General features: G+C 54.5%; 1 non-coding gene and 1 pseudogene across 1 annotated transcript; both read right to left on the bottom strand.

Moving 5' to 3' along the window:
* Positions 1–49,031: 49,031 nt before the first annotated feature.
* On the bottom strand, positions 49,032–52,951 carry LOC148481286 (28S ribosomal RNA). The gene has a single exon (XR_015871934.1). It is a non-coding gene; the product is annotated as a 28S ribosomal RNA (ribosomal RNA).
* An 860-nt stretch (positions 52,952–53,811) lies between these two features.
* Positions 53,812–54,928, bottom strand: LOC148481285 (18S ribosomal RNA; annotated as a pseudogene).
* Positions 54,929–71,725: the final 16,797 nt, after the last annotated feature.

Here is a 71,725-nt window from a genome sequence, read left to right as displayed (position 1 = left end):
CACAATCTCCCATGCTCTCCTGGAGCTTAAACAGGGATGCCTCACCGCAGAATCTTCCATGCTCTCCTGGAGCTTAAACAGGGATGCCTCGCTTGCCGAATCTCCCATGCTCTCCTGGAGCCCGGGCAGGGATGCCTTGCTCGCACAATCTCCCATGCTCTCCTGGAACCTGGGCAGGGAAGCCTCACTCGCACAATCTCCCATGCTCTCCTGGAGCCAAGGCAGGGATGCCTCACTTGCACAATATTCCATGCTCTCCTGGAGCCTTGGCCAGGCTGCATTGCTCGCAGAATCTACCATGCTCTCCTGGAGCTTAAACAGGGATGCCTCACTTGCAGAATCTCCCATGTTCTCCTGGAGCCCGGGCAGGGATGCCTCGCTCGCACAATCTCCCATGGTCTCCTGGATCCCGGGCAGGGACGCCTCGCTCGCAGAATCTTCCATGCTCTCCTGGAGCTCAAACAGGGATGCCTCACTCGCAGAATCTTCCATGCTCTCTTGGAGCTTAAACAGGGATGCCTCGCTCGCAGAATCTCCCATGCTCTCCTGGAGCCCGGTCAGGGATGCCTCGATTGCAGAATCTTCCATGCTGTCCTGGAGCTTAAACAGGGATGCCTCGCTCGTAGAATCTTCATTGCTCTCCTGGAGCTTAAACATGGATGCCTCACTCGCAGAATCTTCCATGCTCTCTTGGAGCTTAAACAGGGATGCCTCGCTCGCACAATCTCCCATGGTCTCCTGGATCCCGGGCAGGGACGCCTCGCTCGCAGAATCTCCCATGCTCTCCTGGAGACCGGGCAGGGATGCCTCACTTGCAGAATCTTCCATGCTGTCCTGGAGCTTAAACAGGGATGCCTCGCTTGCAGAATCTCCCATGCTCTCCTGGAGCCCGGGCAGGGATGCCTCGATTGCAGAATCTCCCATGGTCTCCTGGATCCCGGGCAGGGATGCCTCACTCACAGAATCTGCTATGCTCTCCTGGAGCTCAATCAGGGATGCCTCGCTCGCACAATCTCCCATGCTCTCCTGGAGCTTAAACAGGGATGCCTCACTTGCAGAATCTCCCATGCTCTCCTGGAGCCCAGAAAGGGATGCCTCGCTTGCAGAATCTCCCATGCTCTCCTGGAGCCCAGACAGGGATGCCTCGCTCGCTCAATCTCCCATGCTCTCCTGGAACCCGGGCAGGGAAGCCTCACTCGCACAATTTCCATTTGCTCTCCTGGAGCCAAGGCAGGGATGCCTCACTTGCACAATCTTCCATGCTCTACTAGAGCCTTGGCCAGGCTGCATTGCTCGCAGAATCTACCATGCTCTCCTGGAGCTTAAACAGGGATGCCTCACTCGCAGAATCTCCCATGCCCTCCTGGAGCCTTGGCCAGGCTGCATTGCTCGCAGAATCTCCCATGCTCTCCTGGTGCCCGGGCAAGGATGCCTCACTCGCAGAATCTGTCATGCTCTCCTGGAGCTCAAACAGGGATGCCTCGCTCGCACAATCTCCCATGCTCTCCTGGAGCCCAGGCAGGGATGCCTCGCTCCTCTCCTGGAGCTTAAACAGGGATGACTCGCTCGCAGAATCTTCCATTCTCTCCTGGAGCTTAAACATGGATGCCTCGCTCGCAGAATCTTCCATGCTCTCTTGGAGCTTAAACAGGGATGCCTCGCTCGCAGAATCTCCCATGCTCTCCTGGAGCCCGGGCAGGGATGCCTCGCTCGCAGAATCTTCCATGCTCTCCTGGAGCTTAAACAGGGATGCTTCACTCGCAGAATCTTCCATGCTCTCCTGCAGCTTAAACATGGATGCCTCGCTCACAGAACCTCATATGCTCTCCTGGATCCCGGGCAGGAACGCCTCGCTCGCACAATCTCCCATGCTCTCCTGGAGCCCGGGCAGGGATGCCTCACTCACAGAATCTGCTATGCTCTCCTGGAGCTCAGTCAGGGATGCCTCGCTCGCACAATCTCCCATGCTCTCCTGGAGCTTAAACAGGGATGCCTCACCGCAGAATCTTCCATGCTCTCCTGGAGCTTAAACAGGGATGCCTCGCTTGCCGAATCTCCCATGCTCTCCTGGAGCCCGGGCAGGGATGCCTTGCTCGCACAATCTCCCATGCTCTCCTGGAACCTGGGCAGGGAAGCCTCACTCGCACAATCTCCCATGCTCTCCTGGAGCCAAGGCAGGGATGCCTCACTTGCACAATATTCCATGCTCTCCTGGAGCCTTGGCCAGGCTGCATTGCTCGCAGAATCTACCATGCTCTCCTGGAGCTTAAACAGGGATGCCTCGCTCGCACAATCTCCCATGGTCTCCTGGATCCTGGGCAGGGACGCCTCATTTGCACAATCTCCCATGCTCTCCTGGAACCCGGGCAGGGAAGCCTCACTCGCACAATCTCCCATGCTCTCCTGGAGCCAAGGCAGGGATGCCTCACTTGCACTATCTTCCATGCTCTCCTTGAGCCCAGGCAGGGATGCCTCACTCGCAGAATCTCCCATGCTCTCCTGGATCCCGTGCAGGGATGCCTCACTCACAGAATCTTCCATGCTCTCTTGGAGCTTAAACAGGGATGCCTCGCTCGCAGAATCTCCCATGCTCTCCTGGAGCCCAGGCAGGGATGCCTCGCTCGCAGAATCTTCCATGCTCTCTTGGAGCTTAAACAGGGATGCCTCGCTCGCAGAATCTCCCATGCTCTCCTGGAGCCTTGGCAGGGATGCCTTGCTCGCACAATCTCCCATGGTCTCCTGGATCCCGGGCAGGGAAGCCTCACTCGCATTATCTTCCATGCTCTCCTGGAGCTCAAACAGGGATGCCTCGCTCGCTCAATCTCCCATGCTCTCCTGGAACCCGGGCAGGGAAGCCTCACTCGCACAATCTCCATTTGCTCTCCAGGAGCCAAGGCAGGGATGCCTCACTTGCACAATCTTCCATGCTCTACTAGAGCCTTGGCCAGGCTGCATTGCTCGCAGAATCTACCATGCTCTCCTGGAGCTTAAACAGGGATGCCTCACTTGCAGAATCTCCCATGCTCTCCTGGATCCCGGGCAGGGATGCCTCACTCGCATTATCTTCCATGCTCTCCTGGAGCTCAAACAGGGGCGCCTCGCTCGCAGAATCTACATTGCTCTCCAGGAGCTTAAACATGGATGCCTCGCTCGCAGAATCTTCCATGCTCTCTTGGAGCTCAAACAGGGATGCCTCGCTCACAGAACCTCAGATGCTCTCCTGGATCCCGGGCAGGGACGCCTTGCTCGCACAATCTCCCATGCTCTCCTGGAGCTTAAACAGGGATGCCTCACTCGCACAATCTCCCATGCTCTCCAGGAGCCAAGGCAGGGATGCCTCACTTGCACAATCTTCCATGCTCTCCTGGAGCCTTGGCCAGGCTGCATTGCTCGCAGAATCTCCCATGCTCTCCTGGAGCCCGGGCAAGGATGCCTCACTCGCAGAATCTGTCATGCTCTCCTGGAGCTCAAACGGGGACGCCTCACTCGCACAATCTCCCATGCTCTCCTGGAGCCCGGGCAGGGATGCCTCGCTCGCACAATCTCACATGCTCTCCTGGAGCTTAAACAGGGATGCCTCGCTCGCAGAATCTCCCATTCTCTCCTGGATCCCGTGCAGGGATGCTGCCTCGCTCGCAGAATCTGCCATGCTCTCCTGGAGCTTAAACAGGGATGCCTCACTCGCAGAATCTTCCATGCTCTCTTGGAGCATAAACAGGGATGCCTTGCTCACAGAATCTCCCATGCACTCCTGGAGCCCGGGCAGGGATGCCTCGCTCGCAGAATCTTCCATGCTCTCCTGGAGCTTAAACAGGGATGCCTCGCTTGCAGAATCTCCCATGCTCTCCTGGAGCCCGGGCAGGGACGCCTCACTTGCACAATCTTCCATGCTCTCCAGGAGCCTTGGTCAGGCTGCATTGCTCGCAGGATCTACCATGCTCTCCTGGAGCTTAAACAGGGATGCCTCGCTTGCAGAATCTCCCATGCTCTCCTGGAGCCCGGGCAGGGACGCCCCACTTGCACAATCTTCCATGCTCTCCAGGAGCCTTGGTCAGGCTGCATTGCTCGCAGGATCTACCATGCTCTCCTGGAGCTTAAACAGGGATGCCTCGCTTGCAGAATCTCCCATGCTCTCCTGGAGCCCGGGCAGGGACGCCCCACTTGCACAATCTTCCATGCTCTCCAGGAGCCTTGGTCAGGCTGCATTGCTCGCAGGATCTACCATGCTCTCCTGGAGCTTAAACAGGGATGCCTCGCTTGCAGAATCTCCCATGCTCTCCTGGAGCCCGGGCAGGGATGCCTCGCTCACACAATCTCCCATGGTCTCCTGGATCCCGGGCAGGGATGCCTCGCTCGCAGAATCTTCCATGCTCTCCTGGAGCTCAAACAGGGACGCCTCGCTCGCAGAATCTTCATTGCTCTCCTGGAGCTTAAACATGGATGCCTCGCTCGCAGAATCTTCCATGCTCTCTTGGAGCTTAAAGAGGGATGCCTCGCTCGCACAATCTCCCATGCTCTCCTGGAACCCGGGCAGGGAAGCCTCACTCGCACAATCTCCCATGCTCTCCTGGAGCCAAGGCAGGGATGCCTCACTTGCACAATCTTCCATGCTCTACTAGAGCCTTGGCCATGCTGCATTGCTCGCAGAATCTACCATGCTCTCCTATAGCTTAAACAGGGATGCCTCACTTGCAGAATCTCCCATGTTCTCCTGGAGCCAAGGCAGGGATTCCTCGCTCGCACAATCTCCCATGGTCTCCTGGATCCCGGGCAGGGACGCCTCGCTCGCACAATCTCCCATGCTCTCCTGGAGCCAAGGCAGGGATTCCTCGCTCGCACAATCTCCCATGGTCTCCTGGATCCCGGGCAGGGACGCCTCGCTCGCAGAATCTTCCATGCTCTCCTGGAGCTCAAACAGGGATGCCTCGCTCGCAGAATCTTCATTGCTCTCCGGGAGCTTAAACATGGATGCCTCGCTCGCAAAATCTTCCATGCTCTCCTGGAGCTTAAACATGGATGCCTCGCTCGCAGAATCTTCCATGCTCTCTTGGAGCTTAAACAGGGATGCCTCGCTCGCAGAATCTCCCATGCTCTCCTGGAGCCCGGGCAGGGATGCCTTGCTCGCACAATCTCCCATGCTCTCCTGGAGCTTAAACAGGGATGCCTCACTTGCAGAATCTCCCATGCTCTCCTGGAGCCCAGACAGGGATGCCTCGCTCGCACAATCTCCCATGCTCTCCTGTTACCCGGGCAGGGAAGCCTCACTCGCACAATCTCCCATGCTCTCCTGGAGCCAAGGCAGGGATGCCTCACTTGCACAATCTTCCATGCTCTCCTGGAGCCTTGGCCAGGCTGCATTGCTCGCAGAATCTTCCATGCTCTCTTGGAGCTTAAACAGGGATGCCTCGCTCGCAGAATCTCCCATGCTCTCCTGGAGCCCGGGCAGGGATGCCTTGCTCGCAGAATCTTCCATGCTCTCCTGGAGCCCAGGCAGGGATGCCTCACTCGCAGAATCTCCAATGCTCTCCTGGAGCCCAGGCAGGGATGCCTCGCTCGCAGAATCTTCATTGCTCTCCTGGAGCTTAAACATGGATGCCTCGCTCGCAGAATCTTCCATGCTCTCTTGGAGCTTAAACAGGGATGCCTCGCTCGCAGAATCTCCCAAGCTCTCCTGGAACCCGGGCAGGGATGCCTCGCTCGCAGAATCTTCCATGCTCTCTTGGAGCTTAAACAGGGATGCCTCGCTCGCAGAATCTCCCAAGCTCTCCTGGAGCCCGGGCAGGGATGCCTCGCTCGCAGAATCTTCCATGCTCTACTGGAGCTTAAACAGGGATGCCTCGCTTGCAGAATCTCCCATGCCCTCCTGGAGCCTTGGCCAGGCTGCATTGCTTGCAGAATCTCTCATGCTCTCCTGGTGCCCGGGCAAGGATGCCTCACTCGCAGAATCTGTCATGCTCTCCTGGAGCTCAAACAGGGATGCCTCGCTCGCACAATCTCCCATGCTCTCCTGGAGCCCAGGCAGGGATGCCTCGCTCCTCTCCTGGAGCTTAAACAGGGATGACTCGCTCGCAGAATCTCCCATGCTCTCCTGGAGCCCTGGCCAGGCTGTGTTGCTCGCTGAATCTTGCATGCCTGTCCTGGAGCCCTGGCTGGGACACCTAGTCCACACGGATCTCTTCCTGGCTCTCTCTCTCACCTCTTTGCCATTTGTGAATCCGCCCGAGGAATTCCCCCAGACGTCACGGCATTGCTGCTGCGCGCCACTTTTTGCGGGGGCAACGGCGGATTTTACCCGACCTCCTGGAACTGCGTCCCGGCATCGGGCCCATTTTCAAAACCTCATCGGGACTTCCGGAGGTTGCAGTTCCCCTGTCTGGCCGGAATACCTCGCTAGCAGAATCTCACATGCACTCCTGGAGCCCTGGCCAGGCTGTGTTGCTCGCAGAATCTCCCATGCTCTCCTGGAGCCCGGGCAGGGATGCCTCGCTCGCACAATCTCACATGCTCTCCTGGAGCTTAAACATGGATGCCTCGCTCGCAGAATCTTCCATGCTCTCTTGGAGCTTAAACAGGGATGCCTCACTCGCAGAATCTCCCATGTTCTCCTGGAACCCGGGCAGGGATGCCTCGCTCGCATAATCTCCCATGGTCTCCTGGATCCCGGGCAGGGATGCCTCGCTCGCATTATCTTCCATGCTCTCCTGGAGCTCAAACAGGGATGCCTCGCTCGTAGAATCTTCATTGCTCTCCTGGAGCTTAAACATGGATGCCTCACTCGCAGAATCTTCCATGCTCTCTTGGAGCTTAAACAGGGATGCCTCACTTGCAGAATCTCCCATGTTCTCCTGGAGCCCGGGCAGGGATGCCTCGCTCGCAGAATCTTCCATGCTCTCATGGAGCTCAAACAGGGATGCCTCGCTCGCAGAATCTCCCATGCTCTCCTGGAGCCCGGGCAGGGATGCCTCACTTGCAGAATCTTCCATGCTGTCCTGGAGCTTAAACAGGGATGCCTCACTTGCAGAATCTCCCATGCTCTCCTGGAGCCCGGGCAGGGATGCCTCGATTGCAGAATCTCCCATGCTCTCCTGGATCCCGTGCAGGGATGCCTCACTCGCAGAATCTTCCATGCTCTCATGGAGCTTAAACAGGGATGCCTCGCTCGCACAATCTCCCATGCTCTCCTGGATCCCGTGCAGGGATGCCTCACTCACAGAATCTGCTATGCTCTCCTGGAGCTCAATCAGGGATGCCTCGCTCGCACAATCTCCCATGCTCTCCTGGAGCTTAAACAGGGATGCCTCACTTGCAGAATCTCCCATGTTCTCCTGGAGCCCGGGCAGGGATGCCTCGCTCGCACAATCTCCCATGGTCTCCTGGATCCCGGGCAGGGACGCCTCGCTCGCAGAATCTTCCATGCTCTCCTGGAGCTCAAACAGTGATGCCTCACTCACAGAATCTCCCATGCCCTCCTGGAGCCAGGGCAGGGATGCCTCACTCGCAGAATCTGCCATGCTCTCCTGGAGCTCAAACAGGGATGCCTCGCTCGCACAATCTCCCATGCTCTCCTGGAGCTCAAACAGTGATGCCTCGCTCGCCCAATCTCCCATGCTCTCCTGGAGCCTTGGCCAGGCTGCATTGCTTGCAGAATCTACCATGCTCTCCTGGAGCTTAAACAGGGATGCCTCACTTGCAGAATCTCCAATGTTCTCCTGGAGCCCGGGCAGGGATGCTACGCCCGCACAATCTTCCATGCTCTCCTGGAGCACAAACAGGGATGCCTCGCTCGCAGAATCTTCCATGCTCTCTTGGAGATTAAACAGGGATGCCTCGCTCGCAGAATCTCCCATTCTCTCCTGGAGCTTAAACAGGGATGCCTCACTCGCAGAATCTTCCATGCTCTCTTGGAGCATAAACAGGGATGCCTTGCTCACAGAATCTCCCATGCACTCCTGGAGCCCGGGCAGGGATGCCTCGCTCGCAGAATCTTCCATGCTCTCCTGGAGCTTAAACAGGGATGCCTCGCTTGCAGAATCTCCCATGCTCTCCTGGAGCCCGGGCAGGGATGCCTCGCTCACACAATCTCCCATGGTCTCCTGGATCCCGGGCAGGGATGCCTCGCTCGCAGAATCTTCCATGCTCTCCTGGAGCTCAAACAGGGACGCCTCGCTCGCAGAATCTTCATTGCTCTCCTGGAGCTTAAACATGGATGCCTCGCTCGCAGAATCTTCCATGCTCTCTTGGAGCTTAAAGAGGGATGCCTCGCTCGCACAATCTCCCATGCTCTCCTGGAACCCGGGCAGGGAATCCTCACTCGCACAATCTCCCATGCTCTCCTGGAGCCAAGGCAGGGATGCCTCACTTGCACAATCTTCCATGCTCTACTAGAGCCTTGGCCATGCTGCATTGCTCGCAGAATCTACCATGCTCTCCTGGAGCTTAAACAGGGATGCCTCGCTCGCAGAATCTCCCATGCCCTCCTGGAGCCTTGGCCAGGCTGCATTGCTTGCAGAATCTCCCATGCTCTCCTGGTGCCCGGGCAAGGATGCCTCACTCGCAGAATCTGTCATGCTCTCCTGGAGCTCAAACAGGGATGCCTCGCTCGCACAATCTCCCATGCTCTCCTGGAGCCCAGGCAGGGATGCCTCGCTCCTCTCCTGGAGCTTAAACAGGGATGACTCGCTCGCAGAATCTCCCATGCTCTCCTGGAGCCCTGGCCAGGCTGTGTTGCTCGCTGAATCTTGCATGCCTGTCCTGGAGCCCTGGCTGGGACACCTAGTCCACACGGATCTCTTCCTGGCTCTCTCTCTCACCTCTTTGCCATTTGTGAATCTGCCCGAGGAATTCCCCCAGACGTCACGGCATTGCTGCTGCGCGCCACTTTTTGCGGGGGCAACGGCAGATTTTACCTGACCTCCTGGAACTGCGTCCCGGCATTGGGCCCATTTTCAAAACCTCATCGGGACTTCCGGAGGTTGCAGTTCCCCTGTCTGGCCGGAATACCTCGCTAGCAGAATCTCACATGCACTCCTGGAGCCCTGGCCAGGCTGTGTTGCTCGCAGAATATCCCATGCTCTCCTGGAGCCCGGGGGCAGGGATGCCTCGCTCGCACAATCTCACATGCTCTCCTGGAGCTTAAACAGGGATGCCTCGCTCGCAGGATCTCCCATGCTCTCCTGGATCCCGTGCAGGGATGCCTCACTCGCAGAATCTTCCATGCTCTCTTGGAGCTTAAACAGGGATGCCTCGCTCGCAGAATCTCCCATGCTCTCCTGGAGCCCGGGCAGGGATGCCTCGCTCGCAGAATCTTCCATGCTCTCCTGGAGCTTAAACAGGGATGCCTCACTTGCAGAATCTCCCATGCTCTCCTGGAGCCCGGGCAGGGATGCCTCGCTCGCACAATCTACCATGGTCTCCTGGATCCCGGGCAGGGATGCCTCGCTCGCAGAATCTTCCATGCTCTCCTGGAGCTCAAACAGGGACGCCTCGCTCGCTCAATCTCCCATGCTCTCCTGGAACCCGGGCAGGGAAGCCTCACTCGCACAATCTCCATTTGCTCTCCAGGAGCCAAGGCAGGGATGCCTCACTTGCACAATCTTTTATGCTCTACTAGAGCCTTGGCCAGGCTGCATTGCTCGCAGAATCTACCATGCTCTCCTGGAGCTTAAACAGGGATGCCTCACTTGCAGAATCTCCCATGTTCTCCTGGAGCCCGGGCAGGGATGCCTCGCTCGCACAATCTCCCATGGTCTCCTGGATCCCGGGCAGGGACGCCTCGCTCGCAGAATCTTCCATGCTCTCCTGGAGCTCAAACAGGGATGCCTCACTCGCAGAATCTTCCATGCTCTCTTGGAGCTTAAACAGGGATGCCTCGCTCGCAGAATCTCCCATGCTCTCCTGGAGCCCGGTCAGGGATGCCTCGATTGCAGAATCTTCCATGCTGTCCTGGAGCTTAAACAGGGATGCCTCGCTCGTAGAATCTTCATTGCTCTCCTGGAGCTTAAACATGGAGCCTCACTCGCAGAATCTTCCATGCTCTCTTGGAGCTTAAACAGGGATGCCTCGCTCGCACAATCTCCCATGGTCTCCTGGAGCTTAAACAGGGATGCCTCACTTGCAGAATCTCCCATGCTCTCCTGGAGCCCAGACAGGGATGCCTCGCTCGCACAATCTCCCATGCTCTCCTGTTACCCGGGCAGGGAAGCCTCACTCGCACAATCTCCCATGCTCTCCTGGAGCCAAGGCAGGGATGCCTCACTTGCACAATCTTCCATGCTCTACTAGAGCCTTGGCCATGCTGCATTGCTCGCAGAATCTACCATGCTCTCCTATAGCTTAAACAGGGATGCCTCACTTGCAGAATCTCCCATGTTCTCCTGGAGCCAAGGCAGGGATTCCTCGCTCGCACAATCTCCCATGGTCTCCTGGATCCCGGGCAGGGACGCCTCGCTCGCACAATCTCCCATGCTCTCCTGGAGCCAATGCAGGGATTCCTCGCTCGCACAATCTCCCATGGTCTCCTGGATCCCGGGCAGGGACGCCTCGCTCGCAGAATCTTCCATGCTCTCCTGGAGCTCAAACAGGGATGCCTCGCTCGCAGAATCTTCATTGCTCTCCGGGAGCTTAAACATGGATGCCTCGCTCGCAAAATCTTCCATGCTCTCCTGGAGCTTAAACATGGATGCCTCGCTCGCAGAATCTTCCATGCTCTCTTGGAGCTTAAACAGGGATGCCTCGCTCGCAGAATCTCCCATGCTCTCCTGGAGCCCGGGCAGGGATGCCTTGCTCGCACAATCTCCCATGCTCTCCTGGAGCTTAAACAGGGATGCCTCACTTGCAGAATCTCCCATGCTCTCCTGGAGCCCAGACAGGGATGCCTCGCTCGCACAATCTCCCATGCTCTCCTGTTACCCGGGCAGGGAAGCCTCACTCGCACAATCTCCCATGCTCTCCTGGAGCCAAGGCAGGGATGCCTCACTTGCACAATCTTCCATGCTCTCCTGGAGCCTTGGCCAGGCTGCATTGCTCGCAGAATCTTCCATGCTCTCTTGGAGCTTAAACAGGGATGCCTCGCTCGCAGAATCTCCCATGCTCTCCTGGAGCCCGGGCAGGGATGCCTTGCTCGCAGAATCTTCCATGCTCTCCTGGAGCCCAGGCAGGGATGCCTCACTCGCAGAATCTCCAATGCTCTCCTGGAGCCCAGGCAGGGATGCCTCGCTCGCAGAATCTTCATTGCTCTCCTGGAGCTTAAACATGGATGCCTCGCTCGCAGAATCTTCCATGCTCTCTTGGAGCTTAAACAGGGATGCCTCGCTCGCAGAATCTCCCAAGCTCTCCTGGAACCCGGGCAGGGATGCCTCGCTCGCAGAATCTTCCATGCTCTCTTGGAGCTTAAACAGGGATGCCTCGCTCGCAGAATCTCCCAAGCTCTCCTGGAGCCCGGGCAGGGATGCCTCGCTCGCAGAATCTTCCATGCTCTACTGGAGCTTAAACAGGGATGCCTCGCTTGCAGAATCTCCCATGCCCTCCTGGAGCCTTGGCCAGGCTGCATTGCTTGCAGAATCTCTCATGCTCTCCTGGTGCCCGGGCAAGGATGCCTCACTCGCAGAATCTGTCATGCTCTCCTGGAGCTCAAACAGGGATGCCTCGCTCGCACAATCTCCCATGCTCTCCTGGAGCCCAGGCAGGGATGCCTCGCTCCTCTCCTGGAGCTTAAACAGGGATGACTCGCTCGCAGAATCTCCCATGCTCTCCTGGAGCCCTGGCCAGGCTGTGTTGCTCGCTGAATCTTGCATGCCTGTCCTGGAGCCCTGGCTGGGACACCTAGTCCACACGGATCTCTTCCTGGCTCTCTCTCTCACCTCTTTGCCATTTGTGAATCCGCCCGAGGAATTCCCCCAGACGTCACGGCATTGCTGCTGCGCGCCACTTTTTGCGGGGGCAACGGCGGATTTTACCCGACCTCCTGGAACTGCGTCCCGGCATCGGGCCCATTTTCAAAACCTCATCGGGACTTCCGGAGGTTGCAGTTCCCCTGTCTGGCCGGAATACCTCGCTAGCAGAATCTCACATGCACTCCTGGAGCCCTGGCCAGGCTGTGTTGCTCGCAGAATCTCCCATGCTCTCCTGGAGCCCGGGCAGGGATGCCTCGCTCGCACAATCTCACATGCTCTCCTGGAGCTTAAACATGGATGCCTCGCTCGCAGAATCTTCCATGCTCTCTTGGAGCTTAAACAGGGATGCCTCACTCGCAGAATCTCCCATGTTCTCCTGGAACCCGGGCAGGGATGCCTCGCTCGCATAATCTCCCATGGTCTCCTGGATCCCGGGCAGGGATGCCTCGCTCGCATTATCTTCCATGCTCTCCTGGAGCTCAAACAGGGATGCCTCGCTCGTAGAATCTTCATTGCTCTCCTGGAGCTTAAACATGGATGCCTCACTCGCAGAATCTTCCATGCTCTCTTGGAGCTTAAACAGGGATGCCTCACTTGCAGAATCTCCCATGTTCTCCTGGAGCCCGGGCAGGGATGCCTCGCTCGCAGAATCTTCCATGCTCTCATGGAGCTCAAACAGGGATGCCTCGCTCGCAGAATCTCCCATGCTCTCCTGGAGCCCGGGCAGGGATGCCTCACTTGCAGAATCTTCCATGCTGTCCTGGAGCTTAAACAGGGATGCCTCACTTGCAGAATCTCCCATGCTCTCCTGGAGCCCGGGCAGGGATGCCTCGATTGCAGAATCTCCCATGCTCTCCTGGATCCCGTGCAGGGATGCCTCACTCGCAGAATCTTCCATGCTCTCATGGAGCTTAAACAGGGATGCCTCGCTCGCACAATCTCCCATGCTCTCCTGGATCCCGTGCAGGGATGCCTCACTCACAGAATCTGCTATGCTCTCCTGGAGCTCAATCAGGGATGCCTCGCTCGCACAATCTCCCATGCTCTCCTGGAGCTTAAACAGGGATGCCTCACTTGCAGAATCTCCCATGTTCTCCTGGAGCCCGGGCAGGGATGCCTCGCTCGCACAATCTCCCATGGTCTCCTGGATCCCGGGCAGGGACGCCTCGCTCGCAGAATCTTCCATGCTCTCCTGGAGCTCAAACAGTGATGCCTCACTCACAGAATCTCCCATGCCCTCCTGGAGCCAGGGCAGGGATGCCTCACTCGCAGAATCTGCCATGCTCTCCTGGAGCTCAAACAGGGATGCCTCGCTCGCACAATCTCCCATGCTCTCCTGGAGCTCAAACAGTGATGCCTCGCTCGCCCAATCTCCCATGCTCTCCTGGAGCCTTGGCCAGGCTGCATTGCTTGCAGAATCTACCATGCTCTCCTGGAGCTTAAACAGGGATGCCTCACTTGCAGAATCTCCAATGTTCTCCTGGAGCCCGGGCAGGGATGCTACGCCCGCACAATCTTCCATGCTCTCCTGGAGCACAAACAGGGATGCCTCGCTCGCAGAATCTTCCATGCTCTCTTGGAGATTAAACAGGGATGCCTCGCTCGCAGAATCTCCCATTCTCTCCTGGAGCTTAAACAGGGATGCCTCACTCGCAGAATCTTCCATGCTCTCTTGGAGCATAAACAGGGATGCCTTGCTCACAGAATCTCCCATGCACTCCTGGAGCCCGGGCAGGGATGCCTCGCTCGCAGAATCTTCCATGCTCTCCTGGAGCTTAAACAGGGATGCCTCGCTTGCAGAATCTCCCATGCTCTCCTGGAGCCCGGGCAGGGATGCCTCGCTCACACAATCTCCCATGGTCTCCTGGATCCCGGGCAGGGATGCCTCGCTCGCAGAATCTTCCATGCTCTCCTGGAGCTCAAACAGGGACGCCTCGCTCGCAGAATCTTCATTGCTCTCCTGGAGCTTAAACATGGATGCCTCGCTCGCAGAATCTTCCATGCTCTCTTGGAGCTTAAAGAGGGATGCCTCGCTCGCACAATCTCCCATGCTCTCCTGGAACCCGGGCAGGGAATCCTCACTCGCACAATCTCCCATGCTCTCCTGGAGCCAAGGCAGGGATGCCTCACTTGCACAATCTTCCATGCTCTACTAGAGCCTTGGCCATGCTGCATTGCTCGCAGAATCTACCATGCTCTCCTGGAGCTTAAACAGGGATGCCTCGCTCGCAGAATCTCCCATGCCCTCCTGGAGCCTTGGCCAGGCTGCATTGCTTGCAGAATCTCCCATGCTCTCCTGGTGCCCGGGCAAGGATGCCTCACTCGCAGAATCTGTCATGCTCTCCTGGAGCTCAAACAGGGATGCCTCGCTCGCACAATCTCCCATGCTCTCCTGGAGCCCAGGCAGGGATGCCTCGCTCCTCTCCTGGAGCTTAAACAGGGATGACTCGCTCGCAGAATCTCCCATGCTCTCCTGGAGCCCTGGCCAGGCTGTGTTGCTCGCTGAATCTTGCATGCCTGTCCTGGAGCCCTGGCTGGGACACCTAGTCCACACGGATCTCTTCCTGGCTCTCTCTCTCACCTCTTTGCCATTTGTGAATCTGCCCGAGGAATTCCCCCAGACGTCACGGCATTGCTGCTGCGCGCCACTTTTTGCGGGGGCAACGGCAGATTTTACCTGACCTCCTGGAACTGCGTCCCGGCATTGGGCCCATTTTCAAAACCTCATCGGGACTTCCGGAGGTTGCAGTTCCCCTGTCTGGCCGGAATACCTCGCTAGCAGAATCTCACATGCACTCCTGGAGCCCTGGCCAGGCTGTGTTGCTCGCAGAATATCCCATGCTCTCCTGGAGCCCGGGGGCAGGGATGCCTCGCTCGCACAATCTCACATGCTCTCCTGGAGCTTAAACAGGGATGCCTCGCTCGCAGAATCTCCCATGCTCTCCTGGATCCCGTGCAGGGATGCCTCACTCGCAGAATCTTCCATGCTCTCTTGGAGCTTAAACAGGGATGCCTCGCTCGCAGAATCTCCCATGCTCTCCTGGAGCCCGGGCAGGGATGCCTCGCTCGCAGAATCTTCCATGCTCTCCTGGAGCTTAAACAGGGATGCCTCACTTGCAGAATCTCCCATGCTCTCCTGGAGCCCGGGCAGGGATGCCTCGCTCGCACAATCTACCATGGTCTCCTGGATCCCGGGCAGGGATGCCTCGCTCGCAGAATCTTCCATGCTCTCCTGGAGCTCAAACAGGGACGCCTCGCTCGCTCAATCTCCCATGCTCTCCTGGAACCCGGGCAGGGAAGCCTCACTCGCACAATCTCCATTTGCTCTCCAGGAGCCAAGGCAGGGATGCCTCACTTGCACAATCTTTTATGCTCTACTAGAGCCTTGGCCAGGCTGCATTGCTCGCAGAATCTACCATGCTCTCCTGGAGCTTAAACAGGGATGCCTCACTTGCAGAATCTCCCATGTTCTCCTGGAGCCCGGGCAGGGATGCCTCGCTCGCACAATCTCCCATGGTCTCCTGGATCCCGGGCAGGGACGCCTCGCTCGCAGAATCTTCCATGCTCTCCTGGAGCTCAAACAGGGATGCCTCACTCGCAGAATCTTCCATGCTCTCTTGGAGCTTAAACAGGGATGCCTCGCTCGCAGAATCTCCCATGCTCTCCTGGAGCCTGGTCAGGGATGCCTCGATTGCAGAATCTTCCATGCTGTCCTGGAGCTTAAACAGGGATGCCTCGCTCGTAGAATCTTCATTGCTCTCCTGGAGCTTAAACATGGATGCCTCACTCGCAGAATCTTCCATGCTCTCTTGGAGCTTAAACAGGGATGCCTCGCTCGCACAATCTCCCATGGTCTCCTGGATCCCGGGCAGGGACGCCTCGCTCGCAGAATCTCCCATGCTCTCCTGGAGACCGGGCAGGGATGCCTCACTTGCAGAATCTTCCATGCTGTCCTGGAGCTTAAACAGGGATGCCTCGCTTGCAGAATCTCCCATGCTCTCCTGGAGCCCGGGCAGGGATGCCTCGATTGCAGAATCTCCCATGGTCTCCTGGATCCCGGGCAGGGATGCCTCACTCACAGAATCTGCTATGCTCTCCTGGAGCTCAATCAGGGATGCCTCGCTCGCACAATCTCCCATGCTCTCCTGGAGCTTAAACAGGGATGCCTCACTTGCAGAATCTCCCATGCTCTCCTGGAGCCCAGACAGGGATGCCTCGCTTGCAGAATCTCCCATGCTCTCCTGGAGCCCAGACAGGGATGCCTCGCTCGCTCAATCTCCCATGCTCTCCTGGAACCCGGGCAGGGAAGCCTCACTCGCACAATTTCCATTTGCTCTCCTGGAGCCAAGGCAGGGATGCCTCACTTGCACAATCTTCCATGCTCTACTAGAGCCTTGGCCAGGCTGCATTGCTCGCAGAATCTACCATGCTCTCCTGGAGCTTAAACAGGGATGCCTCACTCGCAGAATCTCCCATGCCCTCCTGGAGCCTTGGCCAGGCTGCATTGCTCGCAGAATCTCCCATGCTCTCCTGGTGCCCGGGCAAGGATGCCTCACTCGCAGAATCTGTCATGCTCTCCTGGAGCTCAAACAGGGATGCCTCGCTCGCACAATCTCCCATGCTCTCCTGGATCCCAGGCAGGGATGCCTCGCTCCTCTCCTGGAGCTTAAACAGGGATGACTCGCTCGCAGAATCTTCCATGCTCTCCTGGAGCTTAAACATGGATGCCTCGCTCGCAGAATCTTCCATGCTCTCTTGGAGCTTAAACAGGGATGCCTCGCTCGCAGAATCTCCCATGCTCTCCTGGAGCCCGGGCAGGGATGCCTCGCTCGCAGAATCTTCCATGCTCTCCTGGAGCTTAAACAGGGATGCTTCACTCGCAGAATCTTCCATGCTCTCCTGCAGCTTAAACATGGATGCCTCGCTCACAGAACCTCATATGCTCTCCTGGATCCCGGGCAGGAACGCCTCGCTCGCACAATCTCCCATGCTCTCCTGGAGCCCGGGCAGGGATGCCTCACTCACAGAATCTGCTATGCTCTCCTGGAGCTCAATCAGGGATGCCTCGCTCGCACAATCTCCCATGCTCTCCTGGAGCTTAAACAGGGATGCCTCACCGCAGAATCTTCCATGATCTCCTGGAGCTTAAACAGGGATGCCTCGCTTGCCGAATCTCCCATGCTCTCCTGGAGCCCGGGCAGGGATGCCTTGCTCGCACAATCTCCCATGCTCTCCTGGAACCTGGGCAGGGAAGCCTCACTCGCACAATCTCCAATGCTCTCCTGGAGCCAAGGCAGGGATGCCTCACTTGCACAATATTCCATGCTCTCCTGGAGCCTTGGCCAGGCTGCATTGCTCGCAGAATCTACCATGCTCTCCTGGAGCTTAAACAGGGATGCCTCGCTCGCACAATCTCCCATGGTCTCCTGGATCCTGGGCAGGGACGCCTCATTTGCACAATCTCCCATGCTCTCCTGGAACCCGGGCAGGGAAGCCTCACTCGCACAATCTCCCATGCTCTCCTGGAGCCAAGGCAGGGATGCCTCACTTGCACTATCTTCCATGCTCTCCTTGAGCCCAGGCAGGGATGCCTCACTCGCAGAATCTCCCATGCTCTCCTGGATCCCGTGCAGGGATGCCTCACTCACAGAATCTTCCATGCTCTCTTGGAGCTTAAACAGGGATGCCTCGCTCGCAGAATCTCCCATGCTCTCCTGGAGCCCAGGCAGGGATGCCTCGCTCGCAGAATCTTCCATGCTCTCTTGGAGCTTAAACAGGGATGCCTCGCTCGTAGAATCTCCCATGCTCTCCTGGAGCCTTGGCAGGGATGCCTTGCTCGCACAATCTCCCATGGTCTCCTGGATCCCGGGCAGGGAAGCCTCACTCGCATTATCTTCCATGCTCTCCTGGAGCTCAAACAGGGATGCCTCGCTCGCTCAATCTCCCATGCTCTCCTGGAACCCGGGCAGGGAAGCCTCACTCGCACAATCTCCATTTGCTCTCCAGGAGCCAAGGCAGGGATGCCTCACTTGCACAATCTTCCATGCTCTACTAGAGCCTTGGCCAGGCTGCATTGCTCGCAGAATCTACCATGCTCTCCTGGAGCTTAAACAGGGATGCCTCACTTGCAGAATCTCCCATGCTCTCCTGGATCCCGGGCAGGGATGCCTCACTCGCATTATCTTCCATGCTCTCCTGGAGCTCAAACAGGGGCGCCTCACTCGCAGAATCTACATTGCTCTCCAGGAGCTTAAACATGGATGCCTCGCTCGCAGAATCTTCCATGCTCTCTTGGAGCTCAAACAGGGATGCCTCGCTCACAGAACCTCAGATGCTCTCCTGGATCCCGGGCAGGGACGCCTTGCTCGCACAATCTCCCATGCTCTCCTGGAGCTTAAACAGGGATGCCTCACTCGCACAATCTCCCATGCTCTCCAGGAGCCAAGGCAGGGATGCCTCACTTGCACAATCTTCCATGCTCTCCTGGAGCCTTGGCCAGGCTGCATTGCTCGCAGAATCTCCCATGCTCTCCTGGAGCCCGGGCAAGGATGCCTCACTCGCAGAATCTGTCATGCTCTCCTGGAGCTCAAACGGGGACGCCTCACTCGCAGAATCTTCCATGCTCTCTTGGAGCATAAACAGGGATGCCTCGCTCGCACAATCTCACATGCTCTCCTGGAGCTTAAACAGGGATGCCTCGCTCGCAGAATCTCCCATTCTCTCCTGGATCCCGTGCAGGGATGCTGCCTCGCTCGCAGAATCTGCCATGCTCTCCTGGAGCTTAAACAGCGATGCCTCACTCGCAGAATCTTCCATGCTCTCTTGGAGCATAAACAGGGATGCCTTGCTCACAGAATCTCCCATGCACTCCTGGAGCCCGGGCAGGGATGCCTCGCTCGCAGAATCTTCCATGCTCTCCTGGAGCTTAAACAGGGATGCCTCGCTTGCAGAATCTCCCATGCTCTCCTGGAGCCCGGGCAGGGACGCCTCACTTGCACAATCTTCCATGCTCTCCAGGAGCCTTGGTCAGGCTGCATTGCTCGCAGGATCTACCATGCTCTCCTGGAGCTTAAACAGGGATGCCTCGCTTGCAGAATCTCCCATGCTCTCCTGGAGCCCGGGCAGGGACGCCCCACTTGCACAATCTTCCATGCTCTCCAGGAGCCCGGGCAGGGATGCCTTGCTCGCACAATCTCCCATGCTCTCCTGGAGCTTAAACAGGGATGCCTCACTTGCAGAATCTCCCATGCTCTCCTGGAGCCCAGACAGGGATGCCTCGCTCGCACAATCTCCCATGCTCTCCTGTTACCCGGGCAGGGAAGCCTCACTCGCACAATCTCCCATGCTCTCCTGGAGCCAAGGCAGGGATGCCTCACTTGCACAATCTTCCATGCTCTCCTGGAGCCTTGGCCAGGCTGCATTGCTCGCAGAATCTTCCATGCTCTCTTGGAGCTTAAACAGGGATGCCTCGCTCGCAGAATCTCCCATGCTCTCCTGGAGCCCAGGCAGGGATGCCTCGCTCGCAGAATCTTCATTGCTCTCCTGGAGCTTAAACATGGATGCCTCGCTCGCAGAATCTTCCATGCTCTCTTGGAGCTTAAACAGGGATGCCTCGCTCGCAGAATCTCCCAAGCTCTCCTGGAGCCCGGGCAGGGATGCCTCGCTCGCAGAATCTTCCATGCTCTCTTGGAGCTTAAACAGGGATGCCTCGCTCGCAGAATCTCCCAAGCTCTCCTGGAGCCCGGGCAGGGATGCCTCGCTCGCAGAATCTTCCATGCTCTACTGGAGCTTAAACAGGGATGCCTCGCTTGCAGAATCTCCCATGCCCTCCTGGAGCCTTGGCCAGGCTGCATTGCTTGCAGAATCTCTCATGCTCTCCTGGTGCCCGGGCAAGGATGCCTCACTCGCAGAATCTGTCATGCTCTCCTGGAGCTCAAACAGGGATGCCTCGCTCGCACAATCTCCCATGCTCTCCTGGAGCCCAGGCAGGGATGCCTCGCTCCTCTCCTGGAGCTTAAACAGGGATGACTCGCTCGCAGAATCTCCCATGCTCTCCTGGAGCCCTGGCCAGGCTGTGTTGCTCGCTGAATCTTGCATGCCTGTCCTGGAGCCCTGGCTGGGACACCTAGTCCACACGGATCTCTTCCTGGCTCTCTCTCTCACCTCTTTGCCATTTGTGAATCTGCCCGAGGAATTCCCCCAGACGTCACGGCATTGCTGCTGCGCGCCACTTTTTGCGGGGGCAACGGCAGATTTTACTTGACCTCCTGGAACTGCGTCCCGGCATTGGGCCCATTTTCAAAACCTCATCGGGACTTCCGGAGGTTGCAGTTCCCCTGTCTGGCCGGAATACCTCGCTAGCAGAATCTCACATGCACTCCTGGAGCCCTGGCCAGGCTGTGTTGCTCGCAGAATATCCCATGCTCTCCTGGAGCCCGGGGGCAGGGATGCCTCGCTCGCACAATCTCACATGCTCTCCTGGAGCTTAAACAGGGATGCCTCGCTCGCAGAATCTCCCATGCTCTCCTGGATCCCGTGCAGGGATGCCTCACTCGCAGAATCTTCCATGCTCTCTTGGAGCTTAAACAGGGATGCCTCGCTCGCAGAATCTCCCATGCTCTCCTGGAGCCCGGGCAGGGATGCCTCGCTCGCAGAATCTTCCATGCTCTCCTGGAGCTTAAACAGGGATGCCTCACTTGCAGAATCTCCCATGCTCTCCTGGAGCCCGGGCAGGGATGCCTCGCTCGCACAATCTACCATGGTCTCCTGGATCCCGGGCAGGGATGCCTCGCTCGCAGAATCTTCCATGCTCTCCTGGAGCTCAAACAGGGACGCCTCGCTCGCTCAATCTCCCATGCTCTCCTGGAACCCGGGCAGGGAAGCCTCACTCGCACAATCTCCATTTGCTCTCCAGGAGCCAAGGCAGGGATGCCTCACTTGCACAATCTTTTATGCTCTACTAGAGCCTTGGCCAGGCTGCATTGCTCGCAGAATCTACCATGCTCTCCTGGAGCTTAAACAGGGATGCCTCACTTGCAGAATCTCCCATGTTCTCCTGGAGCCCGGGCAGGGATGCCTCGCTCGCACAATCTCCCATGGTCTCCTGGATCCCGGGCAGGGACGCCTCGCTCGCAGAATCTTCCATGCTCTCCTGGAGCTCAAACAGGGATGCCTCACTCGCAGAATCTTCCATGCTCTCTTGGAGCTTAAACAGGGATGCCTCGCTCGCAGAATCTCCCATGCTCTCCTGGAGCCCGGTCAGGGATGCCTCGATTGCAGAATCTTCCATGCTGTCCTGGAGCTTAAACAGGGATGCCTCGCTCGTAGAATCTTCATTGCTCTCCTGGAGCTTAAACATGGATGCCTCACTTGCAGAATCTCCCATGTTCTCCTGGAGCCCGGGCAGGGATGCCTCGCTCGCACAATCTCCCATGGTCTCCTGGATCCCGGGCAGGGACGCCTCGCTCGCAGAATCTTCCATGCTCTCCTGGAGCTCAAACAGGGATGCCTCACTCGCAGAATCTTCCATGCTCTCTTGGAGCTTAAACAGGGATGCCTCGCTCGCACAATCTCCCATGGTCTCCTGGATCCCGGGCAGGGACGCCTCGCTCGCAGAATCTCCCATGCTCTCCTGGAGACCGGGCAGGGATGCCTCACTTGCAGAATCTTCCATGCTGTCCTGGAGCTTAAACAGGGATGCCTCGCTTGCAGAATCTCCCATGCTCTCCTGGAGCCCGGGCAGGGATGCCTCGATTGCAGAATCTCCCATGGTCTCCTGGATCCCGGGCAGGGATGCCTCACTCACAGAATCTGCTATGCTCTCCTGGAGCTCAATCAGGGATGCCTCGCTCGCACAATCTCCCATGCTCTCCTGGAGCTTAAACAGGGATGCCTCACTTGCAGAATCTCCCATGCTCTCCTGGAGCCCAGACAGGGATGCCTCGCTTGCAGAATCTCCCATGCTCTCCTGGAGCCCAGACAGGGATGCCTCGCTCGCTCAATCTCCCATGCTCTCCTGGAACCCGGGCAGGGAAGCCTCACTCGCACAATTTCCATTTGCTCTCCTGGAGCCAAGGCAGGGATGCCTCACTTGCACAATCTTCCATGCTCTACTAGAGCCTTGGCCAGGCTGCATTGCTCGCAGAATCTACCATGCTCTCCTGGAGCTTAAACAGGGATGCCTCACTCGCAGAATCTCCCATGCCCTCCTGGAGCCTTGGCCAGGCTGCATTGCTCGCAGAATCTCCCATGCTCTCCTGGTGCCCGGGCAAGGATGCCTCACTCGCAGAATCTGTCATGCTCTCCTGGAGCTCAAACAGGGATGCCTCGCTCGCACAATCTCCCATGCTCTCCTGGAGCCCAGGCAGGGATGCCTCGCTCCTCTCCTGGAGCTTAAACAGGGATGACTCGCTCGCAGAATCTTCCATGCTCTCCTGGAGCTTAAACATGGATGCCTCGCTCGCAGAATCTTCCATGCTCTTTTGGAGCTTAAACAGGGATGCCTTGCTCGCAGAATCTCCCATGCTCTCCTGGAGCCCGGGCAGGGATGCCTCGCTCGCAGAATCTTCCATGCTCTCCTGGAGCTTAAACAGGGATGCTTCACTCGCAGAATCTTCCATGCTCTCCTGCAGCTTAAACATGGATGCCTCGCTCACAGAACTTCATATGCTCTCCTGGATCCCGGGCAGGAACGCCTCGCTCGCACAATCTCCCATGCTCTCCTGGAGCCCGGGCAGGGATGCCTCACTCACAGAATCTGCTATGCTCTCCTGGAGCTCAATCAGGGATGCCTCGCTCGCACAATCTCCCATGCTCTCCTGGAGCTTAAACAGGGATGCCTCACCGCAGAATCTTCCATGCTCTCCTGGAGCTTAAACAGGGATGCCTCGCTTGCCGAATCTCCCATGCTCTCCTGGAGCCCGGGCAGGGATGCCTTGCTCGCACAATCTCCCATGCTCTCCTGGAACCTGGGCAGGGAAGCCTCACTCGCACAATCTCCCATGCTCTCCTGGAGCCAAGGCAGGGATGCCTCACTTGCACAATATTCCATGCTCTCCTGGAGCCTTGGCCAGGCTGCATTGCTCGCAGAATCTACCATGCTCTCCTGGAGCTTAAACAGGGATGCCTCGCTCGCACAATCTCCCATGGTCTCCTGGATCCTGGGCAGGGACGCCTCATTTGCACAATCTCCCATGCTCTCCTGGAACCCGGGCAGGGAAGCCTCACTCGCACAATCTCCCATGCTCTCCTGGAGCCAAGGCAGGGATGCCTCACTTGCACTATCTTCCATGCTCTCCTTGAGCCCAGGCAGGGATGCCTCACTCGCAGAATCTCCCATGCTCTCCTGGACCCCGTGCAGGGATGCCTCACTCACAGAATCTTCCATGCTCTCCTGGAGCTCAAACAGGGACGCCTCGCTCGCAGAATCTTCATTGCTCTCCTGGAGCTTAAACATGAATGCCTCGCTCGCAGAACCTTCCATGCTCTCTTGGAGCTTTGGCAGGGATGCCTTGCTCGCACAATCTCCCATGCTCTCCTGGAACCTGGGCAGGGAAGCCTCACTCGCACAATCTCCCATGCTCTCCTAGAGCCAAGGCAGGGATGCCTCACTTGCACAATCTTCCATGCTCTCCTGGAGCCTTGGCCAGGCTGCATTGCTCGCAGAATCTTCCATGCTCTCCTGGAGCTCAAACAGGGATGCCTCGCTCACAGAATCTTCCATGCTCTCCAGGAGCTTAAACATGGATGCCTCACTCGCAGAATTTTCCATGCTCTCTTGGAGCTTAAACAGGGATGCCTCGCTCGCAGAATCTCCCATGCTCTCCTGGAGCCCAGGCAGGGATGCCTCGCTCGCAGAATCTTCCATGCTCTCCTGGAGCTTAAACAGGGATGCCTCGCTTGCAGAATCTCCCATGCTCTCCTGGAGCCTGGGCAGGGATGCCTCATTTGCAGAATCTCCCATGTTCTCCTGGAGCCCGGGCAGGGATGCCTCGCTCGCACAATCTCCCATGGTCTCCTGGATCCCAGGCAGGGAAGCCTCGCTCGCATTATCTTCCATGCTCTCCTGGAGCTCAAACAGGGATGCCTCGCTCGCAGAATCTTCCATGCTCTCCAGGAGCTTAAACATGGATGCCTCACTCGCAGAATCTTCCATGCTCTCCAGGAGCTTAAACATGGATGCCTCGCTCGCAGAATCTCCCATGCTCTCCTGGAGCCCGGGCAGGGATGCCTCACTTGCAGAATCTTCCATGCTGTCCTGGAGCTTAAACAGGGATGCCTCGCTTGCAGAATCTCCCATGCTATCCTGGAGCCTGGGCAGGGATGCCTCGCTCGCATTATCTTCCATGCTCTCCTGGAGCTCAAACAGGGATGCCTCGCTCGCAGAATCTCCCATGCTCTCCTGGAGCCCGGGCAGGGATGCCTCGCTCGCAGAATCTTCCATGCTCTCCTGGAGCTTAAACAGGGATGCCTCGCTTGCAGAATCTCCCATGCTCTCCTGGAGCCCAGACAGGGATGCCTCGCTTGCAGAATCTCCCATGCTCTCCTTGAGCCCAGACAGGGATGCCTCGCTCGCATTATCTTCCATGCTCTCCTGGAGCTCAAACAGGGATGCCTCGCTCGCAGAATCTCCCATGCTCTCCTGGAGCCCGGGCAGGGATGCCTCGCTCGCAGAATCTTCCATGCTCTCCTGGAGCTTAAACAGGGATGCCTCGCTTGCAGAATCTCCCATGCTCTCCTGGAGCCCAGACAGGGATGCCTCGCTTGCAGAATCTCCCATGCTCTCCTTGAGCCCAGACAGGGATGCCTCGCTCGCTCAATCTCCCATGCTCTCCTGGAACCCGGGCAGGGAAGCCTCACTCGCACAATCTCCATTTGCTCTCCAGGAGCCAAGGCAGGGATGCCTCACTTGCACAATCTTCCATGCTCTACTAGAGCCTTGGCCAGGCTGCATTGCTCGCAGAATCTACCATGCTCTCCTGGAGCTTAAACAGGGATGCCTCACTTGCAGAATCTCCCATGTTCTCCTGGAGCCCGGGCAGGGATGCCTCGCTCGCACAATCTCCCATGGTCTCCTGGATCCCGGGCAGGGATGCCTCGCTTGCATTATCTTCCATGCTCTCCTGGAGCTCAAACAGGGATGCCTCGCTCGCAGAATCTACATTGCTCTCCAGGAGCTTAAACATGGATGCCTCGCTCGCATAATCTTCCATGCTCTCTTGGAGCTCAAACAGGGATGCCTCGCTCGCAGAATCTTCCATGCTCTCCAGGAGCTTAAACAGGGATGCCTCGCTCGCAGAATCTCCCATGTTCTACTGGAGCCCGGGCAGGGAAGCCTCACTTGCACAATCATCCATGATCTCCTGGAGCCTTGGTCAGGCTGCATTGCTCGCAGGATCTACCATGCTCTCCTGGAGCTTAAACAGGGATGCCTCGCTCACAGAATCTCCCATGCCCTCCTGGAGCCAGGGCAGGGATGCCTCACTCGCAGAATCTGCCATGCTCTCCTGGAGCTTAAACAGGGATGCCTCGCTTGCACAATCTTCCATGATCTCCTGGAGCCTTGGTCAGGCTGCATTGCTCGCAGGATCTACCATGCTGTCCTGGAGCTTAAACAGGGGTGCCTCGCTCGCAGAATCTCCCATGCCCTCCTGGAGCCTTGGCCAGGCTGCATTGCTCGCAGAATCTTCCATGCTGTCCTGGAGCTTAAACAGGGATGCCTCGCTTGCAGAATCTCCCATGCTCTCCTGGAGCCCGGGCAGGGATGCCTCGATTACAGAATCTCCCATGGTCTCCTGGATCCTGGGCAGGGATGCCTCGCTCGCATTATCTTCCATGCTCTCCTGGAGCTCAAACAGGGATGCCTCACTCGCAGAATCTTCATTGCTCTCCTGGAGCTTAAACATGGATGCCTCGCTCGCAGAATCTTCCATGCTCTCTTGGAGCTTAAACAGGGATGCCTCGCTCGCAGAATCTCCCATGCTCTCCTGGAGCCCGGGCATGGATGCCTCGCTCGCAGAATCTTCCATGCTCTCTTGGAGCTTAAACAGGGATGCCTCGCTTGCAGAATCTTCCATGCTCTCCTGGAGCCCGGGCAGGGATGCCTCGATTGCAGAATCTCCTATGGTCTCCTGGATCCCGGGCAGGGATGCCTCGCTCGCATTATCTTCCATGCTCTCCTGGAGCTCAAACAGGGATGCCTCACTCGCACAATCTCCCATGCTCTCCTGGAGCCCGGGCAGAGATGCCTCGCTCGCACAATCTCCCATGCTCTCCTGGAACCCGGGCAGGGAAGCCTCACTCGCACAATCTCCCATGCTCTCCTGGAGCCCGGGCAGGGATGCCTCACTCACAGAATCTGCCATGCTCTCCTGGAGCTCAAACAGTGATGCCTCGCTCGCACAATCTCCCATGCTCTCCTGGAACCCGGGCAGGGAAGCCTCACTCGCACAATCTCCCATGCTCTCCTGGAACCCAGGCAGGGAAGCCTCACTCGCACAATCTTCCATGCTCTCCTGGAGCCTTGGCCAGGCTGCATTGCTCGCAGAATCTACCATGCTCTCCTGGAGCTTAAACAGGGATGCCTCACTTGCAGAATCTCCCATGGTCTCCTGGATCCCGGGCAGGGACGCCTCACTCGCAGAATCTTCCATGCTCTCCTGGAGCTTAAACAGGGATGCCTCGCTTGCAGAATCTCCCATGCTCTCCTGGAGCCCGGGCAGGGATGCCTCGATTGCAGAATCTCACATGGTCTCCTGGATCCCGGGCAGGGATGCCTCGCTCGCATTATCTTCCATGCTCTCCTGGAGCTCAAACAGGGATGCCTCACTCGCAGAATCTTCATTGCTCTCCTGGAGCTTAAACATGGATGCCTCGCTCGCAGAATCTTCCATGCTCTCCTGGAGCTTAAACAGGGATGCCTCGCTTGCAGAATCTCCCATGCTCTCCTGGAGCCCAGACAGGGATGCCTCGCTCGCACAATCTCCCATGCTCTCCTGGAACCTGGGCAGGGAAGCCTCACTCGCACAATCTCCCATGCTCTCCTGGAGCCAAGGCAGGGATGCCTCACTTGCACAATCTTCCATGCTCTACTAGAGCCTTGGCCAGGCTGCATTGCTCGCAGAATCTACCATGCTCTCCTATAGCTTAAACAGGGATGCCTCACTTGCAGAATCTCCCATGTTCTCCTGGAGCCCGGGCAGGGATGCCTCGCTCGCACAATCTCCCATGGTCTCCTGGATCCCGGGCAGGGACGCCTCGCTCGCAGAATCTTCCATGGTCTCCTGGAGCTCAAACAGGGATGCCTCGCTCGCAGAATCTCCCATGCTCTCCAGGAGCTTAAACATGGATGCCTCGCTCGCAGAATCTTCCATGCTCTCTTGGAGCTCAAACAGGGATGCCTCGCTCGCAGAATCTACCATGCTCTCCTGGAGCCCGGCAGGGATGCCTCGCTCGCAGAATCTCCCATGGTCTCCTGGATCCCGGGCAGGGATGCCTCACTCGCATTATCTTCCATGCTCTCCTGGAGCTCAAACAGGGGCGCCTCGCTCGCAGAATCTACATTGCTCTCCAGGAGCCAAGGCAAGGATGCCTCACTTGCACAATCTTCCATGCTCTCCTGGAGCCTTGGCCAGGCTGCATTGCTCGCAGAATCTCCCATGCTCTCCTTGAGCCCGGGCAAGGATGCCTCACTTGCAGAATCTTCCATGCTCTCTTGGAGCTTAAACAGGGATGCCTCGCTTGCAGAATCTCCCATGCTCTCCTGGAGCCCAGACAGGGATGCCTCGCTTGCAGAATCTCCCATGCTCTCCTGGAGCCCAGACAGGGATGCCTCGCTCGCTCAATCTCCCATGCTCTCCTGGAACCCGGGCAGGGAAGCCTCACTCGCACAATCTCCATTTGCTCTCCTGGAGCCAAGGCAGGGATGCCTCACTTGCACAATCTTCCATGGTCTCCTGGAGCCCGGGCAGGGATGCCTCGCTCGCACAATCTCCCATGGTCTCCTGGATCCCGGGCAGGGATGCCTCGCTCGCAGAATCTTCCATGCTCTCCTGGAGCTCAAACAGGGATGCCTCGCTCGCAGAATCTTCCATGCTCTCTTGGAGCTTAAACAGGGATGCCTCGCTCGCAGAATTTCACATGCTCTCCTGGAGCCCGGGCAGGGATGCCTCGCTTGCACAATCTCGCATGCTCTCATGGAGCCTTGGCAGGGATGCCTTGCTCGCACAATCTCCCATGCTCTCCTGGAGCTTAAACAGGGATGCCTCGCTTGCAGAATCTCCCATACTCTCCTGGAGCCCAGACAGGGATGCCTCGCTCGCAGAATCTTCATTGCTCTCCTGGAGCTTAAACATGGATGCCTCGCTTGCAGAATCTTCCATGCTCTCTTGGAGCTTAAACAGGGATGCCTCGCTTGCAGAATCTCCCATGCTCTCCTGGAGCACAGAAAGGGATGCCTCGCTTGCAGAATCTCCCATGCTCTCCTGGAGCCCAGACAGGGATGCCTCGCTCGCTCAATCTCCCATGCTCTCCTGGAACCCGGGCAGGGAAGCCTCACTCGCACAATCTCCATTTGCTCTCCAGGAGCCAAGGCAGGGATGCCTCACTTGCACAATCTTTTATGCTCTACTAGAGCCTTGGCCAGGCTGCATTGCTCGCAGAATCTACCATGCTCTCCTGGAGCTTAAACAGGGATGCCTCACTTGCAGAATCTCCCATGTTCTCCTGGAGCCCGGGCAGGGATGCCTCGCTCGCACAATCTCCCATGGTCTCCTGGATCCCGGGCAGGGATGCCTCGCTCGCAGAATCTTCCATGCTCTCCTGGAGCTCAAACAGGGATGCCTCACTCGCAGAATCTTCCATGCTCTCTTGGAGCTTAAACAGGGATGCCTCGCTCGCAGAATCTCCCATGCTCTCCTGGAGCCCGGGCAGGGATGCCTCGATTGCAGAATCTTCCATGCTGTCCTGGAGCTTAAACAGGGATGCCTCACTCGCAGAATCTTCCATGCTCTCTTGGAGCTTAAACAGGGATGCCTCGCTTGCAGAATCTCCCATGCTCTCCTGGAGCCCGGGCAGGGATGCCTCGATTGCAGAATCTCCTATGGTCTCCTGGATCCCGGGCAGGGATGCCTCGCTCGCATTATCTTCCATGCTCTCCTGGAGCTCAAACAGGGATGCCTCACTCGCAGAATCTCCCATGCTCTCCTGGAGCCCGGGCAGAGATGCCTCGCTCGCACAATCTCCCATGCTCTCCTGGAACCCGGGCAGGGAAGCCTCACTCGCACAATCTCCCATGCTCTCCTGGAGCCCGGGCAGGGATGCCTCACTCACAGAATCTGCCATGCTCTCCTGGAGCTCAAACAGTGATGCCTCGCTCGCACAATCTCCCATGCTCTCCTGGAACCCGGGCAGGGAAGCCTCACTCGCACAATCTCCCATGCTCTCCTGGAACCCAGGCAGGGAAGCCTCACTCGCACAATCTTCCATGCTCTCCTGGAGCCTTGGCCAGGCTGCATTGCTCGCAGAATCTACCATGCTCTCCTGGAGCTTAAACAGGGATGCCTCGCTCGCAGAATCTTCCATGCTCTCTTGGAGCTTAAACAGGGATGCCTCGCTCGCAGAATTTCACATGCTCTCCTGGAGCCCGGGCAGGGATGCCTCGCTTGCACAATCTCGCATGCTCTCATGGAGCCTTGGCAGGGATGCCTTGCTCGCACAATCTCCCATGCTCTCCTGGAGCTTAAACAGGGATGCCTCGCTTGCAGAATCTCCCATACTCTCCTGGAGCCCAGACAGGGATGCCTCGCTCGCAGAATCTTCATTGCTCTCCTGGAGCTTAAACATGGATGCCTCGCTTGCAGAATCTTCCATGCTCTCTTGGAGCTTAAACAGGGATGCCTCGCTTGCAGAATCTCCCATGCTCTCCTGGAGCACAGAAAGGGATGCCTCGCTTGCAGAATCTCCCATGTTCTCCTGGAGCCCGGGCAGGGATGCCTCGCTCGCACAATCTCCCATGGTCTCCTGGATCCCGGGCAGGGACGCCTCGCTCGCAGAATCTTCCATGGTCTCCTGGAGCTCAAACAGGGATGCCTCGCTCGCAGAATCTCCCATGCTCTCCAGGAGCTTAAACATGGATGCCTCGCTCGCAGAATCTTCCATGCTCTCTTGGAGCTCAAACAGGGATGCCTCGCTCGCAGAATCTACCATGCTCTCCTGGAGCCCGGCAGGGATGCCTCGCTCGCAGAATCTCCCATGGTCTCCTGGATCCCGGGCAGGGATGCCTCACTCGCATTATCTTCCATGCTCTCCTGGAGCTCAAACAGGGGCGCCTCGCTCGCAGAATCTACATTGCTCTCCAGGAGCCAAGGCAAGGATGCCTCACTTGCACAATCTTCCATGCTCTCCTGGAGCCTTGGCCAGGCTGCATTGCTCGCAGAATCTCCCATGCTCTCCTTGAGCCCGGGCAAGGATGCCTCACTCGCAGAATCTTCCATGCTCTCTTGGAGCTTAAACAGGGATGCCTCGCTTGCAGAATCTCCCATGCTCTCCTGGAGCCCAGACAGGGATGCCTCGCTTGCAGAATCTCCCATGCTCTCCTGGAGCCCAGACAGGGATGCCTCGCTCGCTCAATCTCCCATGCTCTCCTGGAACCCGGGCAGGGAAGCCTCACTCGCACAATCTCCATTTGCTCTCCTGGAGCCAAGGCAGGGATGCCTCACTTGCACAATCTTCCATGGTCTCCTGGAGCCCGGGCAGGGATGCCTCGCTCGCACAATCTCCCATGGTCTCCTGGATCCCGGGCAGGGATGCCTCGCTCGCAGAATCTTCCACGCTCTCCTGGAGCTCAAACAGGGATGCCTCGCTCGCAGAATCTTCCATGCTCTCTTGGAGCTTAAACAGGGATGCCTCGCTCGCAGAATTTCACATGCTCTCCTGGAGCCCGGGCAGGGATGCCTCGCTTGCACAATCTCGCATGCTCTCATGGAGCCTTGGCAGGGATGCCTTGCTCGCACAATCTCCCATGCTCTCCTGGAGCTTAAACAGGGATGCCTCGCTTGCAGAATCTCCCATACTCTCCTGGAGCCCAGACAGGGATGCCTCGCTCGCAGAATCTTCATTGCTCTCCTGGAGCTTAAACATGGATGCCTCGCTTGCAGAATCTTCCATGCTCTCTTGGAGCTTAAACAGGGATGCCTCGCTTGCAGAATCTCCCATGCTCTCCTGGAGCACAGAAAGGGATGCCTCGCTTGCAGAATCTCCCATGCTCTCCTGGAGCCCAGACAGGGATGCCTCGCTCGCTCAATCTCCCATGCTCTCCTGGAACCCGGGCAGGGAAGCCTCACTCGCACAATCTCCATTTGCTCTCCAGGAGCCAAGGCAGGGATGCCTCACTTGCACAATCTTTTATGCTCTACTAGAGCCTTGGCCAGGCTGCATTGCTCGCAGAATCTACCATGCTCTCCTGGAGCTTAAACAGGGATGCCTCACTTGCAGAATCTCCCATGTTCTCCTGGAGCCCGGGCAGGGATGCCTCGCTCGCACAATCTCCCATGGTCTCCTGGATCCCGGGCAGGGACGCCTCGCTCGCAGAATCTTCCATGCTCTCCTGGAGCTCAAACAGGGATGCCTCACTCGCAGAATCTTCCATGCTCTCTTGGAGCTTAAACAGGGATGCCTCGCTCGCAGAATCTCCCATGCTCTCCTGGAGCCCGGGCAGGGATGCCTCGATTGCAGAATCTTCCATGCTGTCCTGGAGCTTAAACAGGGATGCCTCACTCGCAGAATCTTCCATGCTCTCTTGGAGCTTAAACAGGGATGCCTCGCTTGCAGAATCTCCCATGCTCTCCTGGAGCCCGGGCAGGGATGCCTCGATTGCAGAATCTCCTATGGTCTCCTGGATCCCGGGCAGGGATGCCTCGCTCGCATTATCTTCCATGCTCTCCTGGAGCTCAAACAGGGATGCCTCACTCGCAGAATCTCCCATGCTCTCCTGGAGCCCGGGCAGAGATGCCTCGCTCGCACAATCTCCCATGCTCTCCTGGAACCCGGGCAGGGAAGCCTCACTCGCACAATCTCCCATGCTCTCCTGGAGCCCGGGCAGGGATGCCTCACTCACAGAATCTGCCATGCTCTCCTGGAGCTCAAACAGTGATGCCTCGCTCGCACAATCTCCCATGCTCTCCTGGAACCCGGGCAGGGAAGCCTCACTCGCACAATCTCCCATGCTCTCCTGGAACCCAGGCAGGGAAGCCTCACTCGCACAATCTTCCATGCTCTCCTGGAGCCTTGGCCAGGCTGCATTGCTCGCAGAATCTACCATGCTCTCCTGGAGCTTAAACAGGGATGCCTCGCTCGCAGAATCTTCCATGCTCTCTTGGAGCTTAAACAGGGATGCCTCGCTCGCAGAATTTCACATGCTCTCCTGGAGCCCGGGCAGGGATGCCTCGCTTGCACAATCTCGCATGCTCTCATGGAGCCTTGGCAGGGATGCCTTGCTCGCACAATCTCCCATGCTCTCCTGGAGCTTAAACAGGGATGCCTCGCTGGCAGAATCTCCCATACTCTCCTGGAGCCCAGACAGGGATGCCTCGCTCGCAGAATCTTCATTGCTCTCCTGGAGCTTAAACATGGATGCCTCGCTTGCAGAATCTTCCATGCTCTCTTGGAGCTTAAACAGGGATGCCTCGCTTGCAGAATCTCCCATGCTCTCCTGGAGCACAGAAAGGGATGCCTCGCTTGCAGAATCTCCCATGCTCTCCTGGAGCCCAGACAGGGATGCCTCGCTCGCTCAATCTCCCATGCTCTCCTGGAACCCGGGCAGGGAAGCCTCACTCGCACAATCTCCATTTGCTCTCCAGGAGCCAAGGCAGGGATGCCTCACTTGCACAATCTTTTATGCTCTACTAGAGCCTTGGCCAGGCTGCATTGCTCGCAGAATCTACCATGCTCTCCTGGAGCTTAAACAGGGATGCCTCACTTGCAGAATCTCCCATGTTCTCCTGGAGCCCGGGCAGGGATGCCTCGCTCGCACAATCTCCCATGGTCTCCTGGATCCCGGGCAGGGACGCCTCGCTCGCAGAATCTTCCATGCTCTCCTGGAGCTCAAACAGGGATGCCTCACTCGCAGAATCTTCCATGCTCTCTTGGAGCTTAAACAGGGATGCCTCGCTCGCAGAATCTCCCATGCTCTCCTGGAGCCCGGGCAGGGATGCCTCGATTGCAGAATCTTCCATGCTGTCCTGGAGCTTAAACAGGGATGCCTCACTCGCAGAATCTTCCATGCTCTCTTGGAGCTTAAACAGGGATGCCTCGCTTGCAGAATCTCCCATGCTCTCCTGGAGCCCTGGCAGGGATGCCTCGATTGCAGAATCTCCTATGGTCTCCTGGATCCCGGGCAGGGATGCCTCGCTCGCATTATCTTCCATGCTCTCCTGGAGCTCAAACAGGGATGCCTCACTCGCAGAATCTCCCATGCTCTCCTGGAGCCCTGGCAGGGATGCCTCGATTGCAGAATCTCCTATGGTCTCCTGGATCCCGGGCAGGGATGCCTCGCTCGCATTATCTTCCATGCTCTCCTGGAGCTCAAACAGGGATGCCTCACTCGCAGAATCTCCCATGCTCTCCTGGAGCCCGGGCAGAGATGCCTCGCTCGCACAATCTCCCATGCTCTCCTGGAACCCGGGCAGGGAAGCCTCACTCGCACAATCTCCCATGCTCTCCTGGAGCCCGGGCAGGGATGCCTCACTCACAGAATCTGCCATGCTCTCCTGGAGCTCAAACAGTGATGCCTCGCTCGCACAATCTCCCATGCTCTCCTGGAACCCGGGCAGGGAAGCCTCACTCGCACAATCTCCCATGCTCTCCTGGAACCCAGGCAGGGAAGCCTCACTCGCACAATCTTCCATGCTCTCCTGGAGCCTTGGCCAGGCTGCATTGCTCGCAGAATCTACCATGCTCTCCTGGAGCTTAAACAGGGATGCCTCACTTGCAGAATCTCCCATGGTCTCCTGGATCCCGGGCAGGGACGCCTCACTCGCAGAATCTTCCATGCTCTCCTGGAGCTTAAACAGGGATGCCTCGCTTGCAGAATCTCCCATGCTCTCCTGGAGCCCGGGCAGGGATGCCTCGATTGCAGAATCTCACATGGTCTCCTGGATCCCGGGCAGGGATGCCTCGCTCGCATTATCTTCCATGCTCTCCTGGAGCTCAAACAGGGATGCCTCACTCGCAGAATCTTCATTGCTCTCCTGGAGCTTAAACATGGATGCCTCGCTCGCAGAATCTTCCATGCTCTCCTGGAGCTTAAACAGGGATGCCTCGCTTGCAGAATCTCCCATGCTCTCCTGGAGCCCAGACAGGGATGCCTCGCTCGCACAATCTCCCATGCTCTCCTGGAACCTGGGCAGGGAAGCCTCACTCGCACAATCTCCCATGCTCTCCTGGAGCCAAGGCAGGGATGCCTCACTTGCACAATCTTCCATGCTCTACTAGAGCCTTGGCCAGGCTGCATTGCTCGCAGAATCTACCATGCTCTCCTATAGCTTAAACAGGGATGCCTCACTTGCAGAATCTCCCATGTTCTCCTGGAGCCCGGGCAGGGATGCCTCGCTCGCACAATCTCCCATGGTCTCCTGGATCCCGGGCAGGGACGCCTCGCTCGCAGAATCTTCCATGGTCTCCTGGAGCTCAAACAGGGATGCCTCGCTCGCAGAATCTCCCATGCTCTCCAGGAGCTTAAACATGGATGCCTCGCTCGCAGAATCTTCCATGCTCTCTTGGAGCTCAAACAGGGATGCCTCGCTCGCAGAATCTCCCATGCTCTCCTGGAGCCCGGCAGGGATGCCTCGCTCGCAGAATCTCCCATGGTCTCCTGGATCCCGGGCAGGGATGCCTCACTCGCATTATCTTCCATGCTCTCCTGGAGCTCAAACAGGGGCGCCTCTCTCGCAGAATCTACATTGCTCTCCAGGAGCCAAGGCAAGGATGCCTCACTTGCACAATCTTCCATGCTCTCCTGGAGCCTTGGCCAGGCTGCATTGCTCGTAGAATCTCCCATGCTCTCCTTGAGCCCGGGCAAGGATGCCTCACTCGCAGAATCTTCCATGCTCTCTTGGAGCTTAAACAGGGATGCCTCGCTTGCAGAATCTCCCATGCTCTCCTGGAGCCCAGACAGGGATGCCTCGCTTGCAGAATCTCCCATGCTCTCCTGGAGCCCAGACAGGGATGCCTCGCTCGCTCAATCTCCCATGGTCTCCTGGAACCCGGGCAGGGAAGCCTCACTCGCACAATCTCCATTTGCTCTCCTGGAGCCAAGGCAGGGATGCCTCACTTGCACAATCTTCCATGGTCTCCTGGAGCCCGGGCAGGGATGCCTCGCTCGCACAATCTCCCATGGTCTCCTGGATCCCGGGCAGGGATGCCTCGCTCGCAGAATCTTCCATGCTCTCCTGGAGCTCAAACAGGGATGCCTCGCTCGCAGAATCTTCCATGCTCTCTTGGAGCTTAAACATGGATGCCTCGCTCGCAGAATCTTCCATGCTCTCTTGGAGCTTAAACAGGGATGCCTCGCTCGCAGAATCTCCCATGCTCTCCTGGAGCCCGGGCAGGGATGCCTCGCTCGCAGAATCTTCCATGCTCTCCTGGAGCTTAAACAGGGATGCTTCACTCGCAGAATCTTCCATGCTCTCCTGCAGCTTAAACAGGGATGCCTCGCTCACAGAACCTCATATGCTCTCCTGGATCCCGGGCAGGAACGCCTCGCTCGCACAATCTCCCATGCTCTCCTGGAGCCTTGGTCAGGCTGCATTGCTCACAGGATCTACCATGCTCTCCTGGAGCTTAAACAGGGATACCTCGCTCGCAGAATCTCCCATGCCCTCCTGGAGCCTTGGCCAGGCTGCATTGCTCGCAGATTCTCCCATGCTCTCCTGGAGCCTTGGCCAGGCTGCATTGCTCGCAGAATCTCCCATGCTCTCCTGGAGCCCGGGCAGGGACGCCTCACTTGCACAATCTTCCATGCTCTCCTGGAGCCTTGGTCAGGCTGCATTGCTCGCAGGATCTACCATGCTCTCCTGGAGCTTAAACAGGGATGCCTCGCTCGCAGAATCTCCCATGCCCTCCTGGAGCCTTGGCCAGGCTGCATTGCTTGCAGAATCTCCCATGCTCTCCTGGAGCCCGGGCAGGGATGCCTCGCTCGCACAATCTCCCATGCTCTCCTGGAGCCCGGGCAAGGATGCCTCACTCGCAGAATCTGTCATGCTCTCCTGGAGCTCAAACAGGGATGCCTCGCTTGCACAATCTCCCATGCTCTCCTGGAGCCCGGGCAGGGATGCCTCGCTCCTCTCCTGGAGCTTAAACAGGGATGCCTCGCTCGCAGAATCTCCCATGCTCTCCTGGAGCCCGGGCAGGGATGCCTCGCTCGCACAATCTCTCATGCTCTCCTGGAGCCCGGGCAGGGACGCCTCACTCGCTGATTCTCCCATGCTCTCCTGGAGCTCAAACAGGGATGCCTCGCTCGCAGAATCTTCCATGCTCTCCTGGAGCTCAGGCAGGGACGCATCACTAGCAGAATCTCCCATGCTCTCCTAGAGCTCTGACCAGGCTGTGTTGCTCACAGAATTTCGCATGCTTTCCTGGAGCCCTGGCTGGGATTCCTCGCCCCCACGGATCTCTTCCTGGCTCTCTCTCTCACCTCTTTGCCAGCTGTGAATCCACCCGAGGAATTCCCCCAGACGTCACGGCATTGCTGCTGCACGGCACTTTTTGATGGGGCAATGGCGGATTTTACCCGACCTCCTGGAAGTGCATCCCACCATAGGCCCATTTTCAAAACCTCATCGGGACTTCCGGAGGTTGCAGTTCCCCTGTCTGGCCGGAATACCTCGCTGCAAGAATCTCCCATGCACTCCTGGAGCCCTTGCCAGGCTGCATTGCTCGCAGAATCTACCATGCTCTTCTGAAGCCTGGGCATGGACACGTCGCTCACAGTATCTCCCATGCTCTCCTGGAGCCTGGGCAGGGACGCCACTCTCACACAATCTCCCATGCTCTCCTGGAGCTCAGGCAGGGACGCATCACTAGCAGAATCTCCCATGCTCTCCTGGAGCCCAGGCAGGGACGCCTCGCTTGCAGAATCTCCCATGCTTTCCTGGAGCTCGGGTAGGGACAGATCTCTTGCACAATCTCCCATGCTCTCCTGGAGCCCAGTGCCTCGCTCGCAGAATCTCCCATGCTTACCTGGAGCCCTGGCTCCCATGCTTACACCTCGCCCCCACGGATCTGTTCCTGGCTCTCTCTCTCACCTCTTCACCACCTGTGAATCTGCCCGAGGAATTCCCCCGGACGTCACGGCTTTGCTGCTGCGCGCCACCTTTTGCGGGGGCACCGGCGGATTTTACCCAGCCTTCTGGAACTTGGTCCCGGCATCGGGCCCATTTTCAAAACCTCATCGGGACTTCCAGAGGTAGCAGTTCCCCTGTCTGGCCGGAATACCTCGCTCGCAGAATCTCCCATGCATTTCTGGAGCCCTGTTGGTCTCACGGCCAGTCATAGTATCTCCCTCGTGGTAAAGGGTTCAGCCCACCCTCTGGTAGGGACGTATCTTCCTATTGGCCGAGATGGTCCTCGCCGGGGGCGCTGTTGCCGACTGCTGTCATTAGTACATGATCTCTGGTCTCGCTGTTTTCTCTTACCAGTGTTCCGCAGTCAGCTGTCATTAGCAAATTATTCCATCCGCTCCAGTCTTACCAGTGTCCTCCATTGACTGTTTATGTTTATAAGGCTTCTTATATGTCCCTTTATATCAGAAACATTTAAAATTAGAGAGACTAATTTTTTTTTACTTTCACCTAATATATCTCTTCCCCCACAATACCAATCACCACTCACTGATTCCCATATGTCAATCATGCAGGAAAAGAGTGCCACATAAATCACAAGACACTGTTCGCAAGGTAATTTGCATATATGCAAATTATCTTGTCCACAATGCATCAGGCAGGGATGCCTCGTTGAAAAATCTCCCATTCTTTCCTGGAGCCCAGACAGGGATGCCTCGCTCGCAGAATCTCCCATGCTCTCCTGGAGCAATGGCCATGCTGCATTGCTCGAAGAATCTCCCATGCTCTCCTGGAGCGCGGGCAGGGATACCTCGCTCACAGAATCTCCCATGCTCTCCTGGAGCCCTGGCCAGGCTGCGTAGCTTGCAGAATCTCCCATGCTCTCCTGAAGCCCGGGCATGGACACCTCGCTCACAAAATCTCCCATGCTTTCCTGGAGCTCGGGTAGGGATGCCTCGCTTGCACAATATACCATGCTCTCCTGGAGCCCGGGCAAGGATGCCTCACTCGCAGAATCTGTCATACTCTCCTGGAGCTCAAACAGGGATGCCTTGCTCGCACAATCTCCATGCTCTCCTGGAGCCCGGGAAGGGATGCCTCGCTCCTCTCCTGGAGCTTAAACAGGGATGCCTCGCTCACAGAATCTCCATGCTCTCCTGGAGCCCAGGTAGGGATGCCTTGCTCGCACAGTATCCCATGCTCTCCTGGAGCCCGGGCAGGGACGCCTCGCTCGCAGATTCTCCCATGCTCTCCTGGAGCCTGGGCAGGGATGACTCGCTCACACAATCTACCATGCTCTCCTGTAGCTTAAACAGGGATGCCTCGCTCGCAGTATCTTCCATGCTCTCCTGGAGCTTTGAACAGGGATGCCTCGCTCACACAATCTCCCATGTTCTCCAGGATCCCGGGCAGAGATGCGTCACTCGCAGAATCTGCCATGCTCTCCTGGAGCTTAAACAGGGATGCCTCACTTGCTGAATCTCCCATGCTCTCCTGGAGCCAAGGCAGGGATGCCTCGCTCGCACAATCTCCCATGCTCTCCTGGAACCCGGGCAGGGAAGCCTCACTTGCACAATCTTCCATGCTCTCCTGGAGCCTTGGCCAGGCTGCATTGCTCGCAGAATCTACCATGCTCTCCTGGAGCTTAAACAGGGATGCCTCACTTGCAGAATCTCCCATGTTCTCCTGGAGCCTGGGCAGGGATGCCTCGCTCACACAATCTCCCATGTTCTCCAGGATCCCGGGCAGGGACGCCTCGCTCGCAGAATCTTCCATGCTCTCCTGGAGCTTAAACAGGGATGCCTCGCTTGCAGAATCTCCCATTCTCTCCTGGAGCCCGAGCAGGGATGACTCGCTCGCACAATCTCCCATGCTCTCCTGGGGCCCGGGCAAGGATGCCTCACTCACAGAATCTGCCATGCTCTCTTGGAGCTTAAACAGAGATGCCTCACTCGCAGAATCTTCCATGCTCTCCTGGAGCTCAAACAGGGATGCCTCGCTTGCACAATCTCCCAAGGTCTCCTGGATCGCGGGCAGGGACGCCTCGCTCGCACAATCTCCCATGCTCTCCTGGAGCTCGGGCAAGGATGCCTCACTAGCAGAATCTGTCATGCTCTCCTGTAGCTAAAACGTGGACGCCTCACTTGCACAATCTCGCATACTCTCCTGGAGCCCGGGCAGGGATACCTCGCTCCTCTCCTGGAGCTTAAACAGGGATGCCTCGCTCGCAGAATCTCCCATGCTCTCTTGGAGCTTAAACAGGGATGCCTCGCTCGCAGAATCTCCCATGCTCTCCTGGAGCCCGGGCAGGGATGCCTCGCTCGCAGAATCTTCCATGCTCTCCTGGAGCTTAAACAGGGATGCCTCACTTGCAGAATCTTTCATGCTCTCCTGGAGCCCGGGCAGGGACGCCTCACTTGCACAATCTTCCATGCTCTCCTGGAGCCTTGGTCAGGCTGCATTGCTCGCAGGATCTACCATGCTCTCCTGGAGCATAAACAGGGATGCCTCTCTCGCAGAATCTCCCATGCCCTCCTGGAGCCTTGGCCAGGCTGCATTGCTTGCAGAATCTCCCATGCTCTCCTGGAGCCCGGGCAGGGATGCCTCGCTCGCACAATCTCCCATGCTCTCCTGGAGCCCGGGCAAGGATGCCTCACTCGCAGAATCTATCATGCTCTCCTGGAGCTCAAACAGGGACGCCTCGCTTGCACAATCTCCCATGCTCTCCTGGAGCCCGGGCAGGGATGCCTCGCTCCTCTCCTGGAGCTTAAACAGGGATGCCTCGCTCGCAGAATCTCCCATGCTCTCCTGGAGCCCTGGCCAGGCTGTGTTGCTCGCAGAATCTTGCATGCCTGTCCTGGAGCCCTGGCTGGGACACCTAGTCCACAAGGATCTCTTCCTGGCTCTCTCTCTCACCTCTTTGCCATTTGTGAATCCGCCCGAGGAATTCCCCCAAACGTCACGGCATTGCTGCTGCGCGCCACTTTTTGCGGGGGCAACGGTGGATTTTACCCGACCTCCTGGAACTGCGTCCCGGCATCTGGCCCAATTTCAAAACCTCATCGGGACTTCCGGAGGTTGCAGTTCCCCTGTCTGGCCGGAATACCTCGCTAGCAGAATCTCACATGCACTCCTGAAGCCCTGGCCAGGCTGTGTTGCTCGCAGAATCTCCTTTGCTCTCCTGGAACCCGGGCAGGGATGCCTCACTCGCACAATCTCACATGCTCTCCTGGAGCTTAAACAGGGATGCCTCGCTCGCAGAATCTCCCATGCTCTCCTGGATCCCGTGCAGGCATGCCTCGCTCACAGAATCTTCCATGCTCCCCTGCAGCTTAAACAGGGATGCCTCGCTCGCAGAATCTCAGATGCTTTCCTGGATCCCGGGCAGGGACGCCTCGCTCGCAGAATCTTCCATGCTCTCCTGGAACTTAAACAGGGATGCCTCGCTTGCAGAATCTCCCATGCTCTCCTGGAGCCTGGGCAGGGATGCCTCGCTCACACAATCTCCCATGCTCTCCTGGGGCCCGGGCAAGGATGCCTCACTTGCAGAATCTGCCATGCTCTCTTGGAGCTTAAACAGGGATGCCTCGCTCGTAGAATCTCCCATGCTCTCCCTGATTCCGGGCAGGGATGCCTCGCTCGGAGATTTTTTTCCATGCTCTCCTGGAGCCTTGGCAAGGCTGCATAGCTCGCAGAATCTTCCATGCTCTCCTGGAGCTCAAACAGGGACGCCTCGCTCGCAGAATCTTCCATGCTCTCCTGGAGCTTAAACAGGGATGCCTCAGTTGCAGAATCTCCCATGTTCTCCTGGAGCCTGGGCAGGGATGCCTCGCTCACACAATCTCCCATGTTCTCCAGGATCCCAGGCAGGGACGCCTCGCTCGCAGAATCTTCCATGCTCTCCTGGAGCTCAAACAGGGATGCCTCGCTTGCACAATCTCCCAAGGTCTCCTGGATCCCGGGCAGGGACGCCTCGCTCGCACAATCTCCCATGCTCTCCTGGAGCTCAGGCAAGGATGCCTCACTCGCAGAATCTGTCATGCTCTCCTGGAGATCAAACGGGGACGCCTCACTTGCACAATCTCCCATACTCCCTGGAGCCCGGGCAGGGATGCCTCGCTCCTCTCCTGGAGCTTAAACAGGGATGCCTCACTCGCAGAATCTCCCATGCTTTCCTGGAGCCCTGGCCAGGCTGTGTTGCTCGCAGAATTTCGCATGCTTTCCTGGAGCCCTTGCTGGGACTCCTCGCCCCCACGGATCTCTTCCTCGCTCTCTCTCTCACCTCTTTGCCAGCTGTGAATCCGCCCGAGGAATTCCCCCAGACGTCACGGCATTGCTGCTGCACGGCACTTTTTGATGGGGCAATGGCGGATTTTACCCGACCTCCTGGAAGTGCGTCCCGCCATCGGGCCCATTTTCAAAACCTTATAGGGACTTCCGGAGGTTGCAGTTCCCCTGTCTGGCCGGAATACCTCGCTGCAAGAATCTCCCATGCACTCCTGGAGCCCTTGCCAGGCTGCATTGCTCGCAGAATCTACCATGCTCTTCTGAAGCCTGGGCATGGACACGTCGCTCACAGTATCTCCCATGCTTTCCTGGAGCTCGGGTAGGGACGCCTCGCTCCCAGAATCTAACATGCTCTCCTGGAGCCTGGGCAGGGACGCCACTCTCACACAATCTCCCATGCTCTCCTGGAGCCCAGGCAGGGACGCCTCGCTTGCAGAATCTCCCATGCTTTCCTGGAGCTCGGGTAGGGACAGATCTCTTGCACAATCTCCCATGCTCTCCTGGAGCCCAGGCAGGGATGCCTCGCTCGCAGAATCTCCCATGCTTTCCTGGAGCTCGGGTAGGGACGCCTCGCTCCCAGAATCTAACATGCTCTCCTGGAGCCTGGGCAGGGACGCCACTCTCACACAATCTCCCATGCTCTCCTGGAGCTCAGGCAGGGACGCATCACTAGCAGAATCTCCCATGCTCTCCTGGAGCCCAGGCAGGGACGCCTCGCTTGCAGAATCTCCCATGCTTTCCTGGAGCTCGGGTAGGGACAGATCTCTTGCACAATCTCCCATGCTCTCCTGGAGCCCAGGCAGGGATGCCTCGCTCGCAGAATCTCCCATGCTTACCTGGAGCCCTGGCTCCCATGCTTACACCTCGCCCCCACGGATCTGTTCCTGGCTCTCTCTCTCACCTCTTCACCACCTGTGAATCTGCCCGAGGAATTCCCCCGGACGTCACGGCTTTGCTGCTGCGCGCCACCTTTTGCGGGGGCACCGGCGGATTTTACCCAGCCTTCTGGAACTGGGTCCCGGCATCGGGCCCATTTTCAAAACCTCATCGGGACTTCCAGAGGTAGCAGTTCCCCTGTCTGGCCGGAATACCTCGCTCGCAGAATCTCCCATGCATTTCTGGAGCCCTGTTGGTCTCACGGCCAGTCATAGTATCTCCCTCGTAGTAAAGGGTTCAGCCCACCCTCTGGTAGGGACGTATCTTCCTATTGGCCGAGATGGTCCTCGCCGGGGGCGCTGTTGCCGACTACTGTCATTAGTACATGATCTCTGGTCTTGCTGTTTTCTCTTACCAGTGTTCCGCAGTCAGCTGTCATTAGCAAATTATTCCATCCGCTCCAGTCTTACCAGTGTCCTCCATTGACTGTTTATGTTTATAAGGCTTCTTATATGTCCCTTTATATCAGAAACATTTAAAATTAGAGAGACTAATTTTTTTTTACTTTCACCTAATATATCTCTTCCCCCACAATACCAATCACCACTCACTGATTCCCATATGTCAATCATGCAGGAAAAGAGTGCCACATAAATCACAAGGCACTGTTCGCAAGGTAATTTGCATATATGCAAATTATCTTGTCCACAATGCATCAGGCAGGGATGCCTCGTTGAAGAATCTCCCATTCTTTCCTGGAGCCCAGACAGGGATGCCTCGCTCGCAGAATCTCCCATGCTCTCCTGGAGCAATGGCCACGCTGCATTGCTCGAAGAATCTCCCATGCTCTCCTGGAGCGCGGGCAGGGATACCTCGCTCACAGAATCTCCCATGCTCTCCTGGAGCCCTGGCCAGGCTGCGTAGCTCGCAGAATCTCCCATGCTCTCCTGAAGCCCGGGCATGGACACCTCGCTCACAAAATCTCCCATGCTTTCCTGGAGCTCGGGTAGGGACGCATCACTCGCAGAATCTAACATGCTCTCCTTGAGCCCGGGCAGGGATGCCTCACTCTCAGAATCTCCCATGCTCTCCTGGAGCCCGGGCAGGGACGCCTCACTCGCACACTCTCCCATGCTCACCTGGAGCCCAGGCAGGGATGCCTCGCTTGCAGAATCTCCAAGGCACTCCTGGACCCCGGGCAGGGACGCCTCGTTCGCAGAATCTCCCATGCTCTCCTGGAGCTTGGGCAGGGATGCCTCACTCGCAGAATCTCTCATGCTCTCCTGGAGCCCTGGCCAGGTTGCATTTCTCACAGAATATCTCATGCTCTCCAGGAGCCCTGGCCAGTTTGCGTTGTTCTCAAAATTTCCCATGCTTAACTGGAGCCCAGGCAGGGACGCCTCGCTCGCAGAATTTCCCATGCTTTCCTGGAGCCCTGGCAAGGTAGTGTTGCTTGCAGAATCTCCCATGCTCTCCTGGAGCCCTGGCCAGGCTGCTTTGCTTGCAGAATCTCCCATGCTCTCCTGGAGCCCGGGCAGGTGTGCCTCGTTGCACAATCTCCCATGCTCTCCTGGAGCCCTGGCCAGGAAGCATTGCTTGCTGAATCTCGCATTCTCTCCTGGAGCCCTGGCCAGGTTGCATTGCTCGTAGAATCTCCCATGCTCTTTTGGAGCTTGGGAAGGGACAGATCTCTCGCAGAATCTCCCATGCTCTCTTGGAGCCCTGGCAGGGATACCTCACTCGCAGAATCTCCCATGCTCTCCTGGAGCCCAGGCAGGGACGACTCCCTCGCACAATCTCCCATGCTCTCCTGGAGTCCAGGCAGGGATGCCTCACTCGCAGAATCTCCCATTCTCTCCTGGAGCTCAAACAGAGACGCCTTGCTCGCACAATCTCCCATGCTCTCCTGGAGCCCGGGCAGGGATGCCTCACTCGCACAATCTCCCATGCTCTCCTGGAGCCCGGGCAGGGATGCCTACCTCGCAGAATCTTCCATGCTCTCCTGGAGCTTAAACAGGGATGCCTCACTCGCAGAATCTCCCATGCTCTCCTGGAGCCCGGGCAGGGATGCCTCGCTCGCACAATCTCCCATGCTCTCCTGGAGCCCGGGCAGGGAAGCCTCGCTCACAGAATCTCCCATGCTCTCCTGGAGCTTAAACAGGGATGCCTCGCTCACAGAATCTCCCATGCTCTCCTGAAGCCCTGGCCAGGCTGTGTTGCTCGCGGAATCTCGCATGCTTTCCTGGAGCCCTGGCTGGGACACCTCGCCCCCACGGATCTCTTCCTGGATCTCTCTCTCACCTCTTTGCCATTTGTGAATCCGCCCGAGGAATTCCCCCAGACGTCATGGCTTTGCTGCTGCGCGCCACTTTTTTGCTGGGGCACCGGCGGATTTCACCCGACCTCCTGGAACTGCGTCCTGGCATCGGGCCCTTTTTAAAAACCTCATCGGGACTTCCGGAGGTTGCAGTTCCCCTGTCTGGCCGGAATACCTCGCTCGCAGAATCTCCCATGCACTCCTGGAGCCCTGGCCAGGCTGCGTTGCTCGCAGAATCTACCATGCTCTCCTGAAGCCCAGGCATGGACACGTCACTCACAGAATTTCCCAAATTTTTCCTGGAGCTCAGGTAGGGACGCGTCGCTCGCAGATTTTCCCATGCTCTCCTGGAACTCAAACAGGGATGCCTCGCTTGCAGAATCTCTCATGCTCTCCTGGAGACCTGACCAGGCTGCTTTGCTCGCAGAATCACCCATGCTCTCCTGGAGCCTTGGCCAGGCTGCTTTGATTGCAGAATCTCCCATGCTCTCATTGATCTTGGGCAGGGACGCCTCACTCCCAGAATCTCCCATGCTCTCCTGGAGCCCGGGCAGGGACGACTCGCTCGCACAATCTCCCATGCTCTCCTGGAGACCAGGCAGGGATGCCTCTCTCACAGAATCTCCCATTCTCTCCTAGAGCCCTGACCAGGCTGCTTTGCTTGCAGAATCTCCCATGCTCTCCTGGAGCCCTGGCCAGGCTGCTTTGTTTGCAGAATCTCCCATGCTCTACTGGATCTCTGGCAGAGACGCCTCACTCGCAGAATCTCCCATGCTCTCCTGGAGCCCAGGCAGGGATGCCTCGCTTGCAGAATCTCCCATGCTCTTCTGGAGCTCGGGCAGGGAGGCCTCGCTTGCAGAATCTCCCATGCTCTTCTGGAGCCCTGACCAGGCTGCTTTGTTTGCAGAATCTCCCATGCTCTACTGGATCTCTGGCAGAGATGCCTCGCTCGCACAATCTCCCATGCTATCATGGAGACCAGGCAGGGATGCCTCTCTCGCAGAATCTCCCATGCTCTCCTGGAGCTCGGGCAGGGAGGCCTTGCTTGCAGAATCTCCCATGCTCTTCTGGAGCCCTGACCAGGCTGCTTTGCTCGCAGAATCTCCCATGCTCTCCTGGAGCCCTGGCCAGGCTGCTCTGTTTGTATAATCTCCCATGCTCTCCTTTAGCTTAAACAGGGATGCCTCCCTCACAGAATCTCCCATGCTCTCCTGGAGGCCGGGCAGGGATGCCTCGCTCACACATTCTCCCATGCTCTCATGGAGCCCGGGCAGGTATGCCTCGCTCGCACAATCTCCCATGCTTTCCCGGAGCACGGGCAGGGACGCTTTGCTCGCACAATCTCCCATGCACTCCTGGAGCCTTGGCCAGGCTGCTTTGCTTGCATAAACTCCCATGCTCTCCTGGAGCACTGGTCAGGCTGCATTGTTTGCAGAATCTCCCATGCTCTCCTGGAGCTCGGGGCAGGGATGCCTCGCTCGCAGAATCTCCCATGCTCTCCTGGAGTCCGGGCAGGGATGCCTCCCTCACTGAATCTAGCATGCTCTCCTGGAGCCCTGGCCAGGGATGCCTCGCACACAATCTCCCATGCTCTCCTGGAGCCCAGGCAGGGATGCCTCGCTCCCAGAATCTCCCATTCTCTCCTGGAGCTCGGGTTGGGATGACTCGCTCCAAGAATCTCCCATGCTCTCCTGGAGCCCGGGCAGGGATACCTCACTTGCACAATCTCCCATGCTCTCCTGGAGCCCGGGCAGGGACGCCTCTCTCGCACAATCTTCCATTCTCTCCTGGAGCCCAGGCAGGGATGCCTCACTCGCAGAATCTCCCATGCTTACCTGGAGCCCTGGCTCCCATGCTCACACCTCACCCCCACGGATCTCTTCCTGGCTTGTTCTCTCACCTGTGAATCCACCCGTGGAATTCCCCCAGATGTCACAGCATCGCTGCTGCAAGCCACCTTTTGCGGGGGCACCGGCGGATTTTACCTGGCCTCCTGGAACTGGGTCCAGGCATCGGGACCATTTTCAAAACCTCATCGGGACTTCCGGAGGTTGCAGTTCCCCTGTCTTGCCAGAATACCTCACTCGCAGAATCTACCATGCTCTCCTGGAGCCTGGGCAGTGTATGCCTCGCTCTCAGAATCTCCCATGATCTCCTGTAGCCCTGGCCAGGCTGCGTTGTTTGCAGTATCTACCATTCTCTCCAGAAGCCCGGGCATGAATGCCTTGCTCTCAGAATCTCCCATGCTTTCCTGGAGCTTAAATAGGGATGCCTCGCTCGCAGAATCTCCCATGCTCTCCTGGAGCTCGGGTAGGGATGCATCACTCGCAGAATCTACCATATTCTCCTGGAGCCCTGGCCAGGCTGTGTTGCTCACAGGATCTCCTATGCTCTCCTGGAGCCAAGGCAGGGATGACTCCCTCGCAGAATCTCCCTTGCTCTCCTGGAGCAAGGGCAAGTTATGCCTCGCTCACAGAATCTCCCAAGCTTTCCTGGAGCTCGGGCAGGGACGCCTCGCTCCCAGAATCTCCCATGCTCTCCTGGAGCCCAGGCAGGGATGCCTCACTCGCAGAATCTCCCATGCTTTCCTGGAGCTCGGGTAGGGACAGATCTCTCGCACAATCTCCCATGCTCTCCTGGAGAACGGGCAGGGATGCCTCGCTCACAGAATCTCCCATACTCTCCTGGAGCCCGGGCAGGGATGCCTCACTCGCAGAATCTCCCATGCTCTCCTGGAACCCAGGCAGGGATGCCTCACTCTCAGAATCTCCCATGCTTACCTGGAGCCCTGGCTCCCATGTTTACACCTCGCCCCCACGGATCTGTTCCTGGCTCTCTCTCTCACCTCTTCACCACCTGTGAATCCGCCCGAGGAATTCCCCCAGACGTCACGGCTTTGCTGCTGCACGCCACCTTATGCAGGGGCACCGGCGGATTTTACCCGGTCTCCTGGAACTGCGTCCCGGGATCGGGCCCATTTTCAAAACCTCATCGGGACTTCCAGAGGTTGCAGTTCCCCTGTCTGGCCAGAATACCTCACTCGCAGAATCTCCCATGCTCTTCTGGAGCCCTTTTGGTCTCACGGCCAGTCATAGTATCTACCTCGTGGTAAAGGGTTCAGCCCACCCTCTGGACGTATCTTCCTATTGGCCTAGATGGTCCTCGCCGGGGGTGCTGTTGCCGACTGCTTTCATTAGTACATGATCTCTGGTCTCGCTGTTTTCTCTTACCAGTGTCCCGCAGTCAGCTGTCATTAGCAAATTTTTCCATCCGCTCCAGTGTTACCAGTGTCCTCCATTGACTGTTAATGTTTATCAGGCTTCTTATATGTCCCTTTATATCATAAACATTTAAAATTAGAGAGACTAATTTTTTTTTTTACTTTCACCAAATATTTCTCTTCCCCCACAATACCAATCACCACTCACTGATTCCCATATGTCAATCATGCAGAAAAAGAGTGCCACATCAATCACAAGGCTCTGTTCGCAAGGTAATTTGCATATATGCAAATTATCTTGTCCACAATGCATCTTGTTTGTTACTGATGCCGTCTTTTCCTGTGTTGTTGACTTATAGAAATTAATAAAAAGTGCATTGCATGTAGTATGTGTTATAACTGAAAAAAATATACAAGTATATAAAAAATAAAATATATATATATATATATATATATATATATATATATATATATATAGATAGATATATATTGTTTATGTTACCTTTAACAGGTGTTGTTCCATAATAAGTAATATTCTCCAAACCAGTATACTTAAGAATTTGTCATTTTATTAATTAGTTAAATAATTAGATCAAGCCCTTTTAACTGGGACATATTCTCCCAGGTTTATAATGCAGGAATAACAACCATTGACATTGTCACACAATATTTATACATTATTACAATATTCCCGGGCAGGGATGCCTCGCTCGCACAATCTCCCATGCTTTCCTGGAGCCCAGGCAGGGATGCCTCACTTGCATAATCTCCCATGCTCTCCTGGAGCCTTGGCCAGGCTGCTCTGCTCGCATAAACTCCCATGCTCTCCTGGAGCACTGGTCAGGCTGCCTCGCTCGCAGAATCTCCCATGCTCTCCTGGAGCCCGGGCAGGGATGCCTCGCTCGCAGAATCTCCCATGCTCTCCTGGAGCCTGGGCAGGGAAGCCTCACTCACCGAATCTCTCATGCTCTCCTGGAGCCCTGGCCAGGCTGCATTGCTCGCATAATCTCCCATGCTCTCCTGGAGCCCGTGCAGGGAAAGGGCCCAGGCCATCTACCCCTTCTCCCTGGACCAAGTCGGGCTGGCCAGGGCAGGAGTCGTTGGGTGCGCGGCTCGAGGGATGACTTTCAATAGATCGCAGCAAGGGAGCTGCTCTGCTACGCACAAAACCCTGACCCAGAATCAGGTCGTCTACGAATGATTTAGCACCAGGTGCCCAGCAAAAATGCGATGCGCTGCGGGAGAGAGGCGGCCCACTTCCGTCTACGCTCCAGTCCCGTGGCAAGTGGCCCTACACGCCAGGGCCTGTGCCCCGGGGGGGACAAGCCCGGCTATCCCAGGCCAACTGTGGCTCGATGGCACTGCGGTATTGTTGCGCTTAGTGGGGATTCTGACTTAGAGGTATTCCGTCATAATCCCACAGATGGTAGCTTCACCCCATTGGCTCCTCAGCCAAGCACATACTCCAAATGTCTGATCCTGCGGTTCCTCTCATACTGAGCAGGATTACTATGGCAACAACACCTCATCAGTAGGGTAAAAGTAACCTGTCTCATGACGGTCTAAACCCAGCTCACATTCCCTATTAGTGGGTGAACAATCCAACACTTGGTGAATTCTGCTTCACAATGTTAGGAAGAGCCGACATCAAAGGATCAAAAAGCGACATCACTAAGAACGTTTGCCGTCACAAGCCAGTTATCCCTGTGGATAACTTTTCTGACACCTCCTGCTTAAAACCCAAAAAGTCAGAAGGATCGTGAGGCCCCTCTTTCATGGTCTGTATTCATACTGAAAATCAAGATCAAGAGAGCTTTTGCCCTTTTGCTCCACGGGAGATTTCTGTCCTCCCTGAGTTCGCCTTAGGACACCTGCATTATGGTTTGACAGGTGTACCACCCCAGTCAAACTCCCCACCTGCCACTGTCCCCGGAGCGGGTCACGTGCCGGCCAGGTGCTTGGAGCCAGAAGCGAGAGCCCACTCGGGGCTCACCCCCCCACCTCACCGGGTAAGTGAAAAAACTATAAGAGTAGTGGTATTTCACAGACGGCGCCCCATGGCCCCACGGAAGGGGACTGGGGGTCTCCCACTTATCCTACACCTCTCATGTCTCTTCACAGTTGCAGACTAGAGTCAAGCTCAACAGGGTCTTCTTTCCCTGTTGATTCCGCCAACCCCATTCCCTTGGCTGTGGTTTCGCTAGATAGTAGGTAGGGACAGTGGGAATCTCGTTCATCCATTCATGTGCATCCCTAATTAGATGATGAGGCATTTGGCTACCTTAAGAGAGTCATAGTTACTCCCGCCGTTTACCCGCGCTTCATTGAATTTCTTCAATTTGACATTCAGAGAACTGGGCAGAAATCACATTGCATCAACACCCGCTTCGGGCCCTCGTGATGCTTTGCTTTAATTAAACAGTCGGATACCCCTGGTCCACACCAGTTCTAAGTCAGCTGCTAGACGCCGGCCCCCCTGCCAGCCCACCGCCCCCCAGGAAGGGGGAATATAGGAGAGGGAGAGTGGACAGACTGGGGGGAGAGGCACCCACCGCAGCTGGGGCGATCCACGGGAAGGGCCCAGCATGTGTCCAGAGTAAGGGGAGCCAACCCACCTGGGAGCCCCCACAGCCACTCGCCACACTCCGGCCGCCCCCAGTGAAGGGTGTGGGGAGGGGTTGGTCGGAGCATGGGGGGCTGGTAGGGGGCACCTCGTCCAGCCACGGCGCGCGCCCAGAACCGCTTCAAGACCCAGCCCGACAGAACCCAGCCCTTAGAGCCAATGCTTATCCCGAAGTTACGGATCTGACTTGCTGACTTCCCTTACCTACATTGTCCTAGCATGCCAGAGGCTGTTCACCTTGGAGACCTGCTGCGGATATGGGTACGACCTGGCACGAGATTTACACCCTCTCCCCCAGATATTCAAAGGCCAGCGAGAGCTCACCAGACGCCACTGGAACCGCGACGCATTCCAAGGCCCGGGCCCCTCTCTCGGGGCAAACCCATTCCAGGGTGCCCTGCCTTTTACAAAGAAAAGAGAACTCTCCCCGGGGTTCCCGCTGGCTGCTCCAGGATCGGTCGCGTCACCGCACAGGACACTGTGGGGGCGCCCATCTCCGCCGTTCCGGGTTCGAGGATCTGAACCTGACTCCCTTTCGATCGGCTGAGGGTGATGGAGGCCATCACCCGTCCCTTCCGAATGGCACTCGCCCATCTCTTAGGACCGACTGACCCATGTTCAACTGCTGTTCACATAGAACCCTTCTCCACTTCGGCCTTCAAAGTTCTCGTTTGAATATTTGCTACTACCACCAAGATCTGCACCCGCGACAGCTATGCCCGAGCCCTCACCCTGGGCTTCCGCACTCACCGCAGCAGCCCTCCTACTCGTCGCAGCCTAGCCCCCGCAGGCCCGCCAGTGCCAGCGATGGCCGTGTATGGGCCCGACGCTCCAGCGCCATCCATTTTCAGGGCTAGTTGATTCGGCAGGTGAGTTGTTACACACTCCTTAGCGGGTTCCGACTTCCATGGCCACCGTCCTGCTGTCTATATCAACCAACACCTTTTCTGGGGTCTGATGAGCGTCAGCATCGGGCGCCTTAACCCGGCGTTTGGTTCATCCCACAGCACCAGTTCTGCTTACCAAAAGTGGCCCACTGGGCGCTCGCATTCCATGCCCGGCTCCAGGCCAGCGAGCCAGGCTTCTTACCCATTTAAAGTTTGAGAATAGGTTGAGATCGTTTCGGCCCCAAGACCTCTAATCATTCACTTTACCGGATAAAACTGCGTAGGGGTTCATGCCTGCACGGAGCGCCAGCTATCCTGAGGGAAACTTCGGAGGGAACCAGCTACTAGATGGTTCGATTCGTCTTTCGCCCCTATACCCAGGTCGGATGACCGATTTGCATGTCAGGACCGCTGCAGACCTCCACCAGAGTTTCCTCTGGTTTCGCCTTGCCCAGGCATAGTTCACCATCTTTCGGGTCCTATCGCACGGGCTCATGCTCCACCTCCACGATGGAGCGGGCGAGATGGGCCAGTGGTGCACCCGCCGGCATGGTCGGCAGTGGGATCTCACCTCAGCCGGGGTCGCCCCGGCCCTCACCTTCATTGCGCTGTGGGGTTTCGCTGTGAGCCCTCTGACTCGCGCATGAGTTAGACTCCTTGGTCCATGTTCCAAGATGGGTCGGGTGGGCCACCAACATCACGTGGTCATGGGCCCTCCTAGCTTGGCGGCGCGGTCAGGGATGCACTGAGGAGAGTCCGTCCTGGTGGAAAGCCGCGCCAGGAGCGGGGGGCCCTGTCGCCCCTCCCCGCTTCCTGCCATCCCCGGGGGAGAAGCAGGGGCAGGACATTTCAATGAGGGGAGAGCACAGAGGCAGTCATCTCCCTCGGCCCCTGGCGACGGCTCTTGCCGGGAGGGGGCTGTAACGCCGGGCGGCGCAGCACGCGGCTGCCCTGTGAGGGGAGCATGCCTGCGGCCTCCCGGCCACCTTCCCACCCCCTGGGCCTTCCCAACCGGCCCGGAGCCGGTCGCGGTGCACCGCCGTGGAGGAAATGCGCCCTGCTAGTGCAGGGACCACCCGGGCCGCATCCCCCCTGCCCCCGGCTGCCCAACCCCACAAGGGGGATGGACAGAGCAGGCAAGGGGGGTCCGACGAACCTGGGCAGCCAGCGCGTCAGCCCGCCGGATTGAGTCCTCTGGACGGACCGCACGGACACCACCTGTTTACCTCTCAACAGATTCACGCCCTCTTGAACTATCTCTTCAAAGTTCTTTTCAACTTTCCCTTATGGTACTTGTCCGCTATTGGTCTCGTGCCGGTATTTAGCCATAGATGGAGTTTACCACCCGCTTTGGGCTGCATTCCCAAACAACTGGGCGCGGTCGGATGATAGATGGGGGAGCGATCCTCAGACAGGCGTAGCCCCTGGAGGAACCCGGGGCCACAAGGTGCGTTCAAAGTGTCGATGATCAATGTGGCCTGCAATTCACACTAATTCTCCCAGCTAGCTGCGTTCTTCATTGACACGCAAGCCGAGTGATCCACCGCTGAGAGTCGTGGCTTTTTCTCTCTCTCTTTCTCGGTCGGCAGGGTAACTCTGCATTCCGGTGGGGGAAAAATAAAACAACGCCCTGGGGCCCTGGTGTCCGGGCACCCAGCCGCCGCCGCCGCATCCGGGTCCGGTGCAAGGGTCGAGTGGACGGGCCGCAGAACCCGTCCCTCGCCCGCGTCCGGCCCCCGTGGCTCCTGCCGGCGGGAAGCGCATTGTCTCAGATCTTCTCAACCTACCGCCTCCTCCCCCCTCTCCGGGGCGGGCGAGGAGGTGAGTGGTACCCAGATTGGCCTGGTGGGGACCTGTGCTTCTGGGAAATCGGATCGCCCGCTGGCAGGGCCAGCGGCGGGGTGGCCACAGGCCTTGGAGGCCGGTGCAGAGGGGAGGATGGGCCCCGCGGCTGTTCCCCCACCATCCGCCATGGCCTCCTTCCAGGCGCTTCTCCGCCCGCCCGGCCACTTGGGTCGTGGGGAGGGGCGCGGAGGCCCCCGTCCGTCGGGAGCATCTGGGGAACGCAGGTGCTGGGCCTACTCTGGGGCGGCCATCCGGGGTCCCCATCGCCCCCAGCCGTGGCTGTCCCCTCCATGCAACGGAGGCCACGGCGGGTCCAGGACAGCAGCACCCCTTCGGCCCGCTCCCGTCACTCTGTGCGGCCTCATCTTTTTGGATCTCTGGGCCCAGCCACGGGACCGGGGTAGGGGGTCGCCTGATGGGACGTGGGCCGGAGCCCATCGCCCGCCAACCTCTCCTCTAGCCCTACCGGGAACCCCCTCTCTCTCGGTGCTGCTTCGGGCCAACGGACCCCACAGTCCTGGGCCTGACCATTAATGATCCTTCCGCAGGTTCACCTACAGAAACCTTGTTACGACTTTTACTTCCTCTAGATAGTCAAGTTTGATCATCTTCTCGGCGCTCCGCCAGAGCCGTTTCCAACCCCGGCGAGGCCGATCTGATTACCTCACTAAACCATCCAATCTGTAGTTGTGGTCCATTCAGTGTAGTGCGCGTGCAGTCCCAGACATCTAAGGGCATCACAGACCTGTTATTGCTTGATCTCGTGTGGCTGAACACCACTTGTCCGTCTAAGAAGCTGGACGCGGACCGCCGGGTGTCGCATAGCTAGTTAGCATGTGGGAGTCTCGTTCGTTATCGGAATTAACCAGACAAATTGCTCACAAAACTAAGAACGGCCATGCACCACCACCCACAGAATCGAGAAAGAGCTATCGATCTGTCAATCCTTTCCATGTCTGGGCCGGGTGAGGTTTTCTCGTGTTGAGTCAAATTAAGCCGCAGGCTCCACTCCTGGTGGTGCCCTTCCGTAATTTTCCTATAAGTTTCAGCTTTGCAACCATACTCCCCCCAGAACCCAAAGACTTTAGTTTCCCGGAAGCTGCTCGGCGGGTCATGGGAATAACGCCGCCGGTTGGCATCGTTTATGGTCGGAACTGCAATGGTATCTGATCGTCCTCGAACCTCCGACTTTCGTTCTTGATTAATGAAAACATTCTTGGCAAATGCTTTCGCTCTGGTTCGTCTTGCGCCGGTCCAAGAATTTCACCTCTAGCTGCACAATACGGATGCCCCCGGCCGGCCCTCTCAATCATGGCCCCAGTTCCGAAAACCAACAAAATAGGAGACGGGAGTCCAATTCCATTATTCCTAGCTGAAGTATCCAGGCGACCGGGCCTGCTTTGAACACACTAATTTTTTCAAAGTAAACGCTTCGGGCCCCCGAGACACTCAGTCAAGAGCATCGGGGAGGCGCCGAGAGGTAGGGGCTGGGACAGGCAGTAGCTCCCCTCGCGGCGGACCGCCAGCTCAATCCCGAGATCCAACGATGATCTTTTTAACTGCAGCAACTTTAATATATGCTATTGGAGCTGGAAATATTTTTTATTTTAGAACTTGCAATAAGGATAAACAAATGACACATCAAGAACATAACACTCTCAACCATCACCAAACCCAAGTGCTCAGACCTAAAACCACTTATTTACCTATATACATCTGGAGAAGGACTCCTGATCCAGCACAAGAAAAACCTTCAATAAATAAAGCTTTTAAAAGAGCACATGAGTCCATGATTCATAACATAAAGTCCCAACGAATCATCATATCACAAACAGAAAATGTAGTATTACTATGCATCTCAAAAAACAGCCAACAACTGTTTGGAACAGCAACAGAGCTTTAGACATATGCAAACCATACCTAAAAACCAAGAGAAACTGAAAACCTACAGGAGTGTAAAGGAAAGACCAAGATAAGACAGTCCACCAAAGCCGAGTAGAGAAGAAGCCAATTTCCACCACCTCCTCACGGAGGCTTCAGATGGTGCCACAATCTGGACCACCTGACAGCATCCATTCGCCCCTTCTCTAACCTCCGAATCTTCCACACCTCATGGAGAATGTCACCTACCACCACATCCAGGGGAAGAACTTTCTGTCTAATAGATACCTGACACCATGCATTCTACGTGAAGTACCTAACCACTACACTAACTAAAAAGTGTAGAGAAATCATAACCCTCATACCCTGTGAATGCCCCATAGGCCCAACCAGCGTAACACAGACGGGAAAGGCATGGGACACCCAAGGCTCTGGAGACTCTATTATAAACCCCTATATTGAAAGGACACCGAAGCAAGAAATGGTCCATGGTCTCCTCCTCCCCTACACATTCCTCATGTGGGCAGCCACGATCATCGGCTTTTTTGTACTTCAGATTTCCCCTCACATAGAGCCTCCCATGAAAGGAGAGCCAAGCTATGTCCTCAAATTTCAGAGGTATCCTCGGATCATTAACCCGAGACAATCCCTCCGAACGGACGGTGCCTGGGCAGTCTTTCAAGGACATTGGTTCTCGAAAGTGAGCCTCCAGAACTTTCTTCTCCAACACCCTTCTAGAAGATGTTCTGAAATCCTCTGCTAACAAGCCCCAATGCCTTGTTTCTTTCAAGATCAGGGCCACGTAAGTTGGAAGATATCCATGCCTGACATGAAGACTCTTTACCGCACCTCCCCCCTTTCCAAGCATTAAGGAAGGGATCCACCCAGACCTTAAAGCCACCTACCCACCGAGGAGGAGTCTCCAACATGAGACTCTTCAGATGTAAATAAAGAAAGGTCAGGCTAAAGAATAGCTCTGGATTGACCATTCCAAGGCCTCCCTCCCTCCTCGGTCTGTAGGTTACGACCCGCTTGATTAAATTCAGCCTGTTCCCCCAGAGGAGCTAGAAAAACAAAGCCTGAATCTTTGTCCACCTAGATTCTAGCAAAAGACTTACTTGATTCCTATTTTTCTGTATGTTGGCAGTGTAAGTCTTTATCAAATCAACCTTTTCCCTGAGAGAGATCCTCCACCTCTTCCAGCTCTCAACCTTCGCAGCAGCCTCAACCAGCCTAAGATCCCAGTTTTTTGCGGCGTAATCACCAGGGCCAAATCTAATACCTAAAACTTTAATCTCCTGGCATGCCCGGGGGAGGCCATCTGGAAGGTCAAACTCCAGACCTTCCTCCCCCATCCAGAAAACTTCACTCTTTTCCTGATTAACCTTGGAGCCAGATGACACAGAATACTCCTGAATGATGGCCACCACATTGTCAACCTCCCTGGGGGAAGACAAGACAAGTGTGACATCATCCGCATAGGCCACTACTTTTAATGGACAACCCAGGCCCAGGTACACACCTCCAACTGCGCCACCATCAAGCCTCCTTACAAAAGGATCAATGGAGAACATGTATAAGAGGGGGCTCAGGGGACATCCCTGCCTGACACCCGAATCAACCGAAAAAGATGGACCTACCCAACCAATGACAAGAGGGAAGCTCTCGGCTTGCCTGTACAGGACTCTTAAACAATTCACAACCCTCACTGGGAGGCCATACCACTCTAGGAGAGCCCAAAGGTACTTATGATTGACCCTATCAAAAGCCTTAGCCTGATCCAAAGCCAGCAAATACTTTCCATCCTTATCAGCACGGCACCGCTCCAGAGCCTCCCAGATGCCAAGGACAGCACTAAAGGTGCTACGGCCTTTCACGGTACAATGCTGAGATGAGGAAAGTAACAACCTAGAAAATTCCATTAGTCTATTGAATATGACCTTTGCCAGAATCTTACGATCCGTATTGAGAAGTGCGATGGGGCGCCAATTCTCAATATGGGATGGATCTTTCCCCTTAGACAACAATATCAAAGCAGAGAGTCTCATGGAAGGAGGGAGTAACCCCTCAGCCAGGCATGCATTGAATACTTCCATCAGTCGAGGAGCCAAGATATCCGAAAAAAACTTTATAAAATTCGGAGGTCAAGCCATCCGGACCCGGCAATTTTTTGGAGGCTAGACTATCAATGGCCACCCTCACCTCTTCCACACTAATATCACTGCCCAGAGAATCAAGCTGGTCACCAAGGCTTACCAGTCCCGGAGTCTCCCTCAGAAAGGAGTCCATCATCTCACTGGAAAGTGGCTGCTCAGACAAAAGGCAGGAGTAGAAAGACTGCACAACCCCCAGAATGCCACCCTGAGCTTCATGGAGGACACCCTGAACATCATACAGTCCCCCAACCTCCTTAGCAACAACCGAGTTCCTACAATTCTGGAAAGGATCCGGTGAGTGGTACTTCCCGTAATCTCTCTCCAGAACCAAGGAATCATACCGGCTGTATTGTAACTCCTTCATCCTTGCTTTCACCCGGGAGATTTCCCCACCATCTCTCTGCCCAGAAATTAGGAAATCCAATTTCTGTCTCAAGGCCTGGTAGGTACGCTGATTTACCAAGTTACGCCTAGCTACGAGATTGCGGAAAAAGACCTGGGTCCTTTTCTTACATATCTCCCACCACTCAGACCTACTCCAGCCTGCCTCCAACAGCAACTCCTGACATTCAAAAGAAGTCTCTAAAAGACTGTCTTACTCCCTCCTCCTCCATGAGCTGAGAATTCAAGCGCCACAGGCCCCGCCCTTTCTGGAGGGACTCTGAAGCATTCAAGGAAACACACAGACAAACGTGATCAGAGAATTCTACTGGCCTCAACACAGGTGCCGAGGTTTTCAAACTCTCCTTAACAAAAAACCTATCCTACTCCTACATCTACCTCTATAAAAAGTGAAACCCGTGAGGTCTGGTGAATGTTTAATATGCACATCCACCATCCCTGCCTGTCTAACTATGCTATTCAGAAAAACTGAATCATAGCCCAGGGTCGTCTTTGAGCCTCCCCTGTCCTTTGGTCTAGTGATGGTGTTAAAATCACCTCCAAAGATGACCTGCCGGGCTGTAAATAGATAGGGTTTAATCTCATTGAGAAGGCACTTCCTGTCCCACTTGGACTGGGGACCATAGATGTTAATTAAGCGTAGGTCGTGCCCCCTCAAATTGACATCTAGAATCATACACCTGCCTACACGGACATCAATAACCCACTGGACGGTTACCATGCCGGTAAAAAGGACCACCAGCCCACCATATGGCTCGGCCACAAGAGACCAATAGGAGGGGCCGCATCTCCACTCCGCCTTAGCCTTGTGAAGATCAGCAAGCCTACCTACCCTGGTCTCTTGCAAAAATAAAAAATCAACATCAAGCGTGTCGAAAAAAATCAAAGGCTAAGTAAATTGCACATACAGACAAAATGGAGGCCACATTAATGGTGGCACCCTTGATGGGCTGGGGAGCCATCCTTCAGGGCTCTAGTAGGCACCTTGTTACTGTTCCAAACACTCAGTTATGTGCTCCTTACTTCTAAGCACACCCCTTCACCATCACCAGTCACAACAAACCCCACCCCAGGACCACCAACCTCCAACATAGGAAGGCCTGGAGAAGAAACTAGACAAATACTCCCATCCCCTAACACAGGAGGGATTGAGGTCACCACTGGCACAGAGACCTCCAAAGAAGCCACCCCTGATGGAGGGCCCAAATTTTGAACCGGGACAGAGGCGGAATCGGCCACTCTCACCCCGGGATCTGGCAAAATGTTAGCCAGCAGGTCTCCCCAACCAGAGAGGGTTCCCTGAACCCCCTCTGTCTGAGTGACCTCCCAGTGCACAGGTGCCCGAGCCTCCACCAACCCAGGTCTCCGACCCTTATACCCACTTTCGACATTGTGCGAGCAAAGCAGCCTGGCCAAGGCTCCGGGAAAGCATGGGAGATTGTCAGACCCCAGAGGAACTATCTCGGATGCCCCTTCACCCAGGACCTTTCTTTCCACCCTGGCCGCCACTAGACTCATCTCCACATCAGACTGCTTGTTATGGAAAGCCTCCTGACACCTGAAGTAAGGATGGCCTTCTACTCCACATAGGTTGCACTTAAAGGAGTTACACTTGCATGCAATGTGCCCCTCCGTATCACAATGAGTGCACTTAGTTATAGGACAATTCCTGCTCACATGGCAGAAATTCCCGCACTTGTGACACATGCGTGGTTGGCCAGAGTAAAAACATTGAATCCTGTCTGCACCAATATAGGCAGCAGACAGGATATGAGTATCCTGCTTATATTTTACCACTGCCGTCCATACCCCTCAGTGTCCCTGGAGCCTTAACCAATGGTGTACTGAGCGAGTGCACAAATCTCTATAACCAGAAAGAAATATCTGCTGGGTCCAGAGACTCATTGCGAACTAAAACACTCACCCTCACTGTCTCCTTGCATGTGATCGCTAATGCCCTAAACTTAACCCAGATGTCCTGGGATTTTGCAGATCCCCATACTGACCAAAAAGCCTGTAGCCCATTGTATGATACAAAGCTGACATCATATTCGGGAGAATTCACAGGATGTATGCAAGCATACAAATCGGTAGCAACGAATCCCAAACTAAAATAGGACTTCAAAAAAACCTCCCTAGAAGGAGGGGATCACTGCCCTGCCATTTCAACTGGACGGCATTCTTTCTTTTGGCAGACTGCATCCCCACCATCAGGGGCTCTACTTCCAACTCCCGCCCCACCTGCCAACACCCGAGCATAAGACACACCCCCCGGACGCACAGGAGGCAGATCCACCACATGGGGGGCATCCCCAATGCCATTCGTTTGCCCTGGGGCAACATTATCAGACTCGCAAGCAGTTTTCCTATTAACAGCTGCTTGCCTGATGCTCCTATTTAATTTGTCTATCAATGCAACAGCATGCAAACCATCCCTGCTAGGCAATGACTTTTCCTTCCTAGCCTCTTTTGCTGCATGCTTCTGCCATGATTTAACTGCTTTTTCAGCAGCAGTAAGTTTTTTAACTGCTACCCTTTGATTTTCTGCAGAAGGAACTGGTTGATCCACACCAATTCCAGAAGAAATCGAGAATAATCTCTCAGCTTCCTCCTGAACTTCTCTGCTTGAGCCACATTCAGGCTCCTCCTCCAACGCCCGGATTTCATCCATAATAGGGTTAGCCTCTTCAGAGGTACTTAAACTGTTACCCGCAGGGTTCAAACTGTCATCCAATGAAGCCCCACTCACAGGTTTCAACATGCTCTCCTGGAGCCTTGGCCAGGCTGCATTGCTCGCAGAATCTCCCATGCTCTCCTTGAGTCCGGGCAGGGATGTCTCGCTCGCACAATCTCCCATGCTCTCCTGGAGCCCGGGCAGGGATGCCTCACTCGCACAATCTCCCATGCTCTCCTGGAGCCCGGGCAAGGATGCCTCACTCGCAGAATCTGCCATGCTCTACTGGAGCTCAAACAGGGACGCCTTGCTCGCACAATCTCCCATGCTCTCCTGGAGCCCGAGCAGGGATGCCTCGCTCGCAGAATCTTCCATGCTCTCCTGGAGCCCGGGCAGGGATGCCTCGCTCGCAGAATCTCCCATGCTCTCCTGGAGCCTTGGCCAGGCACAGTATGTGTATATATTTTAAATTCAATATATTAGGCAAAGACTTGTCTACAATTTAAAAGAAAACATGCTGTATTTTTATCAATACATTTTTACAAGCGCAAATGAAGTTGATTTTAATATTTTATCTCTAATGAAAAAAACCAATCTGTATGCGCACGATATTAAAATCTATTGTGAGCTGCATGTATTTTATAACAAACATTTGAAATTAAGGGGCATATGTATCAAAGCCTGATGTGAGATAAAATCAAAGCTTATTGTGAGATAAATTGTGAAATACATGTCCGTTCATGTCTGCCCCCATACTCTGGAATGCATCCTTCTGATTACTCTATTGTCAGGTGTGAAATATATGCTGCAATTTCATGCTTCTCAACAGGACATAGAACTGGATAAACATTTCTCCATCTCACGTACCATCTGGTCAGTATTTTAAGTATGCACACATGTATTCTCATTACCTTGTGACATCACTGCATGACCTTTTGCCATGCTCATTTATGTTCTATAATACATGGACCTTTAATAAACAATCGTACCACCAGCCTGTCTTGTTCAGAACGATGCCACATGTGTTATAACAGACTTAAGTGCTCACCCTGATATTTGGAAAGCACTAGAAGCTTTGACAGTACTCCCATAACTGCATCCTGCCCATCTACTTTCAATTACTGAAATGTGTTTTCTGAAGCAATCGCACAGTTGTAATTATGCTTACAGCTACATTCTCTTACTGAAAATATCAATAATGGTTAATATATACTTAAAGCCATTGTTATATTCATCCTGACCAACTACTTTCAAGTCATTATTGCTGTTTTGGTACACAAATCTACTCAAATGTTTTTCGGAAGTAAAACTATTATGCTTACAACTACAAACTCTTACTGATCAATAATCAGACATGTGCGTGTGTGTATGATAGGGAAATACAGTAGATCGTAAGCAATCCTGTGACATAATTTTTTCAATGACCTGTTTGTCGAAGGGTTAAAATGTATCCATTTTTTTTGGTTAGCAGCACATCGTGATGCACCAGATCTTTTGTTCGTATGCATAGCAGTCTGCTAGATAAAGATTTATTTACTTTTATAGTTTGCCACACTTATAGATATCAATATTCAAAGTTTGTGAGCCTAGAGACCGCAGCATCTTACTAATATTGCTTCATCTAACAGTGGCCCTCATTCAGAGCCGTTCGCTATTTGCGGTCGTTCGTTCAAAAACAAGGGGTGGCTATTCAAATGATCCGTTCGCACATTGTAGTCTGTTCACACCTCTAAGTCTGAACGAGCGGGCAAAACATACGCTTGTTTATTTGATAAAAACGCATCCTGGCCGCACGCACCATACGTCATGTCCGCTATTTATTAGATTAATCGAGTACATCGAACAGCGTATGAACTGCTCGCTATTCTTGTGGTTGGTTTTTTCAACCGCTATTTTGCGAGCAGTTCTGAGTTAAAAAAAACAAGTGACGTGGTCAATGACGCTGCTGTATTAATTATGCACTCCCTTAAAACGCCCGTTTTGACCTTTAAGCATGCCTGCGTTCTAATTCCACTCCCCCGTTTTCAAGCACCTTCCCCTGTTACCACCCACATACGCCTCATTCTGTCACTCAAAATAGCAGGCACTCGCTATATAGCGTACAAACGATTTTCGGCCGCACTGACTGGCTCGCACATGCGTACTAAAAACCGTATGCATGCGCAGATGTGCGAACATCGCTCGGAACGAGCGTACTGCCACTAACGAGCGGCTCTGAATCAGGGCCAGTGTTCATTACACACAGCATGCTTTTCATTCCCTGGTTAAACACAAACATCTAACCACTTTTATGTAACATTTTATATAAAACCCTATCGCTTTATATAAATCCATATAAATTAATATAAAATTTGTATGAATTTATATAAAACACCATCAAAAGGGGAGAAAAAGTGGGTGGGTCAGGGGCGTGGTACGTGTCAAATTAAGTTTGACGAGAAAGGGTTCCCTTTCTACTCATGGTATTTATGGATCGTCCTCACACACAAGAACCGGTTTATATTAGTAACAATAAGACTGCTGGAAAGAGGAACTCCTTTATAATAATAGGACATTATAAGCTGTATAAGAGAAAACCCCTATAATCACAGCAGAACTATTGTAGTCAGAACATTCTTCCTTCAGATTGTTTCACTGGCAACTTTGTTGGAGCGGATTATGTGGTAAATTCACTTTCCAAAAAGTGCATTTGTGGCTTAATTATTATTTTGGTAAAAGGTGCGATCAAGGAGGGAGGTATATTCCCTATGTACTCCTGACTTCCTGTCTATAGACCATTGCACAATGGGCTTAATTCAGAGCCGAACGCTCTGACCAGAGCACTCGCTCTGAATCAAGGCCCTCCTACCTGTTCTTGGAGTGGCCTCATGGACGTTCACATAGCTGTAGCTATAGCGAGCGTCCTGATGATGACCATCAGGCTTGCGACGAGACCCTGCAGTAGGGTCTCGCTGCCGGAAGCCCTGGAGTGATTTTGGCTCTATCAGAGCCAAAATCACTCCCACCGACTTCACTTGTCAGTGGGGCCGGACTCAGATGGCAAGCGTTCCCATGGGAACGCCTCTGTCTGGCAGCCATGCCCCCGGCACGCCCACCAAAAGGAGGCGTGCTGTCACTCACCATCAACAGCATGCCCCCTTTGGTGCGAGACCCCAAGCGACGGATTCCTTGTCGCTCGCTGGGTCTCGCGCATGCGCATTCGGGCACCATCGACCCGTTTGCGAGCATCCTGCGTTGGTCCGAATCATGCCCAGTATCTCTCTGCAGAAGATGCAGCTGATCATAAGATGGACATGATGGGTCTTCCCAGGGGTGGGCTCAATATTTTTCCTATGTACACCAGAATTCCTGTCTGTAAAACATTGCATGGTATCTCGCTCTGTTAAAATGTATTCACACCTAGGAGCAGAATTTGGGAGTAAAAATCTATAGTTTCAATGTACCCAGTCAGGATTATCTAAATAACCTGAAATTATACCTGAATAATGACACGGACCAGACCTGCTGGATTTATCTATTGTCTTATCCACAAACAAACCTGCCTAAAAGATCGTTTTCAAGGTGGATTTTCCCTGCAAAATCAGTGATTGGAGCATGTACTACAGCGCCAGCACAACACACTTACCTTGTTGCCCTTTGATATCAATATAGCAATAACAGATGTCTTCATCAGTGTGGCTCTCTGTGGGAGTTAATAACAGAGACAGAAGAAACACAGTGTGATCATTGCTGCCATCTACGGTCATATAACACATAGCAGACACAGTACACTGACACAATACTGTAAAGACCTGCATTAAATAGCTGCAACAAAGTTGTATTTCACATGGGGGCAGGGTAAGTTATCAGACGATGGGAAGAGGAAAGTTAATAAGTGTCTATTGTACATCAACCGGTAACTCATCGAACGATACTGAAATGAACCTCTATATACCCCTGCCTGTACCTTCTAAAATCCTAACTATAAACCTCTAAAGATAATGCTAATTTGCGTACGCAGTCATACAGTAAATAAAAAAAGACTCCAGACTTGGAACGTGTGGTTCCGAAGCACAAAGTATTATTCAAGTAAAAGTACAGTCAGTTACACGCTATTGATGCAGACACAATTAGACGCAAAGGAATTATACAGACCCCAAGTACAGTATACATACGCAGCGCTTCCGGACCAGATGATAGGCATCAGCAAGAAACCCCGTCGTCATTCAGCACGAAGACTAAAAACCCAGTGTTTGAGCACACATATTTATAACCCCCCAGAATAGACCGGACAATAGAGAAGTTTGTTGCTGATGTCATTGGTTCCCAGGGAGGAAGCATCTGTTACAGAGAGTTTAACAGGCTGGTTCAAATAGACTCACCCAGCCTCCAACAACTGGGGGTCTCTGCCCTCCCGCCCCCATGCAAAATCCTAACAGTTATACATTTTGTTGCTTGAAGTCTCTGCTGTCCATAAGTTGAGAATGCATGATGCGATCTCCACACCGATAGTACCGGAATTCTGTTGAAAGAGTATGCATCAGTATGAAACCAAACACTACTTTCTTAGCATGTATAAAACCTTAGTTATCAAATATCTATATTTCACAGCATTTATACTAACTGAACCAACTTAAATCTTATACTTTAAAGCTTATTAAACCTTATGTGTGAATATGTAATGTGTGAGTATGCAGGGTTTGATATAAGGACACTAGTTAACTTGGGGCAGATGCGTGCGCATAACGCTAATAAAACAGCAGTTTCATACAAAGTCCTATGCATTCGCTAATATGCGACTAGTTAACAGCGCAATTGTGCGTATTAATGTGTGTATGAGAAATGGTGAAAGATGCAATCGCATGTTGCTAATAGTAATATCGCCACATGTACTAAAGTGTAAGTTTATCTAAAATGGCGCTTAGGTGGCCATTCGCAAAATGGAGTCTTGCGGCCAGTCACAAGATGGCGTCGCTGTGATTCAATTTTAAACTGATCTGGTCTCAGCCAATTATCCAGCTTCGACACATCTCCTATAAATGGCTCCGGAGAAATGACGTCTATACACAGGTTTCATACTCAGTCTTATGGGGGATTGGGAATTGTCACACAGTCAGGTCTGCTTGTAGACATTAGTGGGACAGATCCCATTATAGGTAGAGGGGATTTAGTCAGGATACAGACAGCACCATCCCGACACATTCCAATTGTAAGTATTATGATTAGGGTTTAGACTCTAAGGGGAGGGTTACAGTTAGTATTCTCATGCTCAAATATGAAAAGTAGTGAATACTTGTGTGGGAACCTCTTGAAAACATCATCCATCTCTGATTCTCTAGCTCAACTGAACCAACAGAACAGTAGGGCACAGATCAAGGTTTACTGTGATAGCAGTGACCTACAGTAGCATAACTAATGTCTCATGTTATGTACAGAAATCGGAAGCCTTATAATTAGAGATGTGCACAGACCCCTGTGTTTTGGTTTTCTTTCCAAATTGATAAAAACAGCTAAAGTAGACTCATACAACCAAGACCTGTTTTTGTTCCTATAGTACAGCAACCCTCCTCCTAGTGCCTAACACTTAAAATTACGATCCGTCTGAATTGTGACCGTCGGGTTGCCGCTGTTGGTAGTGTGACCGTCAGCATTCTGACGGTCGGATCCAGACTACATCCCCAATTTCATCTACATTGCAGATCAGTTGCTGTATCTAATGGTACTAAAAATAAATTAAATTAATTGGAAGACAATGTTGTCTGAGATCGTAGTTCTTTGGATTGAAGAAAGGGTTTTATTTCAAAAGTGCTAGTAACATCTGTATTTCATGTACAGTATTTGCATATAATATGCAAAAGGGAAGGTATTCATTTTCCATTGGTTTCAGTTTATTATCTGCAGAGTCATGAAACACAGACCACAGCCACCTCGGTGACATCACAGAACTGGGAACTTATACCCCATCATGTGACATGGCAGTACCCACTTTCCTGGTGTCACATTGATGTGTGGTTTCCAGGAAAATAAGGGGAGAAAGGTAGCTTCATACACGGACACATAATTAGCAAAAATAGTTTGTGATTTTTTTCCTTACCGTAGCTATAGTCCCCTGGATCATTATCTGTGGCATCCGATTTGTGTGTATCTTTAGTTATAGGTCTGTGTTCAGATCTTTATGTGATACATCAACCAAGGTGTCAGACAAGGCAGTGGTACAATATCATTGCTGAATTACTTACATAATTACACCCATTTCCCTCTACTATATAACTGATCAGTGCACATAAGTCCAGGAATGATGAGGTTCATCCATGCGAGATGACGTTTTGCCTCTTTCTGAGTTCCGTTTTTTTGGAGGGAAAAATCCGAACTCAACGTGCAAACTCGAACCTATCCGAGCCTGCACATCCCTACTTCCTAGTAACAAGGCATACTCAGGGATAAGCCAACCTTCTTCCCCCCCAGCCAGTACTCAACTGCAGCTGAGCTTTCCTAATTAGGAGAGAGGGGGATGGGCAGCCCAGTTTTCACCAGTACATGTGAATAACCATTTAGCCCCTACTGTGGGTTGTCCAATTGCAGCACCTTAACAAATATTTAGTAAATGTGAATTATAACTGACAGTTTTCCCAGAAAAAAAAAAGGCAGCATAACCCAGCAACACTTAATGCATTTAAGCAATATATTTGCCATAGGTTAATCAACTACAAAGCACACCAGCTTAGTAGGATATTGAGCTCTGTATAATCTGGCCACCCAAGCAGCGGTATATTGGTCCATGATCTGGGAACAAGGAAACCCCAGGGAGTTCCTGTCCAGAAGCTGGTAGGTTTGCCTGATATGGGGACTCCTTAACACAGTGATTTTCATACAATATGGATTATTGTATGAAAATCCTGTGGGGATAACCCTGCTTTGCAGGCCATACATGATGCCAGCACAGGGGCTTCAGCCACCTGTCTTTCAGATTCTTTGGGCATAACAATAATTTTTACAATTATGCAAAGTTCTGAGCACACGTTATCCACCCAAATTTCCCACACACCTGTAGTAGAGGGATATGAGGAGAAACAACAGTGATGATGGGTTAACAGACTGACAGTTGTATAGACATAAAAAGGCAGTACCACACACAGCAGCTTTCAAAGTCACATGCAATGATAAGATGCATATATTCATATAAGAGGATATATTAAGCGCTTAGTTCACTATGAACAGCCTCAGGCCTAGTAGGATAAAGAGCTCTGTATGATCAGTCACCAGGGAGGCATACAGGGAGACTGACCCATCCTCCTGAGTGCACAGCCACAGAGAGCACCTGAGAGGGGTCTCTGGACGACTCGTATAGAGGGAGGCTGAGAGGAGCAACCCAGATGTGGGAATCTAGAAGGGCCAAAGTGAGGGTTGGGGGAGGGGCTGCTGGGGGAGAGCAAACCTCCCCTATGCTATATGGATCCACCCAGCTCACTGACATGGCCATCGCCACTGGCCCCTCGGCTGTCAGGTATCCATCAAGTCTCGGTGGTCTAGTGTGGGAGGCAGTCTACCTGGCTTCTCACTACAGTGTCCCCCTGGCCAGTTTCCACCACCGGAGGATGGACCGCCACGTGGCTCTGGCATCAGCAGCTGCCGTAACCACCTTACACCAGTGTTGCCGCATCAGCGGGGGTAGATGGAGCAGCGAACCGGGTGTAACCTATCAGACACTTAGCTGCTTCAAGTTCTCCATCCACAGCATGCACCGCTTGCTCAAAGGAATATGTATGTGTTCTAACTACTCGGTGGTGATCCAGCACCAGTTGTTAGGAAATTCATTATATTATATTATATTATTTGATACTGATCTTGTAATTTTTTTAAATGGGTCACCTGAGAAGCCACCACACAAACAGAAATCTAGGAAGGAAGAACAATGTTGTTCGTGGTGCACTTACTAGATCATAGAGCAAAAATAGGCCCAGGAAACTGGTGATGGGCGCCTGCTGCTGCCAGTGCTGATGATTGGGCCTGCTGCTGCCTGACCTGAAGATCTTAGCCATTAACTGCTTATTCACAGGCAGACATGCTGCAAGCAGGCTAATCGGCGGTGGCAGCAGCAAGCCCCCTTGTCACTTCAGGCCCTCTACATCAGTACTGCCTGTACCACCTGTTAGCAGTCCTGTGCATGTACTATAAATATAGATATATATATATCTCTATAAATCTATCTATCTATATAATATCCATTTTTAAATGACATCCAGAAGTATCCAGGATGTAGCTATGGCAGCTTCTTTGCAAGTGGACACATGTAAGATGGCTGCTTGTGCATTGCCTGAGCCTGGTCCGATGCCTGCGCACATTACTTTGCATGGAAAGAGATTATCACAAAAAGCTGACGCTCTTCTCAGCGGCTTCCTCACCGGCGCAGCCTTTTCTTTCCAGAAGAGCTTTTCCTGGCTATACAGCTTTAGTACATGATTAAATTTTATTTCCTGACGCAATAAGTGGCGATAAACATATGAAGGTTATTGGGGCTCGTTGCTGGTAATTGATACATTGGCCCCAAATTATGCACTACTGACATAATTCACTTAGGGAGAGTGTATGGACGTGTTGCCCATAGCAACCAATCAGATTGCAGCTATCAGGTTTTAGACTCCTCGTAAATTAGAGCTCTGCTAGTAGCTGATTGGTTGCTATGGGCAATGCCACCATTTGTCCTCTTTAGAAGGTTTGAGACCTGGTGAGCTGCATAAACAAAGACCTGTGGTCACATGTGCAGTGTGGACCAATCATACACACCTAAATCATGAATAATGTATCACAGGCCTGATCTTCTATGGTATATTATCATCAGGCCATGGACATATGCAGTTTGGCATTCTTACTGTGTCAGTGGCTGCTATGGATCGGTGGTGGTGAGATATTCACCTTGTCATTGACCACCAGTAATGGCTATATATCAGGGGAGAGGAGGAACAGGAACTCTCAGTGGGTAATGATGTATTATTATTATTATTATTATTATTATTAATAATAATAATTGAGAATGATCAATGTCAGGTTCCATTATTAATATTTTGGAGATCTATAATCGATAGGGGCTGCTGATACAATGTTTATGTTAAACTCTCTATGGGCTGCTGTCAGCCTGTAACCAGTAGGGTTGATCAAAGTTGTTTTGTGACCCTTGTCCCACATGCATCTGGTGATGTAAGCTTTGCAGATGCGTCTGTTGCTAGAACAAGGCGATCTTGCTCTAAGACGTTGTCGTTCAAACCTATGTAGGGCATTTAGTGACATGCGCAGATAAGGGTTATTTTGGGGTATAAACTTCAGTCAGGTGGTTCACAAGACACCATAGCTTTGGCCTAGTTCAGTAAGGTACACACCTCAATTAATATTTATTATTTATGATTGAGGCAGTACTGCCCCCTATTGCTAATTAAAGTGGGGTATTAATGTATGTGTTCTGGGAAGACACCTCCCCTAATTTCAAGGGGATAAAAGGAATATTCATGAGACACATGTTAGACCTTTGTGACTGGAGCCAGTATGGATGGATGATGTCTAGTATCCACATTCTTCAATCTGGGTGTCTTATTGAGACAAAGGGGGTTCCCCAGGTATCGATGCATTGAATATAAACCTTAGCTAAGTATATCTTTCTGAGTGTATACCTTGTCTGCTTATATGCCTATATGTATATATGTTATACAGTGTTATATATCTATTGTTGAAAACAATAAACTGTCCATTTATATAATCTTATAAACCTGATTCTTTGTCTTTACTCAATTACGACCCATTTTCTATGATAGAAGGTAGGAACACAGTGCTGACAAAGTCTCAACTTATTACATAGCACACATTTATACACAAGTAAAACAATAATAATGTAAAATAATGACTCAGAGACATATTGGAGGGGAAAAGGGTCAGCTTTATTTATTATTAAGAAAAGGGGGAAAGGAAAGAATGGCCCATCATGCTCCATTGCGGTACGAGTACATTCTGAATTTAGAAGTGGATTATTGAAGGGAAAAGATACAGTACAGTGATTCAAGGGAATTTGGTATGTAATGCCAGCTGTCGGGATGACTCCTGTCAAAATACTGACAGCGGCATCCCAATGGTTGGTATCCTGACAAGGGTTGGGCAAGTATACTTACTCTTTCCCCTTCTCCCCATAACCCTCCCTTCTTGTAGCCTAACCTTAACCCACCCCACCCCACACCCTATCCCTCCCCATTAGTGCCTAAACCTAAGTCTCCCCACTTCATGCCTAAGCCTAACCCATCCCCCTTAGTGCCTAACCCTAACCCCCTCACCCCAGTGGTGCCTAACCCTCACCCTCCCCCCTAGAAGTGCCTAAATCTTACCTCCTCCCCAAAACCTAACCCCAGCATGCTGCATAAACCTAACACCCCCCCCTCCCTGCGTGGCTAATGGTGCCCCGCACTTACCTCGCTCAGGCTGGCATCGTTCTGGGTCCAGCATCGGGATTAAGTTAGATGTTTTTCACCGCCTATCTTAAGTCCCGTGTTGGACTTTCAGCCTCAGGATTCAGACCGGTGGCATAGCGTACACCGGTCTGATAACTACATCCCATTTCAAGACCCACACAACTAATATCTAATAATTGGAGATGCGTCCTGATGCATCAACACAGCCCCAGCCATTTTAGGCCTCTGCAAGCTAAACCGGACAAACTAAACTGGAGAAATCCAATTATCATTGCAGCTATGTAGATAAACTCAATAACCTTTGTCTAACCAGTTGGTCTTGGAATGCTGTATCTGGCACAAAAATCAAGCTACCTCTATTGCAAAATTATAATAATCCTTGCCCATGCCCCTCATTTTCTTTGACACAGATAATGCCTTGTGCGTCTTACAATGCACCACATCACCCTGCCCTATACCTGAAGAGACACTACTGCTATGCTTCTACTGATCATGACCTCCTATTACTAGGTCATGCTGCATCCCGCAAGACCACTAAAAGGTGATGCCATGCTAATGCCCTAGCCTTGATCAGCACTGGACTCACCAGAAGGCCTTGGTAATTCTTCCATCGACAGAGCATCTTGGCAATCTCAGTCCTCAGCTGGAGCTAATATTGATGCCAATCTTGAACCTTAACCCTGCCACCTGGACCATGGGTTAAAAGTAGGGCCAGATGCAACACCAGTGACACACACAGCAGCAACACCATCTCAAGATCCGGTGCAGGAGAGGGCAGAGAAGTGGAACCGCCAAATAGCCCTGTCCTGGTTGACAGCTTACAATATCTCCCCAGAGGCAGCATTTGCCATCAAGCTATTTAAAGCCACCACCATAGTAGTGACTAGGGGGTCTGCCACAACATC

This window comes from Taudactylus pleione, unplaced genomic scaffold (assembly GCF_031769625.1).
Source record: "Taudactylus pleione unplaced genomic scaffold, aTauple2 ptg000587l, whole genome shotgun sequence".
Classification (NCBI taxonomy): domain Eukaryota; kingdom Metazoa; phylum Chordata; class Amphibia; order Anura; family Myobatrachidae; genus Taudactylus; species Taudactylus pleione.
The sequence above is the reverse complement of the archived record's forward strand: the minus strand, read 5'-3'. Positions and strand labels throughout refer to the sequence as shown.